The sequence below is a fragment of the Crotalus tigris genome, unplaced genomic scaffold (genome assembly GCF_016545835.1).
Source record: "Crotalus tigris isolate CLP2741 ecotype Arizona unplaced genomic scaffold, ASM1654583v1 scf7180000018292.409768, whole genome shotgun sequence".
Taxonomy (NCBI): domain Eukaryota; kingdom Metazoa; phylum Chordata; class Lepidosauria; order Squamata; family Viperidae; genus Crotalus; species Crotalus tigris.
The window spans coordinates 1-60,211 of record NW_024096926.1 but is presented as its reverse complement, the minus strand read 5'-3'; the positions used below and the strand labels follow the sequence as shown (position 1 = coordinate 60,211).

The following is a 60,211-nucleotide window of genomic DNA, read 5'->3' as shown; positions in this document are numbered from 1 at the left end:
TATATATTTTAATTGCCCCCAACAATCTGGGCTCATTTTATCTACCCGGAAGGATGGAAGGCTGAGTCAAACCTTGAGCCGGTGAGATTGAACCGCTGACCTGTGAACACAGTCAGCTAAAGTGGCCTGCAGTACTGCAACCTGAACTGCGTGCCACCTCGGCTTGGGTTGGACTAGAAGACTCCAGGGTCCCTTTCAGCTCTCTTCTAGTTCTTCCCTTTGGTAGCTAGATCAGGGCTCTCCAAAGTGGCCACTTTAAGCCTGTGGTTCTTAACTCCCAGAATTCCTCAGCCAGCCCGGAATTCTGGGAGTTGAAGTCCGCAAAGTCTTAAAGTGGGCAAGATTGGAGACCCCTAGACAAGACATACGATTTTTGATGTGTGCCGTTGTGCCCACGATAAAAAAAAAAAAAATGACAATAAAGGTTATCTACTTGTAAAGTTGCAGGTTTGTGATGTGAAGAGCAAGCATCCCACCTGGCCCTTGGCCTTGATTCAGCAGTCTAATTTGGACATGCCCAGTTGCACCTTTGCCAAAAAAACAGCAGGATTTGATTGGGCAATTGAGCAGCACCAAAACCATCCCATATAAGGGTGGGAAATATTTCCTTTCACCTCCAGCAAAGGGTTAATGCTGCCTGGGCTACGGTTAACCTAACACCTCCAGGGGGAGCTGCAGAATTTCATTTGCCTGAACACCTGTCCTCACTTGTCCCCAGAGAGCAGACCGCCCACCATCAAGAGCTGCAGCTTGTAAAACCCACAACTGGGGGGGGGGAGGCAGAAAGAAAACTTGCAACAGGTCCAGGGTGGAGTGTTCAGAGAGCCAAGACATTTGAATCTCTTGTTGATCCTACACCATTTTCTTTTTTCAGGGTAGTTGCTGGAACGGGTGGAAGGCTCTTACTCCCATAAGATGCAGCAAAAAAAATCCAAAGGGAGGGTTGTACCTATCGTAGTTCATGTCAGGAAATTTTCTGGCATATTTTGAAACTTTTGGTGCCAGGGGAGTAGCTGGCTGGAGGGATTGACTCCAGAAGGATGGAAACATTCCAACATTTCCTTCGCTCGCACCATTAAAATAGAAACATGTCGTATCAATCAGTCCTCTTTATGATATAGGTAGCCCCTGAATTACAGCCATTGTTTAGTGACCGTTCAAAGGTCCACGGACTGAAAAGGTGATTTCAAACTGTGTCATTACAAAACGTACAACCTATGGCAGCAATCCAAGATCTCAGGGGCTGCCCCAAGAAGAGGGAGTCACGCTCTTCCCAAAAGTGCATGAAGGCAGGACAAGAAGCAACGGATGGAAACTCATCAAGGAGAGAAGCAAACTAGAAGTAAGAAATTTCAGGGTGGAACAACTGAAAATAATAATTTTCATATTCATATTCCCACTGATTTATGACCGCAAAGTTTGAAAGGGGGAAGCCAGACAACAGTTCATTTAGGACATCAAAGTTGTTAAGGGACTGAAAAACAAGTGATTTATGACATGTTTCACAATTTTAACGACGTTTGCAGCATCCCCTCCCCATGTGCCAGGTGATCAGGAATTCAGTTGCATTGGCAAAACTGACTCATATGGATGACGGTTGTGGTGTTTTACGCGATTACGTGACCCCTTTTCTGAAAAGCTAAGAAAGCCAATCAGCGAAGACAGGTTCATTACGACTGTATGACAACTATAAGCTGCAGTGACTCACTTAGAAACTGTGGCAAGAAAAGCGTCCAATGGGGCAAAACTCTACTGAACAAACAAGTTCACTAGCAACTAGAGTGTTAGGCTAAGTTGTGGTCGTAAGTCTAGGATTCCCGGTCTCAAATGCTATAGCGTTTCCTGACTAAGCAGGGTGGTGGAATAGATGCCTCCAAGGCCCTTCAAGCTCTTGTATTCTGATCTGTTATTCTGAATTCTGTATTCTGTACCCCTGCTTGAGCAGGGGGCTGGACTAGAAGACCTCCAAGGTACCTTCCAACAATGTTTTTCCGTTTCTGTTCTATTTCAGTATCAGCACTTCCACCTCTATTATTGTTATTTTTATAAAATAAATAATAAAGGTTGTTCCAAATTTTTGTTCTGGGTGAGGGATTGAATTCTTAACACAGGTGAGCTACCAATTAACCTGTGCCTGTTTAAATGGACAGAAAAATCCTGCACAGAACAATTTGATTGTCAAGCTGGGTATTTATTTACGTACAATCTGCTTATGTTGTAAAGAAAAAATTAAATAAGCTGGGGGGGGGGGGGTGCCTTGAGCCGAAAGATTTGTCCTGTCTTGGCTTTATAAACGTTGTGAAATTACTTTCCCAAAACCATGGATGGTGGAAGATTGGAAACAGGTAGAAATTCTTCTACTTTCACGGTTTTTTTTCTTTTTTCCAATCTTACTCATGCAGATGTTAGTTACTGCGTGCAATTTGCAGGCTGTGAATTTCGCAACCCCCCCCCCGTCCCCCCCCGATTGCTGAAGAGTTTAGTCATAGTGGGCTTATGTGTAACCCTACTATGGAAAACATCTTTATAAAAAAAAAAGCAGATCGTTATCGAAATGAGTATGCCAAATATGTTAAGGGAGACGATTTGCAGAAAATCTGTGTAGGCCTGATACAGATTGGCGCCAGGCCTGTCAATAAATAAATGTACGGATTAGGATTGGATGCCAAAGAAAATGTTATTCGGAGTGTTCATGTTTGCAAAATTGGAAAAAAATCCAATATGGAGAGGCCTGAGAGTCAGAATAAACAGAACAGCAGAGTTGGAAAGCAGGGACCTTGTGAGGTCTTCTAGCAACCTCTTACCTCTGAAAGGAGAGGTCCTGGAATGCTCGTTTCAGGAATGGGCCCAAGGGACGTGAATTAGGCAAATGAAACTCATGTATGTGAATGAGGTCACTGAAAGGTCTCTGTTTACATAGGTAATCTTTAATTTTACGACCACGTGGGTGGAATTGAGGCAGTAAGTGAGTGTAGCTGATATATGACCTTTTAAACTGGTCTTTAATGTGAATCACTGCCAGTTTGTTAAGGCACATCCAGCTTCCCCGTTGGCTTTGCTTATGGGAAGTTAGCTGGGAAGGATGCAAATGGCCCACGTGGCAACCGGGAACATGGCAAATCGTCCGAGTCCATGCCGGTGTAAGCGGTCCAAATTTTGTTCCTGGGGACTACAGGGACATTGTGAAGTGTAACTGTTAGGTCTGGGTGCAGTCACTTTTTTTGGTCATAACTTTGAATGGTTGCTAAGCCGAGGGACTACCTGATCACGATCATCCTGAGATGATTAAACCAACTTGATTTTGAAGAACAACCCCTTTTGTTCCTAGCCACATTCTTTCGTAGGAACCCCATGCAAGCGTTCAACATAAATGGAGTTAATAATTGACAGCAGTTTGGTCTGTTGGTGTAAGGGCACCAGCTAGAAACGGGAGACTATGTGAATTCTAGTCCCACTATAAGCCTGAGAGACAGGTGGGTTGACTTGGACCAATAACAGGAGGACTGTGAGTTCTAGTCCCACCAAAGGCATGAGAGCCACGATGGGTGACTCTGGACCAGTAACCAGGAGACTGAAATTCTAGTTCCACATAGGTAGGCACGAGAGGCAGGTGGGTGACTTTTGGACCAATAACAGGAGAGTGTGAATTCAGTAACACCAAAGGCATGAGAGTCCAGTGTGGGTGACTCTGGGACCAGAACCAGGACGACTGTGTTTTCTAGTTCCACAATAGGTAGGCATTGAGAGCCAGTGTGGATTGACTCTGGACCAATAAGCAGGAGACTGGAGTTTCTAGTCCCACCAAAGGCATGCGAGCCAGGTGAAGTAAACTCTGGACAGAACCAGGAGACTGTGAGTTTTCTAGCTCCCCACCATGGGTAGGATGATGAGATGGCGTGGAGTGAGACTCTGGACCCAGTAATCAGAGACTGTGAGTTCTAGTTCCCACCAAAGCATGAGAGCTGGGTGGGTGACTATGGACCAGTAACCAGGAGATTGTGAGTTCTAATCCCACCAAGGGCATGAGAGTCGGTGGGTGACTCTGGACAGTAACAGGAGAATTATGAGTTCTAGTTCCACCAAGTTAGGGTATGGAGCCATGTGGGTAACTTGGACCAGTAATAGGAGATTGTGAGTTCTAGGCCAACAAAGCATGAGAGCTGGGTGGGTGCGTCTGGAACATAGTCAGGAGGACTGTGAGTTCTAGTCCCACCAAAGGCATGAGAGCGGGTGAGTAACTCTGGACCAGTACCAGGAGACTGTGAGTTCTAGTTCCCATAGTAGGCATGAGAGCTGGGTTGGGTGAGTGATTCTGACCAATAATCAAGAGACTGGAGTTCTAGTCCCACCAAAGGCTAGAGAGCTGGGTGGACGTGACTTTGGACCAATAACCAGGAGATTGGGAGTTCTAGTCCAACCAATGGCATGAGAGCGGGTGTGGTGACTATGGACCAGTAACCAGGAGATTAGAGTTCTAGTTACACCATAGGTAGGAATGAGAAGCCAGGTGGGTAATTCTGGATCAGTAACTGTGAGTTCTAGTCCCACCAAAGGCATGAGAGCCAGGTGAGTAACTCTGGACCAGTAACCAGGAGACTGTGAGTTCTAGTTCCACCATAGGTAGGCATGAGAGCTGGGTGGGTGAGTGATTCTGGACCAATAATCAAGAGACTGTGAGTTCTAGTCCCACCAAAGGCATGAGAGCTGGGTGGGTGACTTTGGACCAATAACCAGGAGATTGTGAGTTCTAGTCCCACCAATGGCATGAGAGCCGGGTGGGTGACTCTGGACCAGTAACCAGGAGATTATGAGTTCTAGTTCCACCATAGGTAGGCATGAGAGCCAGGTGGGTAATTCTGGATCAGTAACCAGGAGACTGTGAGTTCTAGTTCCACCATAGGTAGGCATGAGAGCTGGGTGGGTGAGTGATTCTGGACCAATAATCAAGAGACTGTGAGTTCTAGTCCCACCAAAGGCATGAAAGCTGGGTGGGTGACTCTGGACCAGTAACCAGGAGATTGTGAGTTCTAGTCCCACCAAAGGCTTGAGAGCCATGTGGGTAACTCTGGACCAGTAACTAGGAGATTGTGAGTTCTAGTCCCACCAAAGGCATGAGAGCTGGGTGGGTGAGTCTGGACCAATAGTCAGGAGACTGTGAGTTCTAGTCCCACCAAAGGCATGAGAGCCAGGTGAGTGACTCTGGACCAGTAACCAGGAGATTGTGAGTTCTAGTCCCACCAAAGGCATGAAAATAGTTCAGTGACTTTGGGTTAGTCTCTATCTTTCACCCCAACCCACTTCAATTCTAGGGGTTGAAGTTCTAAAATTTCTATAATTGTCCATCCCTGCCCTATGCCATTCCAGACAAATGTCTGTCCAACCTTTTCTTGAAAACCTCCAGTGATGGAGCATGTAAAAAAATTTATTGGTGGGAGGAACAGACATTAGAGGCTGCCCCAGCGAGCAGGGGCTGTTGGGGAGAAAGCTACCCACCCTGTAACTTGGAAGGTGACTCAGATGCCCTTCTAAAACTCAAGTGGGTCTCTAGGTTGTACAAACAGAGGCAGAGAATCAAAATCACGTGAAGTATTAGTACCGCTCTACAAAGCCTTAGTAAGGCCACACCTAGAATACAGCTTCTGGTTTTTGTCACCACATGACCTATTCAAAAAGATGTTGAGACTTTGGGAGAAGTGCAAAGAAGAGCAACTAAGATGATTAAAGGCCTGGAGACAAAAACATATGAAGAACGGTTGCAGGAGTTGGGTATAGGCTAGTCTAGAGAAAAGAAGGACTGGGGGGGGGGGACATGATGGCAGTATTCCAGTATCTGAGGGACTGCCACAAGGAAGAGGGGCTCAAATTATTTTCCAAAGCACCTGAAGGCAAGAGATAAAACAATGGATGGAAACTAATCAAAGAGAGAATCAACCAAGAACTAAGGAGAAATTTCCTAACAGTAAGGACAATTAACCAGTGGAACAGCTTGCCTTCAGAAGTTGTGGGTGCTCCAACACCAGAGGTTTGTAAGAAGAGACTGCACAGCCATTTGTCTGAAATGATATAGGTTCTCCTGCTTGAGCAGGGGGTTGGATTGGAAGACCTCCAAGGTCCCTTCCAGTTCTGCTTCTATTCTATTCTATTCTATTCTATTCTATTCTATTCTATTCTATTCTATTCTATTCTATTCTAGTCTAGTCTAGTCTAGTCTAGTCTAATCTAATCTAATCTAATCTAATCCAGTCCATGTTCTATTCTATTCTATTCTATTCTATTCTATTCTATTCTATTCTATTCTATTCTATATCCTATTGCTTATTCTATTCTATTCTATTCTATCCTATTCTATTCTATTCTGTTCTGTTCTGTTCTGTTCTATTCTATTCTATTCCTCCATATTCTATTCTATTCTATTCTATTCTATTCTATTCTATTCTATTCTATTCTATTCTATATCCTATTGCTTATTCTATTCTATTCTGTTCTGTTCTGTTCTGTTCTGTTCTGTTCTATTCTATTCTATATCCTATTGCTTATTCTATTCTATTCTATTCTATTCTATTCTATTCTATTCTATTCTATTCTATTCTATTCTATTCTATTCTATATCCTATTGCTTATTCTATTCTATTCTATTCTATTCTATTCTATTCTGTTCTGTTCTGTTCTGTTCTATTCTATTCTATTCCTCCATATTCTATTCTATTCTATTCTATTCTATTCTATTCTATTCTATTCTATTCTATTCTATTCTATTCTATATCCCATCCCATTATTCTATTCTATTCTATTCTATTCTATTCTATTCTATTCTATTCTATTCTATTCTATATCCCATCCCATTATTCTATTCTATTCTATTCTATTCTATTCTATTCTATTCTATTCTATTCTATTCTATTCTATTCTATTCTATTCTATTCTATTCTATATCCTATTGCTTATTCTATTCTATTCTGTTCTGTTCTGTTCTGTTCTGTTCTATTCTATTCTATTCTATTCTATATCCTATTGCTTATTCTATTCTATTCTATTCTATTCTATTCTATTCTATTCTATTCTATTCTATTCTATTCTATTCTATTCCACTCCACTCTTCTCTAGTGCAGGAAAGCACTGGAAAGTTGACCTGAACACCAGCTTTACTCATCACCCTGTCTTGGTTGCCCGGCTCGCAAAGCAGGTTTGATCTGGAGCTGCCCCTGTCAATTGAATCATGATTCATGGATTTCCAACTGCCTCACACCCCACATCTGGCATGACCAGGCCTATCTCCCTCTTTTTGCACCCTCCTCCGAAAACCCACCTGGAGTTGGAAATCCGGCCCTTTCATGCCCTCTTCCTCCACCCCTTGGGTCAAAAGCCAAAGAAGCTGTCAGATTGCAATTAAGGGAAAATTGAAGGAAGTAAGAGTTGGGAAGGCTGCCAAGAGAAGCCGGCTTCTCCAGTTCTGAAGCTTTTTGGGGAGGGAATGAGGAAGAGAGGGAAGGGCAGAGGCAAAAAAAAAAAAAAAGAAAAAAGCAAGCTACCCCCATGGAGTAGCTCAGCATTGAAATGAAGGATCCTTGGTGCTCTCTGAGCTTGGTAGTTTTCTTGCAGACATTTCATTACCAAACTAGGAAACATCATCAGTGCTAGGAGGGAGTGGGGTTTGCAAAATAGGAAAAGGAAGAGGAGGAGAGGAAGAGGGGAAGGAGGAAGACAAAGTGCAGGAATAGGTCTATGGGGTCCTTGGTGCTCTCTGAGCTTCGTAGTTTTCTTGCAGACGTTTCATAACCCAACTAGGGAATATCTTCAGTGTTAGAAGGGAGCGAGGCTTGGAGTGGGGGAAGCGGAAGAGGGGGGAACGGGGAAGGGAATGGGGCTTGCCAAGAGGAGGAGGAGGAGGAGAAGAAGGAAGAAGAAGAGGGAGAGGAAGAAGAAGAGGAAGAAGAAGAAGAAGAAGAAGAAGGAGGAGGAGGAGGAGGAGGAGGAGGAGGAGGAGGAGAAGAAGAAGAAGAAGAAGAAGAAGAAGAAGAAGAAGAAGAAGAAGAAGAAGAAGAAGAAGAAGAAGAAGAATAAGAAGAAGAAGAAGAAGAAGAAGAAGAAGAAGAAGAAGAAGAAGAAGAAGAAGAAGAAGAAGAAGAAGAAGAAGAAGAAGAAGAAGAAGAGGTAGTAGCAGTAGTAGTAGTAGTACTGTGTGGTCCTTGGTGTTCTCTGAGCTTAATGGTTTTCTTGCAGATGTTTCATTACCCAACCAGGGAACATTGTCAGTGCTGGAGATGTTACCTAGTTGGGTAATAAAACATCTGCAAGAAAACCATTAACCTTAGAGAGCATCAAGTCGTCTTCTTTCTCCTCCTCCTCCTCCTCCTTCTGCTCCTGCTCCTCCTGCTGCTGCTCCTCCTGCTGCTGCTCCTGCTCCTCCTCCTCCTTTCTGCAAGCCCCACTCCTTTCTAGCACTCATGATGTTCAAAGTACCTATTCAAAGTTACAACAGGACTGAAAAAAGCGACTCAGGACTTATCTGCCCCTGGATGAGGGGTGTCTGAAGTTAGAGTTGAAACAGACCTTATGATGGCCAACACAAGGCATGATACAAGCCCTACCCCCAAGGTGTGCCAAAAATGGGTGGGGCTCTGATCATATAGTGGGGGCCAACATCTTGACTCTGGGGAGTCGTAACCCCAAGACATGCAGGAGGTACCAAATGGAGGGTGGCCATCCTAAGGTCTTGTGGCCTTGAGGGTCACCCCAAGCTTTGCAATGCACATCAAAGCCTCCATTTCAATAGCGTCTGCCTGTGTTTGCTTGAAATGGTTTTTCTTAAACAGTGAAATCTTTTTTCTTCAATGTCTGGAAGGTGATGCTTCAGGAAAAAAAAACATTTATTATGTTTTAGAACATAGAACATAAAATAACAGAGTTGGAAGGGACCTTGGAGGTCTTCTAGTCCAACCCCCTTCTTGAGCAGGAGAACTTATACCTTTTCAGACAAATGATTGTCCATTTTCTTCTTATAAACCTCCAGCGATGGAGCACCCACAACTTCTGAAGGCAAGTTGTTCCATTGCTTGATTGTTCTTACTGTCAGGAAATCTCTCCTTAGTTCTAGGTTGCTTCTCTCCTTGATTAGTTTCCATCCGTTGCTTCTTGTCCTGCCTTCAGGCACCTTGGAGAATAGCTTGACTCCCTCTTCTTTGGGGCAGCCCCTGAGAGATTGGAACACTGCTATCATGTCTCCCTTAGTCCTTAGTTTTCATTAGACTAGACCAGGGGTGTCAAACTCAATTTCATTGAGGTAAGGTGACCAACTTTTTTACAACAAAAAGGAGGACACAAATAAATTGAAGAAAAAAATATCGTAAATAAAAGAAACATTGTATTTATTGCAACAATAATACAGAATACACTATAAAATGATCAATGCATAATAAAAACATTTGTAACAATAACATTTTATATTGTAATTATGCTTACATGCCTATTAATTATTTAAATGAGTACTTTTCCATCGAATGAATATTTTTTGTCAATGTATCATCTTCTAACAATATATTGCAAATATCTGAACAAGAAATATCCTTCATATTGAATTTTATGGCAAGTGCTGCAGCTAGAGTATCAACATTCAATCTTGATTTCTCACTTATCCAAAAATCTACACGGCTGGACTGCGTGGGGGTGGGCGGCGGAGGCAGGTGTTGTGAGCCAGGCGCTCCAGGACGGCCACGTAGGTGCGCAGGGTGAGGTGGTGGCAGCACAGGTCAGCACTGCGTAGACCACCAGCTGGCTCAGCCCATGGAAGGTCAACTGTCCGCCGCGCCCCTGCCCACAGCTGCCCTGCCAGCACCGCTGCCCTGCCATGGAGAGCCGGTCCCAAGGCTCGCAAAGCACCAGCCGAGCCAGTTCCGGCCCTGAGCCGCCCCCCAACACCACTGCCCACCCTGCGTATCCCCGTAGAGCTGGCCCCACGGTTCGCAAAGGCAAAGCACCAGCTGCCCCAGCTCTGGCCCTGCAGCTGCCCCCCCAGCCACCCCCCCAGCACCACTGCCCACCCTGCGCATCCCCGTAGAGCCGGCCCCGCGGCTCGCAAAGCACCAGCCATGCTGGCTTCGGCCCTGCAGCCACCCCCCCAGCTGCCCCCCAGCACCACCGCCTACCCTGTGCATCCCCGTGTAGAACCGAACAGGGAAGATCAAGAGAAACTTACCGCTCCAGTCTCCTCCAGCTATCTGCGGAACTAAGTAGGAGATGGTGTAGTTGGGTAGCAGTGAGGGGTGCAAAGTTCCTGCAACTTGCACATGCAAAGTTTGCCGCCCGGGTGTTTTGGCGCGCTCAGCAGCAATTCCTATTGGCTTTTGAAAGCCAATAGGGGGAGTAGCACAGCTCAGGCAAAAGTTGAAAAAAAAACATCAAAAAAAGGTCCCGCAACACCTTCTGTGCGTTCTATGAGGGAAAAAAAGCCCTGCAGATAAGTCTTCAAATATAGAAAAAGAGGACATTTAGGAGGACATTTTCGAGGGAGGACAGAACTCCCAAAAGGAGGACTGTCCTCCCAAAAGGAGGGCGGTATATGGAAAAGGAGGACATTTAGGAGTTGAGGGAGGACAGAACTCAAAAAAGGAGGATTGTCCTTCCAAAAGGAGGACGGTTGGTCACCTTAATTGAGGGCCACATCAGCATTGTGATTGCCCTCAGGGGGGCGGGTGGGTGTGGCCAGGGTGGGTACGGCCTACTGGGTGGGTGTGGCCAGCTCTACATCTGGGGGCCTGGGCAGGAGTGGGACAGATCTGAGGGTCTCTGGCAGAAGGGGGTGGGACCAGGGCAAGCGCCAAGGCATGGTCCACTGGAGGAGCCTCACTATTCCTCTCAGGCCATGCGGGGGGGGGGGCTTATGGAGCTAAGACTGAATGCGTTTCATCATAGATGGCCACCACAAAATTGTACATTGGTTCCTGGCCGGCCTGGGCCAGGGCCAAGGCAATGGGGGCTGTTCTCTCACTGTTTCTAGGATGGCTTCGCGGGCCACATGAAATCACTTCGCGGGCCACATCCGGCCCCCGGGCCTTGTGTTTGACATGTCTGCTTTAGACATACCGAATTCTTGTGATTGTTCTTGGCATGTTTTAGCTTCCAGCCCTCTAATTTGTGTTGCTTTTCTCTGCATTCTTTCTAGAATCTTAACATCCCTTTTATATTGTGGTGACCAGAACTGGATGCAATAGTCCAAGTTGAGGTACCACCCATCTCATTTTCAGAATGATTCCCTCCCGCCCAGACTTCGATAAAGAAATAAATCAAAACATTGCATTTCTTTAAAATGCCCAGATAACCTCTCTAATCTGGTCCTCTCTTCCCTCCTTCTGCTTTTATGGAGGACAACCTAGAATTAAGGAGAAACTTCCTGACAGTGAGAACAATTAACCAGTGGAACAGCCTGCCTCCAGAAGCGGTGAATGTGCCAACCTTGGAAGTTTTTAAGAAGAGATTGGACGGCCATTTGTGCGAGATAGTATAGGATTTCCTGCCTGAGCAGGGGGTTGGACTAGAAGACTTCCAAGATCCCTTCCAACTTTACTACTACTACTACTACTATTAAAGAAAAGCATCAGATTCTGCCGAAGGAGGAATTTTGGGAGGCGAACAATCAACTCTGGTTCACTGTTTGTTTATTGTCTGAAGAAAAGCAGACAACCCTCGAATTAAAACAAATGAGGCGTCTCTGTGGAGACAGACTGTGGTCTTACTAAGTCAACCTATGGGCTCAAAAGGTGATAAATGTTGTCACTCATTTTTGTGCATAAGAAAAATGCGTGTTAATTAGTTCGGGCTGTATGATGCTGCAAGGTAATTATGCTGGGATCCCTGTCTGGGTAGGGATCTGGGCCAAAGGGACTGGCTTCACGCCAGGTGCCATTCCGAGAAGTAAAACATCCAGCAGACATTACAGTGTGGTGTAACTGATTGGAAAACCCAATGGCGAAGTTGCACAAAGAGAGGCAGTTCGAAGCAAGTCAGTCTAAGATCTTGGCTGACATTGCAGGTCGTTCTCGGTTGACGACCCTTCCTTTAATGACTGTTTGGAGTTACACGGGAGTGGAAACTGTGACTTGCAACCAATCCTCACAATTACAACTGTTGTAGCATCCCCTAAGTCACATGATCACAATGTGGGCACTTGGCAACTGGCATGTGGAAAGATTGCAGAGAAAGAGCAACAAAGAGGATTAGGGGATTGGAGGCTAAAACATATAAGGAACGGTTGCTGGAATTGGGTCTGTCTAGTTTAATGAAGAGAAGGACGAGGGGGGACAGGATAGCAGTCTTCCAATATCTCAGGGGCTGCCTCAAAGAAGAGGGAGTCAAGCTATTCTCCAAGGTGCCTGAAGGCAGAACAAGAAGCAACGGGTGGAAACTAATCAAGGAGAGAAGCAACCTAGAACTAAGGAGAAATTTCCTGACAGTTAGAACAATTAACCAGTGGAACAACCTCCCTCCAGAAGCAGTGAATGCGCCAACACTGGAAGTTTTTAAGAAGAGACTGGACAGCCATTTTTCTCAAATGGTATAGGGTTTCCTGCCTGAGCAGGGGGTTGGACTAGAACAGAGGTCCCCAACATTTTGGGCTCCAGGGACTGGTTCCATGGTGAGATGTTTTTCAGTGGACCGTAGGAGCATGGTTTCATGTACTGTCTGCATCCCGTGGATGGGACTTTGCTTGTTTCCAGATTGGTTTCTTTCATGCCACGGCCTGGTGCTGGTCCATGTACCAGGAGTTGGGGACCCCTGGAGTAGAAAACCTCCAAGGTCTCTTCCAACTCTGTTATTCTATTCTGTTCTGTTCTGTTCTAAAAAGGACTAGGGGAGACACAATAGCAGTGTTACAATATTTGAGGAGCTGCCACAAAGAAGAGGGGGTCAAGCTATTCTCCAAAGCACCTGAAGGCAGGACAAGAAGCAACAGATGGAAACCAACCAAGGAGAGAACCAACCTAAAAGTAAGGAGAAATTTCCTGACATTTAGAACAATTAATCTGTGGAATGGTACTAAGGACCCCAGAGTCGTCGTCATCATCATCGTCGTCGTCATCATCGTCGTCGTCATCGTCTTCCTCCTCCTCCTCCTCCTCCTCCTCCTCCTCCTCCTCCTCCTCCTCCTCCTCCTCTCCACACACCCCACTCCCTTCTAGCATGTTAACATCATTTAGTTGGGTCACGAAACATCTGCAAAGAAACAACCAAGCTCAGAGAACACCATAGTCTTCCTCCTCCACTCCACAAACCCCACCCTTAAGACATGAAAGTTGACTGGATGACTGAGCCCATCACAAGGAGATGATGGGTTCTAATACCACCTTAGTCATGAAAGCTGGATGGATGGCTTTCTCTCTCAACCCAACCTGTTGTTGTGGGTAAAATAGGAGGCAGGTGTGTTGTTGGTGTGTTTGCTACCTTGTGTTCCCTATAAAGCATATCATAAAGGTGGGATAAATACCAAAAAAAAGAAAGAAAGAAAAGAAAGAAAGAAAAAGAAAGTCAAAAAGAAAGGAAGGAAGGAAGAAAGAAAAAAGAAAAGAAAGAAAGAAAGAAAGAAAGAAAAAGAAAGAAAGAAAGAAAGAAAGAAAGAAAGAAAGAAAGAAAGAAAGAAAGAAAGAAAGTAAGTAAGTAAGTAAGTCTTGGCACGCTTAGTTTTTTGAGATCAGTGTAATTATTTCAGATGTTGCTGGACACACAGCTTAGAAGCCAAGAAAAGGATAAACTCATTAAAAGAAAGCAGCGAAAAAGGAAAATTATCATATTAACGGAATCTTAGAAATTATCTTTATTACCTAGATCTCTTTATGCAGCTCTGTTGGCTGTTAAGAACGGACAGTGGATTGCAAAAAATAGTAACAATGGAATTGTCCGTGGGCTCGGCCCTTATCTTGGGTTTGCTTAGCAGACCCTGGAAGGACGTTGCTGTGTGCAGGGGGAGGTTGTGACATCAGCAAGATTAGCTGTGGGGGATTTTTATCTCTGCTTTATGGATTGAGCTATCTCTCCCTGTCCTTCGTGGTGTTGACGGAGTAGATCAGTTGAGTCCAAAACCCAGGGAAGATGGTTGACGAGAAGGTTATCTGCTTGCGTCATAGTGCATTGTGTGGGTTGACCTCAGAGGGCAAAAAGGTCGCAAAGAAAAAAAAAACGAGAGGAATGAACTAGTGGATGAAAGGGGAAAGGAGGGATTGAGAATGAGGCTATCCCAGGGATAGGCAACCTTGGCTCTTTTATGACTCGTGGACTTCAACTCCCAGAATTCTGAGCCAGCGTGGCTCAGCTTGGAAACCTCTCCCTTTCCCCTCAACATGGCTGGTTCAGGAATTTTGGGAGTTGAAGTCCACAAGTCATAAAAGAGCCAAGGTTGCGTACTCCTGGAACCCAGATCCAATTGCTTTTCAGACCTGGATCCAAAACTTTCTCTAGCTACAGAGGAGAACCACAACCTACTCAGGAACAACTTTGGGTTTCCACCAGGGTTTATGTCCATTTGCCGTATCCCAGGGTCCTATGACCCCCTTTTACGACGGTTTTGCTGAAAAATGGCATGTACAATTTTTTTTAGCAAAAGTGCCCCAGTTATTTGCTTAACAATGGCAACATTTGATTCTGAGCCCTGGTGGCCCAGTGGTCTGAATGCGGCATTGCAAGGCAAACTCTGCCAACTGCCAGGGGTTTGATTCTGACTGGCTCAAGGTTGACTCAGCTTTCCATCCTTCCGTCGGTAAAATGAGGAGCCAGATTTTTGAGGGGGGGGCAAGAGGCTGACTCTGTAAGCCACTTAGAGAGGGGCTGTAAAGCACTGTGAAGCTGTATATAAGTTTAAGCGCTATTGCTATTCACTTAACAACCATTACAAAATGTTCATAAAATGAGGCCGGTCACAGTCTACCAGAATCAGGCTGAACTTCCATCCAGATTTTACAAATCCTGGCCACCCGGGATTTTTTTGAGAATTGTAAAAGTCATGCAGAAAAGATCCTCTATCAGTTGAAAGTGGGCTGCTCCTGAAGCTGGAGGCTCAGTTTGGGGCTACAGACCACACTGCCTTATTTTGTCTTAACATTTTTAAAGGAACCCTCTCTAGGCTGATGGAAGTGAGAAGCATAGGAATTGCATTGGCACCACATCTGTAACCAGATTATGGTTGGGGTCTGCAAAGTGTACTCACAGGACGGCGAACAAATCATGTTTTCTGGGTTCTTGCAAACACAGTAAGCCACCTTACAGGAAATATACCACCACTACCCCTGAAAATTAGATTAGCTTCATTTCCGTGGACATTCTTGAAGGCCCCCAAGACCAGATTGTGTCACTAGGGAACCAGGGAACTGGAGATATGCCCAGATGCTCCACTCTTGAGATGGCTGTGCTTACCGACAGGTCTTGTAGATTGTAGTCACTGTGAGTTGTGAGGAGGGGCACAGTGGGAGGCTCAGCCAATCTCACTCTATACAAGTTATACTTTGATAATAAAGGTTCGTTCATTCATTCATTCATTGGTTTAGTTTTTATTGATCATATTTATTTCTTAATGCAGATTTTTATACATTGTGTATCAGTTGTCAGGAGGCCTCGAGTTGCTTATAAAGTAATAAAGGTGGGAGATAAACAAAAGAAAAAGTAGTTTATAATATATTAATAAATAAATAAAAGTAGTCATTAATGAATGGATAAAAAAGATGTTACATAAAATACAAGATACAGGACAAGGTAAGGTAGGATAAGATGATATAAAGTATAAAAGGATGGGATAAGATAATAATAATATCCTGTGACGATATCAGTAATACCATCAAACATCCACATCTGCCTTTTCCAGGTCCTTGGTAAGGACTTGATAGGTAGACAAAAATGCCAAATCCAGTCTGAACATCTGGCTGACTGTGCAATGATCAATAATAATAATAATAATAATAAAGTTGGAAGGGACCTTAGAGGTCATCTAGTCCAACCCCCTGCTCAGGCAGGAAACCCTATACCATTTTGGATAAATGGCTGTCCAGTCTCTTCTTAAAAACTTCCAGTGTTGGAGCATTCACCGCTTCTGGAGGCAGGTTGTTCCACTGATTAATTGTTCTCCTGTGATTAATTGTTCTATATAAGATTTAAGAGTTGTGGTGGCGCAGTGGTTAGCATGCCGTATTGTAGGATAACTCACTGCCCGGAGTTCGATCCTGACCATTTCAAGGTTGACTCAGCCTTCCATCCTTCCGAGGTCGGTAAAATGAGGACCCAGAATGTTGGGGGGGGGGGAACAAGAGGCTGACTCTGTAAACCGCTTAGAGAGGGCTGCAAAGTCCTGTGAAGCAGTATATAAGTCTAATTGCTATTGCTATAAGAGATAAGTGGAGATCAGATACGACAAGATAAAAGATAAGACAAGACATGATCCCTGTGGTTTTTATCGGATGTCTGTGCGCCACCCAGCGTTGCTTTGGGTCGGATGGGGCGGCTGTATAAATCTGATGAATACATAGATAAATTTGCAAATTAATCTTTTTTTTTTACAAATTTTATTTATAACATAGTTAAAAACAAACAAACATTGGATTTGACGTGACATTCCAGCATATACATTCTTATCAGATTATTCCACTTTTTACAATTAATTCTTCATCTCTACATATCCATCTAAGTTTTATATACAATACGTGTTCTAAAATAACATATATTTCTATCTTAACATTCATCTTTAATCCCGACTGTCCTCTTCAAATTCCTCCAGCGGTAAAATTTATCCCAGGTTTCATAATAAACTGATCCACATTTGTCTTTTAGTATCATTGTGAGCCTGTCCATTTCCGCACATGCTAATATTTTATGTATTAACTCTTCCTCTGTGGGAATTTCCTGGCTCTTCCATTTTTGCACAAAAGCAAGCCTAGCTGCAGTCAGGATGTGTAGCAGCAGGTAGATTGTTCCCTTGTCGTATTTTTCTGTCGTTATTCCCAACAAGAAGAGTTCAGGTTTTAACTCTAAGTCCAGTGTTAATATATCCCTCAACCAGTTTCATGTCCTGTTCCAATACTCATGAGTCTTTGGGCATTCCCACCACATATGGTAGTATGAACCTATAATTTGCAAATTAATCTTGAACTGGGACTAATGTTGACTGGACCTCAGTAATCAGGAAAATAATGTTTTTCTCTACCCAGAAAGTGGTCCCTGCCTTTTTTCTTTCCTTCATTCTTAAAACATAGTCTCCCCCCCCTCCCTCCTTCCTCCCCTCCCCCCCCTCTCTCTTATCCTACTAGGACAGCAGCGTTCTGACTACACACAGGGAGCACTGTATTCTGCGTATTTCCTTGTGATGCATCAGTGCTCTGCTATCCATGAATGCTAGTGAGGTTGAATTGAGCAATAGAGCTTATGTTAATGGGATGTTTGGGTTTAATTGTGCAACTCACCACACAAACAATTCCCCATTTGCCTAACAACAGAAGTCACAAGAGCTGCCAATTTTGCAGGTTTCCCAGCTCCAAATTTAATCTATATTTTCCTTCCTTCCTTCCTTCCTTCCTTCCTTCCTTCCTTCCTTCCTTCCTTCCTTCCTTCCTTCCTTCCTCCCTCCTCCCTCCCTCCCTCCCTCCCTCCCTCCCATCCCTCCCTCCCTCCCTCCCTCCCTCCCTTCTTTCTTTCTTTCTTTCTTTCTTTCTTTCTTTCTTTCTTTCTTTCTTTCTTTCTTTCTTTCTTCCCAACTCACACATGAGTGTCTCTGGCAGCTTACAAACTTTTAAAAATCTACCATATTAAACAACACCCACCCCATGACAGCAACAACGCAGTCAAGATCCTTCTACCATCTTCCTTTCACCCTCCGTCTTTGGTGTAATCCAAATCTCATTTCAGCAGCCTCCATTCTTCATTTAACCTAGTTTGTTTCTTACCCTTTTCCCTAACCAAGCGTCAGCTAGGGAAAAAAAAAAGGAATGGACTGTTATTGTGCAATTCTTGTAACATCACCTTTGCGGAGGTATTAAACCTTGTGTTTGGATGACTCCTTTCCTGCAAACCTAGGTGCAAATTAGAGTTGTATTTTTGTGGAGTTCAAACTCATCCTGGGGGTTTCCCTTCACTGCAAGCTGTGACTCACACCTTTGTTATGAGGTTAAATTAATAATGGCTGAAGTTGCATTAATTACGTGGCTTGAAATGCTAAAAAATGTTAGGTTTACGAGAAGTTATGCCAGGGGTCTTTAAACTTGGCTCTTTTATGACTTGTGGACCAACTCCCAGAATTCTGGGAGTTGAAGTCCACAAGTCATAAAAGGGCCAGGTTTGAAGACCCCTTAGTTATGCCATGAATCTGAGAAATGATGGTTGTGAGATTTATAAATGATGCCTTATAATTATCAACAGAAGGAGCAGTATGAAGGATATTTGTCTGCCTATTGCAATATACAGGGAGTGTCCTACATTCTTGGCTTAATCCCTGTTTAGATCAGAGCAAGGAAGAAAACTACAGATAGTCCCTCTCTTATGACACCAATTAGCACCAAAATTTCCATCCTAAGGCTTAAGAAGACAGGTTTAAGATACAGGAGGATCTGGACAGACTTGAACACTGGGCACTATCTAACAAAATGAAATTCAATGGTGAAAAAAGTAAAGTTCTACATTTAGGCAAGAAAAACCAAATGTACAGGTATAGTATAGGGGGTACCTTGCTCAATAGTAGTAACTGTGAGAGGGACCTCGGAGTCCTAGTGGACAATCACTTAAAATATGAGCCAGCCGTGTGCTGCAGCTGTCAAAAAAACCAACACAATGTTAGGCTGCATTAACAGATGGATAGAATCAAGATCACATGAAGTATTAATACCACTTTACAATGTCTTGGTAAGGCCACACTTGGAATCCTGCAGCCAGTTTTGGTCACCACGATGTAAAATAGATGTTGAGACTTTAGAAAGAGTACAGAGAAGAGCAACAAAGATGGTTAGGGGACTGGAGGCTAAAGCATATAAGGAACAGTTGCTGGAATTGGGTAAGTCTAGTTTAATGAAGAGAAGAATGAGGGGGGACATAGCAGTCTTCCAATATCTCAGGGGCTGCCACAAAGAAGAGGGGGGTCAACCTATTCTTCAAAGCACCTGAAGGCAGGACAAGAAACAATGGATGGAAACTAATCAAGGAGAGAAGCAACCTAGAACTAAGGAGAAACTTCCTGACAGTTAGAACAATTAACCAGTGGAACAACCTGCCTCCAGAAGTGGTGAATGCTCCAACACTGGAAGTCTTTAAGAAGAGACTGGACAGCCGTTTGTCTGAAATGGTATAGGGTTTCCTGCCTGAGCAGGGGGTTGGACTAGATGACTTCCAAGGTCCCTTCCAACTTTATTATTATTAAGCCAGTTTGGTCATAAAGTGAGCTTTCACATGACCAATTTCATGACCATTTTTACCACGGTTGTTAATTGAATCATGCAGTTGTTAAGTGAATCTGGCTTCCCCAGTTGACTTAGGCCTGGTATTCTTCAATATCTTCATAAATGACTTAAATGCGGGAATTAAAGGGGAACTCACCACATTTGCAGATGACACTAAGCTGGAAGCAACTGCCAACACCCCAGAAGACAAGCTCAGGATCCAAAAAAATCCTGACAGACTTGAACAATGGGCCCTATCCAGCAACATAAGCATTTAATGTGGAGAAAAGAGGGAGTTTGGAGTCTTAGTGGACAATCACTTAAACATGAGCCAGCAGTGTGCGGCAAAAAAAATGCTAATACAATCCTTTGTTGTATAAACTGAGGCATAGAATCAAAACCCAAACTCTAACCCAGTGGTTCTCAACCTTTCTCATGCCGCGACCCCATAATACAGTTCCCCATGTTGTGGTGACCCCCAACCACTTATACATCACCAGGTGCCAGGGGCGTGGCCAAAGAAAAGGGGGGAAAATGGCGGACATCCTTGTTTGGCGACCCCCGTGAAATGTCGTTCGATCCCAAATGGGGTCCCGACCCACAGGTTGAGAACCACTGCTCTAACCCTAACCTAATCCTAACCCTAACTGCTTTATAAAGCCTTAATAAGGCCACACCTGGAACACCACATCCAGTTTTGGTTACCACATTACAAAAAAGAGGTTGAGACTTTGGAAAAAGTGCAGAGAAGAGCAACGAAGATGATTAAAGGCCTGGAGACCAAAACATATGAAGAATGGTTTCAGGAATTGGGTATGACCAGTCTAGAGAAAAGAAGGACTAGGGGGGACATGATAGCAGTATTCCAGTATTTGAGGGGCTGCCACAAAAAAGAGGGGGTCAACCTATTCACCAAAGCATCTGATAGAAACTAATTAAGGAGAGAAGCAACCTGGAATTAAGGAGAAACTTCCCAACAGTGAAAACAATTAATCATGGAACAGCTTCCCTCCAGAAGTTGTGGGTGCTCCATCCCTGGAGGTCTTCAAGAAGAGACTGGACAGCCACTTGTTTGAAATGGTATAGGGTCTCCAGTTTGAGCCGGGGGCTGGACTAGAAGATCTCCAAGGTCCCTTCCAACTCTTGTTCTTCTGTTATCTTGTCAGAACTCTGTGGCTGGCTGGGAAGCTGAAAAGATAATTCTGGAACAAGATGGTTATCAACCACTTTGCAAAACCAGAAGCTGGGCTAAATTTGTAGGACGTGAGCTTTCGAGCATTGGTGATAGGCGTGGGAAACAGCACTCAAGAGACCCCTTCAGCTCTGGGTCACTAATCCTAACAGCTAGCTCTGATTAATGTCCAAGGGTTGTGAGTTTTTTCTTTTCCCCAAAAGGAATTTTAGCAATGTGCAGGACAATGCAAATTCTTGATGCCGGATTACTTCCAGCATTTTGCTTTGGGTTGATGTCAACATATATCTTCTTATTACCAGGGGTCTGGATGAGTGCAGAGCCCAGGGCTGTCACACAAAGAGCCAGCTTGGACTAGCTCTGGAAGCCAGAAGATGGTGAATTCTAGCCCCAATTTAGGCATTAAAGCCAGCTGAGTGACTTTGGGCCAATCACTAGGAAGTGGTGAATTCTAGTCCTGCCATCGGTACGAAAAACTTGGGTGTTGTTGTTTGTTGTTAATTGCGAAGTCGTGTTCGACCCATCGCAACCCCATGGACAACGTTCCTCCAGGCTTTCCTGTCCTCTACCATCTTCTGGAGTCCATTTAAGTTCACACCTACTGCTTCAGTGACTCCATCCAGCCACCTCATTCTCTGTCGTCCCCTTCTTCTATTGCCCTCAATCTTTCCCAGCATTAGGCTCTTCTCCAGTGAGTCCTTCCTTCTCGTTAGGTGGCCAAAGTACTTGAGTTTCAACTTCAGGATCTGGCCTTCTAAAGAGCAGTCATGGTTGATCTCTTCTAGGACTGACCGGTTGGATCGCCTTGCAGTCCAGGGGACTCGCAGGTGTCTTCTCCAGCACCACAGTTCAAAGGCCTCCATTCTTTGGCGCTCAGCCTTTCTTATGGTCCAACTTTCACAGCCATACATTGCAACTGGGAAAACCATGGCCTGGACTATACGCACTTTTGTTGGCAGGGTGATATCTCTGCTTTTTAGTATGCTGTCTAGATTTGCCATAGCTTTCCTTCCCAGGAGCAAGCGTCTTTTAATTTCTTGGCTGCAGTCCCCATCTGCGGTGATCTTGGAGCCCAGAAAAATAAAATCTGTCACTACCTCCATTTCTTCCCCATCTATTTGCCAGGAATTGAGAGGGCCGGATACCATGATTTTGGGTCAATCATCAGAAGATGGTGAGTTCCAGTTGTGCCATAGGCAAGAAAATCAGTTGGATGACTTTGGGCCCATCACCAGGGAGAAGATAAGAAGGATTGAAGATAAACTCTATGAGTATCCTCAAGTGTTTTTTTTTTTTCAAGGTTAGAATTTGGAAATCTGAAACTCAAAAGCTTCTGGTCTTTGGGAAGTGGCTTCCTTCATCCGCCTACTGGGCTATGAATGCAGCATAATACCTTAACAAGCGATTCTTATCTTCTCGGCTATTGGTATAACTCACTTTCTGAAGGTTTTCCAGAAAGTGAGGCTTAAGCAGCAGATCCAGGAAATAAGGACAATCAACAACAAAGCTTAGTCAAGACACCAAGAATTCCAGCAGACCATTCCCCCCCCCTTAATGGATCACGGTCCAGATCGCAATTCTGTCTAATCTGGAATGATTCTGCACTACAAACAGGTAGTCCTCGACTTACGACCATAATTGAGCCCGAAAGTTTCCATTGCTAAGTGAGACAGCCGTGAAGTGAGTTCTGTGCCCCAGTTTACGATCTTTCTTGCCACAGTTGTTAACTGAAGCACTGCGTTGTTAAGTTAGTTACACGGTTGTGAAGTGAATCTGGCTCCCCCATTGACTTTGCTTGTCAGAAGGTCACACAAGAGGATCACATGACCCCCCTGGGATGCAACAACTGTCATAACTGTGAGTCGGTTGTCAAGTGTCTGAATTTTGATCATGTGACCCTGGGGATGCTGCAATGGTCATAAGTGTGAAAGATGATTGTAAGACAGTTTTTTCACTGCCATTATAACTTTGTACAGTCACTAAATGAACTGTTGTAAGTGGAGGATTATCTGTAGTTTTTTGCCTCAGTCATAAGTGATAATCTGATGCAGCCTAGCTCCATTTAACAGAATAATAGAATAATAGAGTTGGAAGAGACTTTGGAGAGAATAGAATAGAATAGAATATGGAAATTAGAATAGAATCGGAAATGAATAGAATAGAATAGAAATATAGAATAGAATAAAAATATAGAATAGAATAGAAATATAGAATAGAATAGAACAGAACAGAACAGAACAGAACAGGACAGAATAGAATAGAATAGAAAATGGATTTTAGAATAGAATAGCATATAGAAATTAGAATAGAATAGGAAATGAATAGAATAGAATAGAAATATAGAAATATAGAATAGAAATATAGAATAAAATAGAATAGAAAATGGAAATTAGAATAGAATAGAATAGAATACCATATGGAAATTAGAATAGAATAGGAAATGAATAGAATAGAATAGAATAGAATAGAATAGAATAGAATAGAATATAATAGAATAGAATAGAATAGAAATATAGAAATATAGAAATATAGACTAGAAATATAGAATAGAATAGGAAATGAATAGAATAGAATAGAATAAAAATATAGAATAGAAATATAGAATAGAATAGAAAATGGAAATTAGAATAGAATAGCATATGGAAATTAGAATAGAATAGGAAATGAATAGAATAGAATAGAATAGAATAGAATAGAATAGAATAGAATAGAATAGCATATGGAAATTAGAATAGAATAGGAAATGAATATAGAATAGAATAGAATAGAACAGAAATATAGAATAGAAATATAGAATAGAATAGAATAGAAAATGGAAATTAGAATAGAATAGCATAGCATATGGAAATTAGAATAGAATAGGAAATGAATAGAGTAGAGTAGAGTAGAATAGAATAGAATAGAATAGAATAGAATAGAATAGAATAGAATAACAGAGTTGGAAGGGACCTTGGAGGTCTTCTAGTCCAACTCCTGCTCAAGCAGAAGACCCCTAAACCATTTCAAACCAATGGTTGTCCAATCTCTTCTTAAAAACCTCCAGCGATGGAGCACTCACAAATTTTTGGAGGCAAGTGATTGACAGAATAACAGAGTTATTCTGGAAGGGACCTCTGAGGTCTTCTAGTCCAACCCCCTGCTCAAGCAAGAGATCCTAAACCATTTCAGACAAATGTTATCCAATCTCTTCTTTAAAACCTCCCGTGTTAAGGTAGGTTGCTAGACGTTCAAAAGGATCATGTTCTCCCTTATCATTTCTTCACTATCTTCTACTGGGTAGCAAAAATATACCTCACCTGTAGACATGTCCAGAGGATTGCTTCACTACTAAGATATGGATGTTTGCCCAAAAAGTCAAGAGGGTGGCTGTGCTGATTGTGATTCTCATAGCTACCAACTGGAATCTAGGGTGTGCTAAGGAATCTGTTTTTTGTTTTTAAAGGTGGTAATATAGAACAATCAGAACACGAAAGACAATTATTTTTTTCCTGAGCAGATGGTTGTTATCAACCACAAATTGTCGAGTAGATTAGAGGAACATCTCTAGGCTGAGAAACAGTTTTCAATTTCTGGGAAGTCTCGCTTGCTAATTTATTGCAGTTATTTAAAAGCATCAAGAAACCTATCATCAGAGAGAAGTTTCCAGTAGAAGGTCTTTAATTTCTAAAAGCTTTTGACTCCATCTCTCAGCAAAGTTCTTGAATATGTTTAATAGTTATGGAAGAAATGAACCCAAATGCACCCCAAATGCACTTAAAAAAAAATTCTTTAAAGATATCTGTGCTATCTTCTAGGTTCAGCTAATGGAAAGTTTTAAGTTGGATAAGAAAAAAATATGAATCTGAAAAGGGTAAAACAGAAGCGGATACAGAGCTCTGGACAAATAACAATCCTATTATTACTAAACTTTTTATTGAATACAGAAACAGGAGATGAACAATTTACATTTTGTAGGATAAAATGGGCAGAACATTTCAGATAAAATATACAGTTGGATCACTGCAATTTTCCTTTTATTCTTTCCTGAGACTTTTTTTTAAAAAAAATCTATTTCTCTTTGTTTTGCTTTGTATTTTTTGAAAATTAATAAAGATAGATGATAGATAGATAGATAGATAGAGATATATAATATATATAGAGAGGATAGAGATGATAGAGAGAGAGATGATAGATTAGATAGATAGATAGATAGATAGATAGATAGATAGATAGATAGATAGATAGATAGATAGATGGATGGATGGATGGATGGATAGATTACATGTAGTCTCTACTTACAACAGTTTGCTTAGTGATCATTCAAAGTTACAATGGCACTGAAAAAAGTGACTTACAACCATTTTTCACACTTACGACCGTTACCACATCCCCATGATCAAAATTGAGGGACGGGGAGAGAGAGAGAGAGAGAGAGAGAGAGAGAGAGAGAGAGAGAGAGAGAGAGAGGGAGAGGGAGAGAGAGAGATGATAAATAGGAAGATGTATGGACTTCAATTCCCAGAATTCCCTGGCCAACTGGCCAGGGAATTGTGGGAACTGAAGTCCACCATTCTTCTATATATACTACAGTGCCAGAGTCAAATCTGATGGGGTTATTTTCCAGGAAGAAAACAATAGTGTTGTGTTAACTTTCTCAGACCTGGAGTTTGCTTAGGGCAGGGGTCTTCAAACTCGGCCCTTTTATGACTCGTGGACTTCAACTCCCAGAATTCCTCAGCCAGGCATGCTGGCTGAGGAATTCTGGGAGTTGAAGTCCACGAGTCATAAAAGGGCCGAGTCTGAAGACCCCTGGCTTAGGAAGACGTGTGAACTCAGGTACTGTGGCTTCTTGAACCAACATTGGTTTAAAACCAGAACTTTAATATTCTGCAGCCTCTGTGGGGTCAGGAGGAAAGAGGCAAACTGTCTTCCTTGGAATAGCTTTCAAGTAAACAAGATAGGGACTGCGGTTTCTGCTTCTCCATTCTAACCAGGGTTGAGATCACCCAAATGTGTTTCAGCCGGTGCTAGCTGGTTCTTTTCAATCTGGGTTTCTTGCTTTTTGCAGATTTGATTGTGTGGAGGAAACTGTAGGAAGAGCTCCAATGAGTAATGAATGGACAATACAAGCTAAGCAAAAGTTGTGCAACCCCACAACTTCAGGGCACTAGAATGGGTGACTCATGATGTGGTGGTTTTCCTGCTTGTTACTTAGTCAGCACAACACCTTGTGTTGTGTCACGCTCTAATCTGAGCTAGAGTTGAACGAGTCCAAGCCCACGGGTGTTGAGCTGCTGCTGAGTCAGACCTAAATGGTAGGGTTCCTTCAAGGCAGACTCCTAAAAAGTCAATGTAACATGTAGTTTTCCCCATCTTTGATTCATATGGGAACCTTTAGCTGCTCTCTCAAATGTAGCCATCAGCCTTTTAGCCAATGACTAATGTTGTCGGACAAGATTTGGAGTGTCCACAGGTGGAGTCAAGGGGATCACTGGGGCCAGTCAGTCCAAATTGACTTCCTTTTAATGTGCATCATAAAATATGATGGTCACGGCTGCCATCTTGACTTCATCCCTTCTATGATGTCTATAGAGATCTGCCAATCCTCTCCAAATTATGTTCTCCAAAAGATACAATTAATTTACAATGAGCTGTCCAGCCTTGGCCACTTTAAGTACTGTGGACTTCAGCTCCCAGAATTCCCCAGCCAGCATGCGCTGGCTGGGGAATTCTGGGAGTTGAAGTCCACAAGTCTTAAAGTGAAGTCCACAAGACCAAGTTAAAGTCCACAAGTCTTAAATTGGACACCCTTGATTTACAGAATTATGAACCAGGCAGACCTTGCGAAGCAGTGGAAGCGTGTCACTTGCCTGAAAACATTGTGGTACACGCAACATGACATCAGACACCCAGGGCCCCAAACAAGCTACGTCGTCACATAATAAGATGGTGGCCACCAGGATCAAAAGAGGCTTTGGGAAGTTCTCCTCCACAGAAGAAACTACTGCTGATTTTGCATTAAACTTCTTAGTGGTGGTGCACTGGTTGTTTGAGAGAATAGGAAGTGGAAATATTAATAACCTCCAGCTTTTAAGGGGGGGGGCTTCCCAGTGTGGTGCACAGCTTGACATGTTTAACACTAGGATAGTTGTTCACCCTAATTTACTTTGCTGTTGGGGTTTGATTCAGCTTTGCATTATCTGGATTTTACATACAGGTAAGCTTCGACGTACAGCCCAAAATTTCCATTGCTAAGCAAATATAAACACCAATACACTGAATTATTTTAAAAATTCACAATAAAAATCATGTCTATGGAGATGACCTCTAAGGTCCCTTCCAACTTTACTACTACTATTATTATCGATCATCGCACAGTCAGCCAGATGTTCAGACTGGATTTGGCATTTTGTCTACCTATCGAGTCCTTACCCAGGACCTGGGATAGGCAGATGTGGATGTTTGATGGTATTACAGATATCGTCGCAGGATGGAAGCAGTTCCTAATAAGGCTGCCTTTTGCAATTGACTAATAGCGAATTTGTCAATGCCAATGGTGTTCAAGTGGCGCTCCAGTTGTTTTGGGATTGCACCCAAGGAGCCTATGACTATTGGTACTACCCTTGCTTGCTTTTGCCACAGTCTTTCTATTTCTATTTGTAGGTCTTTGTATTTTGTTATCTTCTCCAGTTCTTTCTCTTCTATTCTGCTGTCTCCAGGCACTGCCACGTCCACTATCCAGACTTTTTTGTCTTTCTTATCGACAATTGTTAAGTCTGGGGTGTTATGTTGCAGGTGCTTGTCTGTTTGAATTCTGAAGTCCCAGAGCAGTTTAATTTTATCATTTTCTATGACTTTCTCTATTTTATGATCCCACCAGTTTTTGCTTACAGGCAAATGATATTTTTTGCAGATCTTCCAATGCACCATTGTTGCTACTTTGTCATGCCGCTGCTTGTAATCAGTCTGTGCAATCTTCTTGCAACAGCTTACCAAGTGGTCCACTGTTTCTTCAGCTTCTTTGCATAGGCGGCACTTACTGTCTGTTGCTGTCTTCTCAATTTTGACTTTGTATGCATTTGTCCTTAAGGCTTGGTCTTGTGCAGCCAGAATTAGTCCCTCGGTCTCTTTCTTCAATTTTCCTGCTCTTAGCCATTGCCAGGTTTTATTATTATCTGCTTTCCCAGCTATTTTTTTCATGTATTGGCCATGTAGTGCTTTGTCTTCCCATGCCTCTATTCTGTTCTTCATTTGGTCTTTCCTGTAGGCCAGTTTGGTCTCTCCAGTAGTTAGTAAGCCTTCCTGATATACTAATTTCAGTTCATCTTCATCATTGTTCTTCAGATATTCTTCCATTATTATTATTATTATTATTATTATTATTATTATTATTATTATTATTATTATTACTATTACTATTATTACTATTATTATTACTATTATTAAACAGATTCTCAGTCATCCAGGCCACGGTTGTCTCAAAAGTGCTTTTTCCAAGAGGCAACTGGACTTTCCTTGTTTAGCTTTAAAGATGTTTCGCTTCTCATCCAAGAAGCTTCAGAGCTGAAGAAGCTTCTTGGATGAGAAGCGAAACGTCTTCAAAGAAAAAAACAAGAAAAATCCAGTTGCCTCTTAAATAAAACACCTTTGGGACAATAAAAATGATGAATGAAATGAAATTACGTATCAGCAGTTACTAGAATGGCTAAGCTTACGGCTGTTTTTTTTGTGAATTTGATGCACTCACACTGCATTCTGTTACGCCATAAGAAACAATAAAATAAATTGCTAAGCAAGACAGATGTTAAGTGAGTTTTGCCTCAGTTTACGACTTTTCTTGCCACTGTTGCTAAGTGGTTAAGTTTGGAACACATTTAACAGTTGTTAAATGAATCACTGCAGTTGTTAAGTTAGTAACACGATTGATAAGGCTTCCCCATTGACTTTGCTTGTCAGAAAGTCACAACAGAGGATCACATAATCCTGGGACACCACAACCATCATAAATATGAGTCCGTCGCCAAGCATCTGAATTTTGAGCACGTCACCATGGGGATGCTGCAGTGGTCATAAGTGTGAAAAACAATCCTAAGTCACCTTTTTCAGAAATTTTAATAGAATAGAATAGAACAACAGAATTGGAAGGTACCTTGGAGATCTTCTAGTTCAACCCCCTATTCGGGCAGGAAACTCTATACCATTTTTTACAAAATGTGGCTTTGAATGGTCACTAAATGAACGTTGTAAGTGAAGGACTACCTATAGTTGTTGTGATGTCTCCCTTGGACGCATCCCCAGATGCCTCTCCAGAGGCTACTTCAAGAAGGATGAGCTGGCAGCTGAGGGCTACAAACCAAGAGTGCAGGGCACCGAGCAAGAGGGAGCAACCAGATGAACAGCCAGCTGAGCCAGAGACAGGAGAGGAACGGATACAGCTGGGAAGCTCAGAGGCTTTGGGTGCCAAGGACACACAGCTGCAGCTGGTCAGTGGAGATGAAGAAAAACTACCTCCTTCTCCTCCGGATCTAAGAGCATGTAGGGCTGAGAGGAGGCAGGCACAAAGAAGGTCAGCCAGGCTATTTGCGAGGAGGCAGCCTTGGCCCTCTTGATGAGCTGCACCAAGCAGCCATTATTTAGCTGAGCAAGAGGAGTGAAATAATGCTGGGAACAACGTGTTTCTTTCCTTGCTATGTGTTCTTGCCTTGAACTTCGGATTGTGTTTCTTCAAATGTGGCCTTGCCTTTGCCCTGGGGGCTTGCTTTTGCCTTGGGAACTTGCTTTGGCCTAGTGGACTGAACTCACCTTTGCCTTGAGGCCTAGTGTTGGCTTCATTTGAGTAGGCCGTGGAACTCATTGAAATATAAAAAATAGAATAACAGAGTTGGAAGGGACCTTGGAGGTCTTCTAGTCCAACCCCTTATACAGGCAGCAAACTCTATACCTATATAGGTAGCAAACCCTATACCATTTCAGACAAATGGTTGTCCAGTATCTTCTTGAAAACCTCCAGTGTTGAAGCACTCACAGCTTCTGGAGGCAGGTTGTTCCACTGGTTAATTGTTCTCACTGTCAGGAAATTTCTCCTTAGTTCTAGGTTGCTTCTAGATTAATTTCCATCCATTGCTTCTTGTCCTACCCTTGGAGTTGAGCTGGTGCCAGCACAGGGAATTGCTGGGGAATACCAATCAGAATAACAAAGACCCCTTACATAACAGACCCCTTAATAAAGACCCCTTACATTAATGGTGTGTGCGTGTACTTGAGTGAGCGGGACAGCACAGTTGTGATCAAGTTGTGATTCTTGGACTAAATCATTTTTCTCTCTCAGTTTCATCAAATTTAAGATGACTGGATTAACTCCCAGAATTTCTCAGCCAGTTGTGAGGTTCACACATCTTCAGGTTGTGGAGACTGAGAAACACAACACTACATTGACTCAATTGCTCAGAACTGTGACGCCTTGGAAACCCAATTCCCACACCGTCTCCCCTAAAGCTCAGGAAAGGCAGTCTGCACACCCTCAAGGGAACAATTTCCAAAGAAACGTGGTCCACAACCCATAAAAAAAAATAGTTGGGGGAAGGTTGCTTCTCTTCCTGGCTTGGGAAACCTCTCGATTTTCACATCTGATCAGCCAACATAATACCCTGCTGCTTTGATCCTGCAGGGGCAAAAGGTGGTGCCTGGAGCAATATTCCTCCAGGAATATTGAGATGTTTCTCCTGGAAAAAAGCAAGAAGCACATAATTCCTCGCATGGAGCATCTTTATAACAGAATAACTGGGACCTTGGACCTTGGAGGTCTTCTGATCAAAGAGAGAAGCAACCTGGAATGAAGGAGAAACTTCCTGACAGTGAAGACAATTAACCAGTGGAACAGCTCGCCTCCAGAAATCGTGGGCGCTCCATCACTGGAGGTTTTCAAGAAGAGGCTAGCTAGACAATCATTTGTCTGAGATGGTATAGGTCAGTGGTGGCGAACCTATAGCACACGGGCCAGAGGTGACACTCAGGGCCCTCTCTGTGGGCACGCGCACTGTCGCCCCAGCCCCACTGTGGCCCCCTCCTCTCCAGCAGCCCCCAAGAGGAGATTCACCCCCAAGTGCGGCCTGCACGGAGTAGCGCAGCCAAGGACATGGCAACCGGGCCGCGGGGACAAGACTCTGCCCTTGTGCCCCACCGCACGCAGATGATGCTGTGGGGTGTGGATGGAGGGCGTGGTTGCCATGGTGCTGCTGGGTGCCATGGCGATCTGCGGTGGACCATGGAGGCAGTGGGTGGCTGGGTGGGCAATGGGGGCTGGGGCAGAGTGGGGGTGGGCAGGGCGGGGGCGGGGCCAGTTTTGGGGCACTCGGTCTCTAAAAGGTTGGCCATCACTGGTATAGGTTCTCCTGCTTGAGCAGGGGGCTGGACTAGAAGACCTCCAAGGTCCCTTCCAGCTTCTATTCTATTCTATTCTATTCTATTCTATTCTATTCTATTCTATTCTATTCTATTCTATTCTATTCTAACCCCTCTTCAAGCAAGAGACAATATACCATTTCGGACAAATGGTTGTCCAATCTCTTTGTAAAAATCTCCAGTGAAGGAGCACCCACAACATCTGAAGGCAAGTTGTTTCACTGATTAATTGTTATAATTGCCAGGAAATTCCTCCTTAGTTCCAGGTTGGTTCTCTCCTTGATTAGTTTCCATCTATTGATTCTTGACCTGCCTTCAGCTGCTTTGGAGAATAAGTGGACCCCCTCTTCCTAGTGGCAGCCCCTCAAAGATTGGAACACTGCTATCATGTCACTCCTAATCCTTCTTTTCATTAAATTAGACATACCCAATTCCTGCAATCCTTCATGTTTGCGCTTCCAGCCCTCTAATCAATTTGTTGCTCTTCTCTCTTTTTTTTTTTTTTACATCGTGGTGACTAAAACTGGAGGCAGTATTCCAAGTGTGGCCTTACCAGGGCCTTGTAAAGCAGTACTAACACTTCACGTGATCTTGATTCTGTCCCTCTGTTAATGCAGAATGAAGCCACTGTGTTGGCTTTATCCTGGGTGATCATGGGTGTGAGACACTTCAGCCCAGGAAGGTGTGGAATTAAATTCGAATTCTTTCCAAGCATTCTGCTTCAGCCGGGCAGCGACTTCAGTGTGTGTGTGTGTGTGTGTGTGTGTGTGTGTGTGTGTGTGTGTGTGTTTGTGTGTGTGTGTGTGACATTGCTGAGAGGAAGAAAAGGAAAGGAAGGGAAAAAAGCCACACTCTCTGTGCAATACTGTGCAGTGGGTGTGTCAGGGCGTGGGTGTGCACAGCAGCAGCCACAGGGTAGGGGGAGGACCCGGGGCGGATCCAGGGTTCTGCACCTGCTTATAAGCCGGGGCAGTTTTGGATTCTGACATGAGCCTCAGAGAGCTGTGGCTGACAACGTTCAGATCCAGGCATTTCCTAGACTCCTTCCACACCTGTATTGTGAGAGCCAGGCGCCATGGGGAGGCAGAAGGAAATGCTGACAGCCATCGGAGGGAGGCTGCGGATCAGGAATAAACTTCTACGGCAGGCCTTGGCGGAATGCCTGGGCACCCTCATCTTGGTGGTACGTAAGTGGATGGGGACTCGGTGGGAAAGGAGGGGGGGAGAGGGAGGAGAAGGGAGAAGAAGAAGAGAGAAGGAGAAGGAGGAGTGAAGGAGGAGAAAGAAAAACGGTGGTGTTGGAAGATGAAGAGGAGAAGGAGGGGAAGAGGAGGAGAAAGAGAAGGAGAAGAATGGAGGGGAAAGGAGAAGGTGATGGAGGAGGATAAATGGGGGTGGTGGAGGAGAAGAATGAGGAGGAAAAAGGAGAGAAAGAGAGAAAGGAGAAGGAAAAGGAGGAGGTGAAGCAGGAGAAAAAAACGGTGGTATTGGAAGATGAAGAGAAGGAGGGGAAGAGGAGGAGAAAGAGAAGGAGAAGAATGGAGGGGAAAGGAGAAGGTGATGGAGGAGGATAAATGGGGGTGGAGGAGGAGAAGAATGAGGAGAAGAGGAAAAAGGAGAGAAAGAAAGGAGAAGGAAAAGGAGGAGGTGAAGCAGGAGAAAAAAACGGTGGTATTGGAAGATGAAGAGAAGGAGGGGAAGAGGAGGAGAAAGAGAAGGAGAAGAATGGGAGGGAAAGGAGAAGGTGAGGGAGGAATAGAAATGGGGGGTGGAGGTGGAGGAGAAGAATGAGGAGAAGTGGAAAAAGAGAAGGAGAGAAAGGAGAGAGAAAGGAGAAGGAGGAGAAGAAGTAGGGGAGAAACGATGGTGGCACTGGAGGAGGAGGAGGAGAAGAGGGAGGAGGAGAAGAAGAAGAGAGAAAAAAGGAAAAGAATGGGAGGGGAAGGAGAAGGAGAGAGAAAAGGGAGAAGGAGAAAAGGAAGGGGGAGAAGGAGAAAGAGAAGAAGGATGCGAAGGAGAAGAATGGGAGGAGGAGGAGGAGGAGGAGGAGGAGGAGGAGGAGGAGGAGGAAGAAGGCTTTACTCTCTTTGCCACTGGATGTGAAGTTTTTGTAATCCATCCTCCCGTCAACCAATTAAAGATCTATCTGCTCTGTCCACACAAGATGAGAAGGGTTAAAGTTAGCCTGTTTTTATCCTGGCTGAACGTCTACCCTAGTGACATCCAGCCTGTTTGGTTAATTCTGGATGGAAAGTACTGTTCTAACTTAGGAAATGGGCTTGATTAGGGACCAGACTTGGATTGTTGTGTGAATGGAGCCAGGGACTGAAAAACCTCAGGCTGAGGTTTTCTCACTAGTTGTGCCCATGAAGGGTTTTGCTTCCAGAAGGGAAGAAGAACTGAAAATTCTCTCCAAATCGGACTCTTTTCAACAGGCTAGCCTTGGGGTTTCACTGAGCTCCGTCAAGCACCATTGAAGCGTTCTGTCTAACTGGAAAGTTTGCACCATTGGGTGTCAAAAAGTTTGACTTTCTTGAAAGGGTCCCGCCAATCTCTTCCAGAATTCAGATGGGGGAAATGCTTCACATAGGTAATCTTTAGAGCAGGGGTGTCCATCCTTGGCCACTTTAAGACCTTTGGACTTCAACTCCCAGAATTCCCCAGTCAGCATAGCTGGCTGGGGAATTCTGGGAGTTGAAGTCCACAAGTTTTGTGAGTTCAAGTTCTGCCTTGACGTTGGCCAAGTTGGGTGGATGACCTTGGCCTATGCTCTCTCTCTCTCTCAATATCTCTCTCTCTCTCTCTCTCTCTCTCTCCCTCCCTCCCTCCCCCCCCTCTCTCTCTCTCTCTCTTTCTCAATCCAACCCACCTCACAGGGTTGTTGTTGACAACAAAGCTCTTCATAACTCAGTGTTTCTCAACCTTGGCCACTTTAAGCAACTTTAAGCCACTTCGGCAATTCTGGGAGTTGAAGTCCACCCAGGTTACAGTTGCTCAGCTTGAGAAATTTCACCTTAACTACTACACCAAAAAAGCGAGGGAGAGAGGAGAGGAAGGGAAGGAGGAGAGGAAGGGAAGAAAGGAGGGAAAGGAAAGAAGGAGAGAGAGAAAGGAAGAGGAGGAAGGAGAAAGAGAGGAAGGGAAGGGAAGGAAGAAGAGAGAGAGAGCAAAGGAAGGAGGGAGAGAGAAAGGAAGGGAAAAGAGAGAGAGAACGAAAAGGGAAAGAGAGAGAAAGAAAGGAAAGAAGGGAGGAGAGAGAGAAGAAGGAAAGGAAAGGAAAGGAAGGAGAGAGAGAGAGGAAGGGAAGGGAAGGAGAGAGAGAACAAAGGAAGGAAGGAGAGAGTGAGAACAAGAAAGGAAGGAGATAGAAAGAGGGAAAGGAGAGAGAGAAGAAGGAAAGGAAAGGAAGGAGAGAGAGAGAGGAAGGGAAGGGAAGGAGAGAGAAAACAAAGGAAGGAAGCAGAAAGTGAGAACAAGGAAGGAAGGAGAGAGAAAGGAGGCGAAAGGAGAGACAGAAAGAAAGGGGAAAGAAAGTGAAAAAAGGAAAGGGAAGGGAGGAGAGAGAGAAGAAGGAAAGGAGGAAGAGAAAGAGAGGAAGGGAACAGAAGGAAGGTAGAGGAAGAGAAGAAAGGAGAGAGAAAGGGAGGGAAGAGAAGGGAAGTGAAGAAAGAGAAACACTGCTAACTTTGCAAGCTAATTCCTGTGAATAAATCGGAGCTCCTTCTGTTTAAGTTTTTATTGAGAGCGATCACCTTGGTACCAACCAACATTCCCCAAACATCACATTTGTCATCGGTTGTTAAACTTGACAGGTGATTGTTGCACCTCTTTAACCCTACTTACCTTACTCCAAATCCTTTAGGGAGGCTGTAACTGATCCAGTGCTTATGGCCAGTCAGGGTAAGCCTTCCATTTCACAGGAGCTAAATTCTTGCCCAACCCATGACACTTCTTAAACCAGGGGCAGGCAACCTTGGCTCTTTTATGACTCGTGGACTTCAACTCCCAGAATTCCTGAGCCAGCCAAGCCAAGCTGGCTCAGGAATTCTGGGAGTTGAAGTCCACGAGTCATAAAAGAACCAAGGTTGCCTACCCCTGTCTTAAAAATGCCCATCGTGCAGTTTTTCCAAGGCAGGGTTCGTGTGACATCTCTCCACGCTTAAGTAGAATCTGCTGACGTCATTCAGTGGGCTCAATTCACAGAACGAATCGGCCCCAAATGACAGGGGAGGCCCTCGACTTATGACCACCACTGAGCCAGATGTTTCCGTCGCTAAGCAAGACCATTGTTTAGTTGAATGTTGCCCCTTTTACGACCTTCCTCGGCAAAGTCCTTAAGTGAATCACCACAGTTAAGCTAGCAACATGGTTGTTAAGGGAATCTGACTTCCCCATTGACTTTGCTGGTCAGAAAGTCACAAAAGGGGATCACGTGATCCCGGGACACTGTGACCGTCATAAATACGAGTCCATTGCCTCGTGTCTGAATTTTTACTGCATCCTCGTGGGGACACTGCAATGCTTGAGAGTCATAAGTCCCTTTTTTACCCATGCCGTCGTAACCTAGAACGGTCAGTAAGTGAACTGTTGGAAGTTGAGGACGACCTACAACCAGCCAGCTTTTGAGTCTAAGCTCGTTGGCCAAACTCAACCCGTCTTCTCTAGCAAAGGATATGGGAACCTTTGAGTACCTTAATCTCTCCTTGCAATATGAGTGGGTGAGGAAGAAAAGAGGATTCTTTGTTTTGCTACTTTGAGTAAACTTTTTCCGAAAACCGTGGAGTGAGAGAGGTAAATGATATTGTCACACCACAACACTCTGAGTTGCTTTCCCCCCAGTGTTTGGGATCAGAACTCCATAGCTCCATTGGGAGAAAAATGCGGGGAGGGGGGAGGCCTCCCCTCCTCTATTCGAGGAGCTGCCGAGAGGTTTGCAAAAGCAGAAAAACAACCGCAGCTAGGAAATAGCAGGGCCTTGCCATCTCCGCCAGGTCCGTGCGCACCGAGGTAACGCCGTAATGCGCTGTTTCTTTCATCAACCCGCTGCTCTCTTGTGCACAGCCATTCCTGGAAATTAATGGAGCCAAGCACCATTATCGCAATCCTAGTGGGAGCCGCCCAGAGTTTGGTATACGACCAGCGGCTGTATAAATCTTTTAAATAAATCGGGGAGAATCTTTGTCGCTCAGGGTTGAAATGTGGGCTTCTTGGTGCAGTCTCTGAGCTGGGTGGTTTTCTCACAGATATTTCATGACCCAATTAGATGACATCGCCAGTGCTAGAAGGGAGGGGGGTTATGGAGGAGGAGGAGGAAGAGGAAGAGGAGGAAGACTGTGGGGTCCTTGGTGCTCTCTGAACTGGGTTATTTTCTTGCAGACGTTTCATTACCCAACTCGGTAACTTCATCAATTCTAGAAGAGGTGGGGGGTTTGCTCTCTGTTTATATACTAGTGCAGGGGTAGGCAACCTTGGCTCTTTGATGACTCGTGGAATTCAACTCCCAGAATTCCTGAGCCAGCCATGCTGAGGGAAAAGGGAGAGGTTTCCAAGCTGAACCATGCTGGCTCAGGAATTCTGGGCCAGCATGAGGGAAACTTTGGCCCCTTCATGACTGGTAGACTTCAACTCCCAGAATTCCTGAACCAGCATGAGGGAAACTTTGGCCCCTTCATGACTCATGGACTTCAACTCCCAGAATTCCTGAGCCAGCCATGCTGAGGGGAAAGGGAGAGATTTCCATGCTGAGCCATGCTGGCTGAGGAATTCTGGGAGTTGAAGTCCACGAGTCATAAAAGAGCCAAGGTTGCCTATCTTTGTACTAGTAGCTTCCCCTGTCAGTGTTGGTGTGAATGTTCTTGGTAATTTCTTGATTAGGCTGTTGTTTACTGAGATGGTAACCAACTGAGAACAGAGAGCAGCCACTCCCTCTCTCTAGCACTGATGACATTGCTTAGTTAGAACATAGAATAACAGAGTTGGAAGGGACCTTGGAGGTCTTCTAGTCCAACCCCCTGCTTGAGCAGGAGACCCTATACCAGTGGTTCTCAACCTTTTTAATGCCGCGACCCCCAACCGGTCATAAGTCGAGGACTACTCAACTGGTGCAGCACTGTTTGCAGAATGAGACTTTTGGCGGGCTCATCAGGGCAGAGACAGCCTGGACAATTCCTATTGGCTTTGGAAAGCCAATAGAATTAGACTCTGTTCAAGAGAGTCTATTCTATTGGCTTTCAAAAGGCAATAGAATAAAAGGGAGTAGCACAGCTAAGGAAAAGGGGGGGGGGGAAAAATGGCGGACTGCGTTGTTTGGCGACTCCCGTGAAATGGTCGTTCGACCCCAAATGGGGTCCCGACCCACAGGTTGAGAACCGCTGCCCTATACCATTTCAGTCAAATCGTTGTCCAGTCTTTTCTTAAAAGCCTTCAGTGATGGAGCACTCACAAACCATTCCACTGGTTAATTGTTCTCATTGTTAGGAAGTTTCTCCTTAGTTCTAGGTTGGTTCTCTCCTTGATTAGTTTCCATCCGTTGTTTCTCATCTTACCTTTGGGTGCTTTGAAGAAGAGGTTGACCACCCCCATCTTTGTAGGAGCCCCTCAAATATTGTATAATTGTTGTACAATAATTATTAATGAGTAAGTGTTATTGTATAATAAATATGATTGTAGAGTACAATGTAGTATAGTATAATTGGGTCCTGAAACATCTACAAGAAAAAAAAAAACTGCACACAGGGAGCACCGAGCACCCCATAAACAAACAAACAAATAAATAAATTTGAACCCCACATATCCCTAAGACCAGAAATGGGAAATGTCAGCATATGTGGCTGATAACTGCCTTTGTCTAAGCTTCTGCAAGGCTAGAACTGAGGGAAGAAGCGTGGACACAAAGACAGTTCCATCAAATCACCAAAATCTTCACTTTCTGGATTTTTAAATCTGATTTTGAATCATTTCAGCAACGCCAGGGGTTGCCAAAGGGAACGTTCAAAAACTGAAGTATAAGTTTTAGAGGGCTGTAGTTTTTTTTGGGGGGGGGGGTGTTTTTATTTGTGGGAGACACAGCTCTGCAGATTGAAGCCCTCTGCGCATGGGCTGGAAGAATTCTCCCCCAGCTCTGATGAATACATTGTGCGAAATTATGGGAAGGGGGATTCCCAGCCCTTTGGATATACGCTCCTGATATTATTCACAAGTTGTTTTTTATGGATACCTTAGCTGTCCTGAGCTTTCACTCTGGATAATTAACTGGCAATCTGACAAAGAAAGAAATATTTGGCCAGCCACTGTGGTAATAAAATTATCTCTTATCTTCCCCGAGGGCCAAATTCCTAAAGGGTAATAGGTTTAGTCCATGGGTTACAGCCAAACAGCTGAAGTAATTTCTTACGTCTCTGTAAACAGCAGTTTGACACCGTGTTTGCTTGTTGAAGCTCTCAGCAACTTCTGTTTACTTCTGAGTTTGGCCTAAATATTATTTGATCTCCTTTTGGTCTTGAGGTAGGTCAGTTCTGTGATCTTTATGGTCTGTGTAGATCTGTAATGTTAAAATGTCCATTAGATGGTTGGAGGCTAAAACATATAAAAAACGGTTGCTGGAATTAGGTATGTCCAATTTAATGAAAAGAAGGACTGGGGGAGACATGGTAGAAGTGTTCCAAAATCTCAGAGGCTGCCACAAAGAAGAGGGTGTGTGTGTGTGTGTGTCAAGCACCTGAGGGCAGGACAAGAAACAATGGGTGGAAACTAATCAAGGAGAGAAGCAACCTGGAATTACAGAGAAATTCCCTGACAGTAAGAACAATCAACCAATCTTCAGAAGTTATGGGTGCTTGATCACCGGAGGCTTTCAAAAAGAGACTGGATAATATTACAGTAGGGGGGTTGGACTAGAAGACCTCCAAGGTCCCTTTCACCTCTACTTTTTAAGCTTGAAGCTTGCTTTGCTGGTGCAACAATTGTTGCTTCTCAGCTTGCCAACAAACGTGGGGGGAGGATGGGGAAATGGAATGCAGGTTACATAGATAAAGAAGGCAGACCGTGAGAATCAAGGACGATTCACCAGGTATCGGACCAGCTCAGAGACATGTTCTCATAACAATATATTTACACCTCATTGGGCAATGTGACCTATAGGGTTTGGCTTGGGGTTTGCTAGAGTTGGTTTTGCTAGGGGTGACATGGCAGTAGTTTTCCAATATTTGAGGGGCTGCCCCAAAGAAAAGGGGGTCCACCTATTCTCCAAAGCACCCGAAAGCAGGAGAAGAAGCAACAGATGGAAATTAATCAAAGAGAGAAGCAACTTAGAACTAAGAGAAAATTTCTAACAAAAAAAAAATCTAACAGATTTTTTTTTAAAAAAAGTAGATATTGGAAGAGCGAAGAGATTATATTTGCCCAAGTCTGAATAGCTGAAAGCAAGAGTCTAAAACAGAGTTTTCAGCAACTTTAAGACATATGGATTTTAGTTACCTGAATTAGCTGGGGAATTTTTGGAGTTGAAGTCCATATATCTTCTTGTCTAAAAAAAGTTAACCTCTCCATTGTAACGGACAAAAAAACAACAACGGCCCAAAACTGAACAAATGAACTATGTATAAAAGAGCAAGAAGGACAGTGAAATTAAAATGCAAAAGCAGAGGTGAATCAGCAGAGATTTCAACATGTCTTGAGCGTTTCAGTCAACAGTAACAATGAAGGCTTTAAAAGAGTTGATTAATTGGGAGACAATTAAGCTTGAGATTTTAATCAACTGGTTGATTGGACAATCAATCCATCAAAACACAATTTAACTAACAAGATTTTGCCATGAGTTGGGGGCCACCTAATTTGTGTTTGTGGCACACAGGCTTCAAAATATTAATTGGATGGATATACATGCATATATCTGTGGAAGGAGACTTTACCTTTTAAAGTTCAAAAAGGATTGCAATCTAACATTCAAGCTATGTTGAATCCTTTAGGGCAGACTTTCTCAACCTCAGCAACTTTACGTTGTCTGGACTTCAACTCCCAGAATCCCCCAGCCTAGCTTGCTAGCTGGGTGGGGAATTCTGGGAGTTAAACTCCCCGCAGCTTAAAGCTGCCAAGGTGGTTGAGAAAGTTAGGATTTACGTTCCCGTAAGTTTACACATATTATTATTATTATTATTTGCAGAATAAGATTTCAAGTCCTCATTAGGCTTATCTGTGACAAGCTGCAGGTTTCTTTCGTGAGCTTATGTGCATGGTGTTGTGTTGGAAAACATAACACTGCGAAACCCTAGTGAACGCCCGCTTTCTTGCCCAACCCTGGCACCATCATCCTGTCTCTAGAAAGTTTTCCCCAGTGCCAAGTTTAATTAACGAAGCTGCACACAAGAAGATCCCTATCGCATCCCCGGGAGAACAAAAGACACTTTTGAAAGCTTGAAAATAAGCAGAATTTTTCGGGGAGCGTCTGATGCTAGACTTAATAAGGAATCCTCCCCACTGCACCTCTTGGAACCGAGCAGATGAAATCTGTTAACAGCTTTAATGAATTTTGGGATTGTTGGAATACAAGAAGATTAATTTTGGGAGGAACCCACTGGGCTTCGGCATTTACGATCTACCCATAAGGCAGGGAACACAAGCTGAATTGTGCAGGTGTTTTGTCTGTGTTCCCCACTGCACCCCCCCCCCCAGGCAAGGTGGGGCAGCTGTTGGAAAGGGAGATGGAAAGAAGGTGATTTAAGGGTGGTGTTTCAAGCAAAACAACACTCACAGAGTTCGTGTGGATACATGCTTCCCTCTTTCCTTGTCTCATTATTCTTTTTTTGCTTTCTTTCCCCGAAGGGTGGCGTCAACAGAATGAGTTCAATCTGGATCAGGACGAGGGTGGGACCCAGGTTGGCTTTGTCACTTAGCAAACTCTGATCTTGATTTTCCTTCGTTCTGGTGCCTACAGAACAAGAGCAGCAAGGCTTGATGGGTGGAGAACGTGCTGGAGAATCTGGATTGGGTGTCCAACCGTGGCAACTTTAAGACCTGTGGACTTCAAGTTCCAAATTTCCCAAGCCAGTAATGGGAATTCTGGGAGCGAAAGCCCACAAAGTTGCCAAGCTAAAGCTTTGGAGGTATCTGCTGTGAGCTTGACTCTGGGCCTCCCTTTTCTAGGACTGTTGTACATATATTGTAAACATACGAAGAACGGGTGCGGGACTTGGGTTTGGCTAGTCTAAAGAAAAAGAAGAAATAGGGGAGACATAATAGCAGCACTCCAATTGATCAGGGGGGCTGCCACAAGGCACAGGGGGCCAGGTTGTTCACCAAAGCACCAGAGGGAAGGACAAGAAACAATGGTTGGAAACTGATCAAGGAGAGAAACAACCTGGAATTAAGGAGAAACTTCCTGATAGTTAGGACAATCAACCAGTGGAACCTCCAGAAATCGTGGGCGGTCCATCGCTGGCGATTTATAAGAAGAGACTAGATAATCACCTGTCTGAGATGATGTAGGTTCTCCTGCTTGAGCAGGGGGCTGGACTAGAAGACCTCCAAGGTCCCTTCCAGCTCTATTCTGTTCTGTTCTATTCTATTCTACTATGCTGAGGGTTAGTCCCTTGAGGTGGAAAGTTAGAAGGTTAAACTAGATGTCTTCTTCAGGTGAAGGATTGATGGATAGCTTTGGGCACCTGCAACTAGAACTCCATAGCTAGCTCACTTTAAGAAACCAAGGAAGGTTGAGCTGATGAGAACTTCTGTGGTAGACTTCCAGAAGAATCCAGGGTTGTGGACTACTTAATGAAGTTAAGAAGCAAAACAGTTGGGAATAACTCACAGGGGTTCTCAACTTTGGCAACTTTAAGACTTGTGGACTTCAACTCCCAGAATTCCTCAGCCAGTAAAACTGGGAGTTGAAGTCCACAAGTCTTAAAGTTGCCAAGGTTGAGAACCCCTGGAGGGGTGTTTGCAGGACATGGTGAAACCAGAATGCTGGCTGGTGAATTCTGGGAGTTGAAGTCTGCTCATCTTAAAGTTGCTGAAGCTGAGTGTCACTAGATCGTTGTGTCCAGTGCAGTGACTTTGTCGGTCTTCAAACAGGGCCGTTCTATATGAAAAGTCACACATCCGTTGTCTGCACTAATAATGTCCCACAGCACAGCACTATCTTGGAGATATTGAAGCAGTGTGGCATGCTACAAAACTGAGGTCTCTGGAGTAGGTGGGTTGAGAGGGTCACACAAATAAAGATGACTGTCTTGGGTGGTGGATAATGGGTACTGTGAAAGTTTGTATCTTGAGGCACAAAGAAAATGGAATCAAAAAGCCACGATCCAATGAGGAGTGCCGAAATGACATTCTTTCCTAGCCTTTTCCAGGGAGCTGCAAAATGTGTAAATGGATTTAGTATAACTTTTAACTGTCTGAAATGGTATAGGGCAGGGGTAGGCCACCTTGGCTCTTTTATGACTCGTGGACTTCAACTCCCAGAATTCCTGAGTCAACATGGCTAAACATGGAAACCTCTCCCTTTCTCCTCAGCATGGCTGGCTCAGGAATTCTGGGAGTTGAAGTCCACGAGTCATAAAAGAGCCAAGATTGCCTACTCCTCGTATAGGGTCTCTAGCTTGAGCAGGGGGTTGGACTAGAAGACCTCCAAGGTCCCTTCCAGCTCTGTTTTTCTGTTATTCTGAAATCTGTTATTTTGTATAAGGTCTCCTGCTTGAGCAGGGGGTTGGACTAGAAGACCTCCAAAGTCCCTTCCAACTCTATTGTTCAGTTTCTGTTCTATTTCAGCCTCAGCCCTCTTCCAGATCTCACGTTTGGACCCACAACTGATTTATTGCTCAGTTTGGCATGCCATTCTTCATTCACCTTTCTTAGATTACAGCCATTGTGTTTGACAGCCCAGAACATGACAGGACCTTTGAATAACTCAACTCTTTTGGCAGTTTTTGGTCAAGCCCAAAGGCCTTGTTGTAATCAAGTTGTATCCAAGCCAAAACTTATGAAAGGGTGTCCATGGGAAATCTTATCCCGTCCACGCCCCAGTGCAAGAAACTCCTTATTTGAAAGATAAATCGGGTTGTCTGACATAAAATGGCAAAGAACTGGCAATTCAAAGTCCATTTTTTGTTTAAAGCTCAAGGACAAGCAGCTATTCCGAGTTTTCTTTTTATCCTCTGCTACGGAGTGAAAATTAATCACCTTGTCAGTGGAAGGAGGAAGGAACTAATCTGAGAGCAAACAAGACTTGATTGCATAAGAACCTGAAATAAAGCGGAAAAAATATTTTCTGGTTTCTTGGTTACATGGAAACTCTCTGTAAATGCTATACAGGGAGTCCTTGACGTATGACCGCGACCGAGCCCAACATTTCTGTTGCTAAATGAGACATTGGTGAAGTGAATTTTCCCCCATTGAATCTTCCCACAGTTGTTAAGTGAATCTGGCTTCCCCATTGACTTTGCTCCTCAAAAGGTCGCAAAAGGGGATCACGTGACACTGCGACCGTCATAAATACGAGTCAGTTGCCAAGTGTCAGAAATTCTGATCACGTGACCCTGGAGAGGTTGTAATGGTCTTAAGTGTGAAAAAATGGTCACAAGTCTCCTTTTTCAGAGCTGTTGTAACTTGGGACGGTCACTAAACGAACGGTTGTAAGTCGAAGACTGCATGTAAATATGGGCTGCTTGCCGAGTGCCCGAAATGCATTCACAAGACCATGGGACTCCAATGAATTGTCTCCTTTTCTGATGTTTTTCAAACTCGACTTCACCAAGATTCTTCCTTCTTTTCAGATGTTTGGCTGTGGTTCGGTGGCTCAGCTGGTACTCAGCAGAGGGACTCACGCCCGCTTCCTGACGGTCAACCTGGCGTTTGGGTTTGCTGTGACGCTTGGAATTCTGATTGCTGGACAAATCTCAGGTAGGGGGACTTTATTTATCTGAAAGACATATATGGCCACCCATCTTATGCACCATAAATCTGGCAGCTCACATTGGCAGCAATACAGTTTCCTTTCCTTTCCTTTTTCCTCCTTCCTTTTTTCCTTTCCTTTCCTTTCCTTAATTCCTTTCCTTTCCTTCCTTTCCCTTTTCCCTCCTTCCTTTCCTTTCCTTTCATTTCCTTTCCTTTCCTTCCCTTTCCTTTCCTTCCCTTCCCTTTCCTTTCCTTTTTCCTCCTTCCTTTTTTCCTTTCCTTTCCTTTCCTTTCCTTAATTCCTTTCCTTTCCTTCCTTTCCCTTATCCCTCTTTCCTTTCCTTTCCTTTCCTTTCCTTCCCTTTCCTTTTTCCTCCTTCCTTTCCTTTCCTTTCCTTTTCTTTCCTTTCCTTTCCTTTCCTTCCCTTCCCTTTCCTTTCCTTTCCTTTTTCCTCCTTCCTTTCCTTTCCTTTCCTTTCCTTTCCTTTCCTTTCCTTTCCTTTCCTTTCCTTTCCTTAATTCCTTTCCTTCCTTTCCCTTTTCCCTCTTTTCTTTTCTTTCCTTTCCTTTCCTTTCCTTTCCAAAGTTCCATTGCAACTTTGGTGTGATTGTGTCGTCATGCAAGCTTTCCCAGGTGTCCCCCCCCCCAGAATGTCCTCCCTGCAGATAATTAACACGATGCAGAGCCCTGGAAAATTCCTTGGAGATTCCTGGGCAGAACGAGTTCTTAATGAGACAGCCGCAGCCATAATTACAACAAAATTAATCAAGAGACAGGACAAACATAGGGAGGGGCCACACCTCTGCAACTAATGATTTTGCTTAAGCAAATTCTTGTCAAGTTGCCTAAAGGAGTCGTAAATACTTGCCAGGTGCCAAGCCCAAATTTTGATCGGGTGACCACGGGAACAGTGCAACAGTCGTATGTTGGAAAAAAAGGGCCATGAGTTTTTTTTAGTGCCATTGTATGCTTACTAAATGAATGGTTACTAAATGAATGGTTGCAAGTTGAGGACTCCATTCATTCGTTCGTTCATTCATTCATTCATGAAAAGTTATATGGCCACCCAACTCACTCTTAGTGACTCAATCAGAATAGAGCTGGAAGGGACCTTGGAGGTCTTCTAGTCCAACCCCCTGCTCAAGCAGGAGACCCCACACTATTTCAGACAGATGGTTGTCCATTCACTTCTTTAAAACCTCCAGGGATGGAGCACCCACAATTTCTGAAGGCGAGCAGTACCACTGATTAATTGTCCTCACCGTTAATTGTCCTCAGGGTCGCCTGAGTGGTGCAAATGGGTGTGGAACCTTCTTGGACCTGCTGAAAGGGTTGGAACACCCATTTGCACCACTCAGGTGACCCTGAGGACACAGATGAACCTCCAAGTGACCTCAACGACTCTCTGAACAAAGGCAAATGATTGGCTGTCTGCAAAGAATATAAATCCTTCCATTTCCCCACCATCCGGTCAGAGCTGAAGAAGTTTCTTGGATAAGAAGCCAAATGTCTTCAAAGAAAAACAAGAAAGTCCAGTTGACTCTTGAAAGAAGCACCTTTGGGTCAACCATGACCTGGATGACAGAAAATCTCCATAGACAACAGATTGCCAAGCATCCCAGTTTGGATCATGTGACCCTGGAGGATGCTGCAATGGTTGTAAATGTGAAAAACGGTCATACGTCACCTTTTTCAAAGGTTGTAACTTTGAACGGTCACTAAACAAATGATTGGAAGTTGAGGGCTACTCATACTTTACTTCACTTTACTTTGGACATTTGTCTAACCATGGGATATTTTTTATACAGGTGGTCACTTGAATCCTGCGGTCACCTTTGCGATGTGCTTCATGGCCCGGGAACCTTGGATCAAGCTTCCGATTTACACCCTCGCCCAGACCCTTGGTGCTTTTCTCGGAGCGGGCATCGTATTCGGCTTGTACTTTGGTGAGTCCATTCAAAGATTCTTTCTTCCTGGGTTCATGGGCTGGCCTTCTCCTTCAGCTTCCGTCTTCATCAAGGTGGCCTCCATTGCCTTTACTCCAGGATCCCCAAGATGCTTTTTCAGGAGGCAACTGGATTTCCTGGTTTGTCCTTGAAGACATTTTGCTTCTCATCCAAGAAGCTTCTTCAGCTAAGAAGAAGAAGAAGAAGAAGAAGAAGAGAAAGAAAAAGAGAAAGAGGAAGAAGAAGAAGAAGAGGAAGAGGAAGAAGAAGAAGAAGAGAAAGAGAAAGAGAAAGAAAAAGAGGAAGAGGAAGAAGAGAAGAAGAAGAAGAAGAAGAAGAAGAAGAAGAAGAAGAAGAAGAAGAAGAAGAAGAAGAAGAAGAAGAAGAAGAAGAAGAAGAAGAAGAAAAACGACTTCAAAGAAAAACAAGAAAGTCCAGTTGCCTCATGAAAAAGCATCTTTGGGACAACCATGACCTAGATGACTGAGACTCTCCACAGACACTGTCCTCCAAAAGGGAAATAAAGGCACACCTGGTATGAGAGAAAAGACTTTGCAGTGCATGGTCAACAACTTTGAATGTTTTGGGAGGTCCATGCTGCCATTGTAACTGAGCTATGGGAATTAGCGCAGGTAGTCTTGGACTTACGACCACAATTGAGTCCAAAATTTCCGTGGTTAAGCAAGACAGTTGTTAAGTGAATTTTGCCCCCTTTTAACAGCTTTTCTTGCCACAGCTGTTGAAATGCCTGCGGTTGTGACATTAGTAACACGGTTGTTAAGCGAATCCAGGTTCCCCTGTGACTTGGCTGGTCAGAAGGTCACAGAAGGGGATCACCTGACCCTGGGACACTGCAACTGTCACAAGTACATGCCAGTTGCCGAGCCTCTGGATTTTGATCACGTGACCACAGGGATGCTGCCACGGTCGTAAGTGTGAAAATGGTCCTAAGTCACTTTACTTAGTGCCATTGTAACTTCAAACGGTCACTAAACGAACGAATTGCAGCATCCCCGTGCTCAAGTGATCCAAATTTGGGCGCTTGGCAACTAACATGTATTTATGATGACGGTTGCACTGTCCTGTGATCATGTGATTCCTTTTTGCGACCATCTCATATTTATGACGGTTGCACTGTCCTTCAGGGTCATGAGATCCTCTTTTGCAACCTTCTGACAAGCAAGGTCAATGGGGAAGAAGCCCGTTTCACTTCCCAACTGTGTGACTAATTTAACAACTGCAGTATTTCACTTAGCAACGGTGGCAGGAAAGGTCATAAAAACGGGGCAAAACTCAGTTAACAAGGGTTTCACTTAACGACGTAAACTTTGGCCTCAGTTGTGGCCGTAAGTCAAGGGCTACCTCCCCATCTCTGCAGAAAGACGGCGGAGCAATGTTATCCAATGGATGATGCATTAGCTTGGAACGTGCTCCACCAGGGCTTGAAAATTATAATATAAATGTGCTGAAGGCTTGAGGTGTTTTTGTGCTGGCCATGGAAAAAAGCTGATGAAAGGACGCTCCTTAAGCCCTCAGTAATTTCACAGATTTTGTGATCAGCCCATGATCCCGTAATGAGAGAGTTACCTAATACAACTCTGAAGAGATTGCAACAATGATCAAGGTCTCGAAAAAGAGTACCCATCCACAAAAGTGTCTCCAGGGGCTTATTAGATCACAATATATCAGTTGGCAAGTCACAATACAGTGCCGGAGTTTAGGCAATGGGTCTCTTAAGCGTGAATTGGATCACGTCTCCATCTTTTGACAAGGCAAAGCTGGTTTGCTTCCAGGTTCCTGAAGACTATCCAGATATTTCATGTCGTCCTCTGAAGACAGGGAGGCCTATCTTAATGTGATACACCTCCCCATTAAAATGGAGAGCTAGCCTCCTAGAATAAGGTTGAGTCGATCCCCCTGGTTTCAGTCCCTTTCTCCTACTTGTGGGATTGACTGGGAATGAGCATCAGGCCCAGATTAGCTGAAAAAAATTCAGATAAACCAATAAATAAACAGAGAGCGAAATCCACTTCCTACCAGCACTGATGGTGTTATGTAGTTGGGTCGTGAAATGTCTGCAAGAAAATAACCAGGATTAGAGATCACCAAGGACCCCACAGTCCTCCTCCTCCTCCTCCTCCTCCTCCTCCTCCTCCTCCTCCTCCTCCTCCTCCTCCTCCTCCTCCTCCTTCTCCTCCTTCTCCTCCCTTCTAACACTGATGAAGTTACTTAGTCAGGTTATGAAATGTCTGTAACTAAACAAGTAAGTTCAGAGAGCACCAAGGACACCACAGTCCTCCTCCTCCTCCTCCTCCTCCTCCTCCTCCTCCTCCTCCTCCCTGCCAACCTTACTCCCTTCCAACCCTACTCCCTTATAGCACTTGTTCTGATCATGAATCAAAATGCCATTATGATCCAATCACAGGCAGATAAACTCAAATAAAGATGATTTCAAAACAGATAATTTATTCAGTCAGAAAATAATACTTGCTATTGGTAGATTCCATCTGGACAAAGTAATCTGTTCATCTTCATTAGATAAATTCAACTTCTCCATACCAACTTCTCACGTGGAGCGGAGCCATCTGACATCCTACAGCCCCATGCTTATCTCAGACAAAGGCATTCCAAACTGGCGCATGGCCAGGAAATCCTGTAATAAACTTTAGTGGCTCCTCCCACAGATCTGATAACATGGGATTGCAGACTAGCTAAACTACATTATCCACAAGCCATCTCTTAAGGAGACAGCACTTAACCCAATAAATGCCAAACACGATCCAGAAACAGAACTGAAGATGTTACCTAGTCAGGTTATGAAACATCTACAAGGAAACAACGAAGTTCAGAGACACCAAGGATGTCACAGAGTTCCTTCTCCTCCTCCTCTTCCCCCTCCTCCCCCCTGCCAATCCCACTTCCTTATCACACAGATGATGTTACCTAGTTAGGTTATGAAACATCTGCAAGAAAACCACCAAGCTCTGCGAGTACCCAGGACCCCACCATTAAACCCTGAGCTACCAAGATTCTCTTCTATTGAAACAAGAGCATTTCCTGCAAAGTTCCTGTCAGCATAGACCAGAAGAAAGAAATGTTGAATTTGTGGTCCATCTAAGCCAGTGGTTCTCAACCTTTTTAATGCCGCGACCCCCAACCGGTCGTAAGTCGAGGACTACTCAACCGGTCGTAAGTCGAGGACTACTCAACTGGTGCAGCACCGTTTGCAGAAAGGGACTTTTGGCGGGCTCAGCAGGGCAGAGACAGCCTGGACAATTCCTATTGGCTTTTGAAAGCTAACAGAATTAGACTCTATTCAAGAGAGTCTATTCTATTGGCTTTCAAAAGCCAATAGAATAAGAGGGAGTAGCACAGCTAAAGAAAAGGGGGAAAAAATGGCGGACAGCCTTGTTTGGCGACCCCCGTGAAATGGTTGTTCGACCCCAAATGGGGTCCCGACCCACAGGTTGAGAACCACTGATCTAAGCTGTTTGTGTCAGGTCTCGCGGCACTATCAGCTTTATTGATCCTGGTGGACATCAAAAGACACCTTTGTTCAACAGAGAAAGGCTTAAAACTCCTCATGATGCTGGAAACAGTAAAAAGCTGAATTATCTTCAGGGGTGTTGCCGTGCCCAAGGGCATCTGATAGGGGGGTCAAGCAAGGTCAAGATGGGGACTACAACTGCACGATCAAAGATCTGACCGTTTTTTAAAAACCTGCGTTGTACATGTGATACCTGTGAAAAGGAGGCATGGCTTTGATGGAGCTTCTTTTTTGGGGGGTGATTGGGAAGGAATTCTGGGTGGTTTCCTTCAGTTCTCTGTTTTGATCCCTTTTTCTAGATGCCATCTGGGCATTCGGTGAAAACCAACTCTTTGTAGTGGGTCCCAATGGGACGGCTGGCATCTTTGCCACCTATCCATCAGAGCACTTGAATTCCGTCAATGGATTTTTTGACCAGGTAAGTCATAAATGTCCAGACTCAACACGATCATATTTGGGGTATATTAAGCAAAGCCTAGTTTATGAGAAGAAAAACTAGGGATGATATGATAGCGGTGTTCCAATATTTGGGGGGCTGCCATAAAGAGCAGAACAGAACAGAATATGGAATGGGAATAGAATAGAATACAAAATATGGAATAGAATAGAATAGAATAGAATAGAATAGAATAGAATAGAATAGAATAGAATAGAATAGAGTTGGAAGGGGCCTTGGAGGTCTTCTAGTCCAGCCCCCTGCTTGAGCAGGAGAACCTATACCATTTCAGACAAATGACTCTCTAGTCTCTTCTTAAAAATTGCCAGTGATGGAGCACCCACGATTTCTGGAGGCAAGCTGCTCCACTGGTTAATTATCCTCACTGTTAGGAAGTTTCTCCTTAAATCCAGGTTGCTTCTCTCTTTGGTCAGTTTCCAACCGTTGTCTCTTGTCTTGCCTTCTGGTGAAGAAGAAGAAGAGGAGAGTCAACCTCTTCTCCAAAACTCCTGAAGGCAGGACAAGAAGCAACGGATGGAAACTAATCAAGGACTGAAGCAACCTAGAATTAAGAAGAAATTTTGTAACAGTGAGAACAATTAATCAGTGGAATGGCTTTCCTTCAGAAGTTCTGGGTGCTCCAACACTGGAGGTTTTTCAGATTGGACGTCCTTTGTCTGAAATGGTATACGGTTTCCTGCCTGAGCAGGGGGGTGGACTAGAAGACTCCAAGATCCCTTCCACCTCTGTTATTCTGTTAAGCCTCAGTCTCTTGAGATGACCGTAATGTTGAGACAGGTAGAAGAGAAGAAGACCACAAACAGCACCATGGTGGATGGATGGTGACAGAGGGGACACCTGAAGGGCAGGTTGGGGACAGATCATTCTGGAGAAGGTCTAACTGTGTGTTATAAGGTCTCCTGCCTTGGGCAGTAGGTTGGACTAGAAGACCTCCAGGGCCCCTTCCCTTTTGGGTCATTGTCAAGACACTCTCAAGATTTATCGAAGCGACTTCCTATTTCTTTGAGGAACCTATGTTTTGATCTCCTTCTTTCTACCCCTCTTCCTCCTTAGTTCATTGGCACTGCAGCATTGATAGTGTGCGTGCTGGCCATTGTGGATCCTTACAACAACCCTGTGCCAAGAGGTTTGGAAGCCTTCACAGTTGGCTTCGTCATCTTGGTTATTGGGACGTCCATGGGCTTCAATTCTGGTTACGCCGTCAACCCAGCTCGAGACTTTGGGCCCCGCCTCTTCACCGCCATTGCTGGCTGGGGCACTGAAGTTTTCACGTAAGTGGCTTTCGTGTCTGGTCTGTGATTGAACTTTGAGCAGGGGGCTGGATTAGAAGACCTACAAGATCCCTTTCAACTCTTCTTCTGTTTTTCACTAAAACCTATGAAAAACGGTTGCAGGATTTGGGTTTGGCTAATGCAGGGGTAGGCAACCGTGGCCCTTTTATGACTCGTGGACTTCCAGAATTCCTAAGCCAGCATGGCTCAGCTTGGAAACCTCTCCCTTTCCCCTCAGCGTGGCTGGCTCAGGAATTCTGGGAGTTGAAGTCCACGAGTCATCAAAGAGCCAAGGTTCCCCATCCCTGGGTATACCTAGATCAGGGGTCTTCAAACTTGGCCCTTTTATGACTCGTGGACTTCAACTCCCAGCATTCCTGAGCCAGTATGGCTCAGCTTGGAAACCACTCCCTTTCCCCTCAGCGTGGCTGGCTCAGGAATGCTGGGAGTTGAAGTCCACGAGGCATAAAAGAGCCAAGGTTGCCTACCCCTGCCCTATACCATTTCAGACAAATCTATTCCTGTCAGGCTTAATAGACTAGGCCAGGGGTAGGCAACCTTGGCTCTTTTATGACTCGTGGATTTAAACTCCCAGAATTCCTGAGCCAGCATGGCTCAGCTTGGAAACCTCTCCCTTTCCCCTCAGCGTGGCTGGCTCAGGAATTCTGGGAGTTGAAGTCCACGAGTCATAAAAGAGCCAAGGTTCCCCATCCCTGGGTATACCTACATCAGGTGTCTTCAAACTTGGCCCTTTTATGACTCGTGGACTTCAACTCCCAGCATTCCTGAGCCAGTATGGCTCAGCTTGGAAACCTCTCCCTTTCCCCTCAGCGTGGCTGGCTCAGGAATGCTGGGAGTTGAAGTCCACGAGGCATAAAAGAGCCAAGGTTGCCGACCCCTGGAATGAATAGAAGGACTAGGAATGACCTGATAGCAGTGTTCCAGTATTTGAGGGGCTGCCACAAAGAAGAGGGGGGGGGGTCAACTTATTTTCCAAAGCACCAGATGGCAGGACAAGAAACAATGGATGGAAACTAATCAAGGAGAGAAGCAACCTGGAATTAGAGAGAAGCTTCCTAAGAACAATTAACCAGTGGAACTCCTGGCCTCCAGAAGTTGTGGGTGCTACATCACTGGAGGTTTTAAAGAATTGCTTGGACAACCATTTGTCTGAAATGGTACTATAGGGTCTCCTGCCTGAGCAAGGGGTTGGACTAGAAGACCTCTAAGGACCCTTCCAGCTCTATTATTCTATGTTCTATGACTGTGCAAACAATTATAATCTTGGAAAAATCTAAGCAGCGTTGAATCCAATTAATACTGGAATGGGAGGCCAAAATATTTCCAACACTTCCAACACTGGACGTTTTTAAGAAGAGATTGGACAAGCATTTGTCTGAAAGGGTATAGGGTGTCCTGCTTGAGCAGGGAGTTAGACTAGAAGACCTCCAAAGTCCCTTCCAGTTCTAGTCTGATTGGTTGATATTGCTTGAATTGATGTTCGGTGCCAAGGGACATTTGTAGAAAGTACAGTCGGTGAGACGGGGTGTGGAACTGGGGTGTGGAGTTGAGGAACAAGTCCATTGTTGACGATGGCCCAATGAATCTACGTAGATGCTACAGTTTTGCTGGATCCTGGGCGAAAGGTTGATAGGCAAGGATCCTAAAATTCAGTTTTACTTGTCCTATTCAGTAAAAAGAGGAGATAGTTCAAAGCCAAGGGAGGGGGGGTGGGAAGAGAAAGATGACCCCCCTATGCTCTTGAAAAGCATGAATAGAAATAAGTCACTGAGGGTGAAGGGAAAAGAGGAGACATACCCAGCTGTGAATTCCTTGCTGCTCTCTGACCTTGGTGGTTTTCTTGCAGGCCTTTCATGACCCAACTAGGTAAACATCTTCAATGCTACTGATAATAGTACTACTGATACTGGTAGCACTGATTATGTGACCTCCTTGGGTCATGAAAGGTCTGCAAGAAAACAACCAAGCTCGGAGAGCAACAAGGACCCCATAGTCCTCCTCCTCCTCCTCTCCACAAACCCCACTCGCTTTGAGCACTGATGATGTTACCTAGTTGGGTTATGAAATGTCTTCAAGAAAACCACCAATCTCAGAGAGCACCAAGAATCTTACAGCCCTCCTCCTCCTCCTCCTCCTCCTCTTCCTCCTCCTCCTCCTCTCCACAAACCCCACTCCCTCTCTAGTTGGGTTATGAAATGTCTGCAAATGAACATCCAAGCTCAGAGAGTGCCCAGGACTCCACAGTCCCTCCTCCTCCTCCTCCTCCTCCTCCTCCTCCTCCTCCTCCTCCTCCTCCTCCTCCTCCTCCTCCTCCTCCTTTCTACAAACCCCACTCCTTTCTAACACTGATGATGCTACCTAGTTGGGTAATGAAATGTCTGTAAATGAACATCCAAGCTCAGAGAGCGCCCAGGACTCCACAGTGCCGCCTCCTCCTCCTCCTCCTCCTCCTTTCCACAAACCTCACTCCCTTCTAGCATTGATGATGTTACCTAGCTGGGTCATGAAACGTCTGCAAAGGAACATCCAAGCTCAGCGAGCACCCAGGACCTTACAGTTCAGCCCTGAACTCCCAATATTCTCTCCTATTGACCTAGCCAACTGCATTTCATCTCACCACTTCTCCTGCTTGTATCTTACAGCACTTCTGGACACTGGTGGTGGATTCCTATCGTTGCCCCCTTCCTTGGTGCCATCGCGGGTGTTATGGTCTACCAGCTGATGATCGGTTGCCATGATGAACCACCTCCCGAAGCCAACGACGAGGAGAGTGTCAAGCTGTCCAATGTGAAGCAGAGGGACAATGTCTGAAGCTGCTGAGCAATGCACTTGATCCCTGGACAATTTTTTTTTTAAAAAAAGATAAAAATTTAAAAAACTGAAAAGCACCAAAGAAGAAAGCAAAACATCCTCATAACAGGATTTTGAAGTCTTCTCCACACTTACTTGTTTGTCTACCTTTGATGTTTTTTTGTTAAGGCAGCTTTCTCCCATCAGGTTGCCTCCAGATCAGTGGTTCTCAACCTTTCTAATGCCGTGACCCCATAATACAGTTCCCCATGTTGTGGTGACCCCCAACCACTTATACATCACTGGGTGCCAGGGGCGTGGCCAAAGAAAAGGGGAAAAAAATGGCGGACAGCCTTGTTTGGTGACCCCCGTGAAATGGTCGTTCGACCCCAAGTGGGGTCCCGACCCACAGGTTGAGAACCACTGCTCCAGATGCTTTTGGAACTAGAATTCCCAGGTTCCTCGTTCAACCTGCCTGGCTGGGGATGATGGGAATTGGAGGCCCACCAAATCTGGAGGTCACCGGATGGAGGGAACTACATGGGAGTATGCACGTCTACCCTTGATCTTTTTGTCAAGGCAGCTTTCCCCCATCGAGTTCTTTCCAGATGTTTCTGGAACTAGAATTCCCAGGTTCCTTTTTGATCATGTTGGCTGGGGAGAATGGGAATTGCAGCCCCGGCAGGCCTGGAGGTTACCAGGTGAAGGGAGTTGCCTGTGAACATACAGGTTGATGTTTCTATTAAGGTAGCTTTCTCCCATCAAGTTCCTTCCAGATGTTTGGGAACTAGAATTCCCAGGCTCCTCTTTGACCCTATTGGCTCGGAAGAATGAGAATTGCAGTCCCAGCAGATCTGGAGGTCACCAGATGGGGGAAACTGCCTGTGAATATGCATATCTCTTATCTTGTTGGGGGATTATGATCTAACTTAGCTTGCTCTGTGGGACCACCTGTCCAATAGTTCTGCTTCCAGGTGGGATATTTTGGCTGCCTGGGGCTCCCCTTTCACTAAGTCCTAACAGGTTGCTGCTTTTCTGTTGCTTCTTGTTTTGGCGTGAGATGTGTTTGGAGGGCATGGATTCATCTTTGTAAATAAATTTGAGAAAAGGATGGGGAAAAGCTATTACAGCTGCTTGCAATTCATTCATTTATAGGGCTGGATTTTCTGCAAAACATTTAGGGTGAATGAGTCAATGATACAGGATACAGAATAAGAGAGTTGGAAGGGACCTTGGAGGTCTTCTAGTCCAACCCCCTGCTCAAACAGGAGACCCTATATACCATTCCAGAAAAATGGTTATTCAATATTTTGTTGAAAATCTCCAGTGCTGGAGTACCCACAACTTCTGGAGGCAAACCAGGCTGAAGACCTAAATTTGGCCAACTTTTTTCTCTTTGTGAGTTACAAAAAAAAAAGGAATTTCTGACAATATGAATTGAATTCAAGAGTATGGATAGACAGGGAAAAATCCAGTCAAGAGGAAAATGCAGTTGTTTTACTGTTGTTGACCTTAAGCCAAACATTGTAGAAAAAGTGTTTGGAGGGTCTCACGTTGCCTTTCTAATCTAGGCCAACTAGAAATTTGTCTAGATGATTCTAGGCAAATAATTTTTGTCCCAAGTGTTTAAGTCTTTTGCTTACTGAAAAACCACTTCGTACATTTAATTCTGGCTTTAACTTGCTTTTTTCTTCATTGTCTTAAACACCCATCTATAAAAAGATCTTCAGATGGTTACTACTGCCACGTGTCATTCACACCTAGGGATATGCGTGGCAGGACTGAGTGTTGAATTTTGGCCCAGGTCTTTTACACAGGGCTATTTTTAATGCCTTGTGGGTAGTACAGCAGAACTGGGAAGAAAAGCAAGCGTAGATTAGTAATATCAGGCAATACTTCCAGTTTAGTCTAGTAGTGGTTAAGGCATCAGCCTAGAAACCAGGAGGTGGTGAGTTCTAGTCTGGCCTTAGACGTGAAATTTGAACGGGTGACTTTGGGCCAACCACCAGGAGATGGTGAGTTCTAGTACTGCCTTAGCCACGAAAGCCACCTGGGTGACTTTGGGCCAATCACCAGGAGACGGTGAGTTCTAGTTTCCACTTTAAGCACAAAAGCTGGTTGAGTGACTTTGGGCCAGTCATTCTGTTTCAGACCAACCCACCGCACCGGGTTGCTGTGTACGAGGAGGAAGAGGTATTAGATATGTTCCCTATCTTGAGTTATTTGTAAAAATAGTAAAGGCGGAATACAAATAAAATCAATAGAAATTCATCTTTAAAAATGAAACTATGTAAGATACATACATACACACACACACACACACAGAGAGAGAGAAACCTTTCTATTGCCCATGTGATGCAAGCTTCCTTAAACTATGGGTCTCCTGAACAATCTGTAAAGTTTTTACCATTTGTACTGTATTTCCAGGTATTTTTTTTTAAAAAATGAAATTAATACATGTCTTGTATAATTGCTGTGATTGTTTTGCAGTATTTGTCAACTGGACGGTAATAAATAGATTGGCATTGCAAATGCCACTGTTTGATACGAATTAATTACACTGAATCCTTTGTTGTTTCTATTTTTGCGCAGTCCTTGGTGCTCTCGTGACCCAACTAGGTAACATCATCAGTGCTAGAAGGGAGGGTTGTGGGGAAGAAGGAGGAGGAGGAGGAGGAGGAGGAGGAGGAGGAGGAGGAGGAGGAGGAAGAGGAGGAAGAAGAGGAGGAGGAGGACTGTGGGGTTCTTAGTGTTTTTTTTCCTGCAGACATTTCATTACCCCACTAGGTAACTTTATTAGTCCACTAACCTAGTTATCGAGTTTGATAATGAAATACCTGCAGGAAAACCACCAAGCTCAGTGAGCAACCAAGACCCCACTTATTAAGTACAACTTTGCAACTCAACAGGTGGATAACTGGGTTTGCTTTTCCCTGCTTCTGACCCAACACTGGCTATGTTTCCACAATATACTTGACCTGCTAGGGGAATTAACCTTTCTTCTGGATGGAAACAAAACACACCCACAAATAGAAACTAGCAACCAGAAGACACGATGAAATCTCTTTAATTTCACAATACATGGACAGGCATAAGTTAACCCTAGCTTCAACTGGGAAACTATGAGCATCCTAGACCTAGCCAAGTCCAAACATGCCAGGGAATTCCTGGAAGCCTGGCACTCTGACAAATCGGCTATTGACAAGCAAATTGAGATCCGCCACCTCTTCACTGGCATTCCAAAGAGTCAATCAAAAAAGCGGAAAGACCAAAACTCTTCCTCACCAGCAAACAACACCGAGATAAGCACAGATTAATGGCAAGTTTAATTCTAGACCAACAATCAAGAAGTAAATAACACTCCAATCAAGGAACTACCAAGACCACTCTCACCAACACTGACAGGGCAAGCCATATGTATCTAAACAGAAGTAAAGCCCACTCCTTACTAGCATTTCCTAGTTTTGTCATGAAACTTCTGCAAGAAAACAACCAAGCCTGGACAAAACTAAGGATCACACAGTCCTCCCCCCCTCCTTCTCCTCCTCTTTCTCCCCTCCTCAAACCCTCCTCCCTTCTAGCATTGAGCATGTTACTTAATTGGGTCAGAAAACATCTGCAAGAAAATGACCAAGCATGGAGAGCACTGAGGATCTCACAGTCTTCCTCTTTCTCTTTGCAAACCCCACTCCCTTCTAGCATTGATGATGTTCCCTAGTTGGGTCATGAAATGTCTGCAAGAAAACCACCAAGCTCAGACAACTACTACTACTGCTACTGCTACTTCTTCTTCTTCTTCTTCTTCTCCTCCTCCTCCTCCTCCTCCTCCTCCTCCTCCTCCTCCTCCTCCTCCTCCTCCGCCTCCTCCTCCTCTTCTTCTTCTTCTTCTTCTTCTTCTTCTTCTTCTTCTTCTTCTTCTTCTTCTTCTTCTTCTTCTTCTTCTTCTTCTTCTTCTTCCTCTTCCTCCTCCTCCTCCTTCTTCTCCTCCTCCTCCTCCTCCTCCTCCTCATTCCCCTTTCCTCCTGCCCTCCTCCTCCTTTCTGTAAACCCCACTTCCTTCTAGCACTGAAGATGTTATCTAGTTGGATCATGACACATCTGTAAGAAAACCACCAAGCTCAGAGAGAACCAAGGACTCCACAGTTCAACCCTGAGCTACAAATATTCTCTTCTATTGGTCAAAATGGTTTTCCAACTTGGTATCTTCCAGATGTGGGAGGGCAAAATACTTATATATAAAAACAAAACCCCCTCCCTTCTTGCACTGAAGATGTTACCTAGTTGGGCTATGAAATGTCTGCAAGAAAACCACCAAGCTCAGAGAGCACTAAGGACCTCATAGCTGTCCTTCCCCTCCTCCTCCTCCTCCTCCTCCTCCTCCTCCTCTCTGCAAACCTCACTCCTTTCTACCACTGAAGATGTTATATTTAGTTGGGTCATGAAAAGTCTGCAAGAAGATTCAGAGAGCACTAAGGATCTCACAGTTCCTTTGTTCATACATACTGAGATCAACCTTGCACTTCATTTGTTGATATATTTACATCCCTTTAAACTTGTCACTGCCTTCTCTTTTTCTTATCTACTTTGCTCTGTTTTTCCTTTCATGCCTTCCTTCACACCCTTTACACCCTCTTAAATTCCAAGTTGCCATTTTTAATTTGCGGTGAATCATCACCAAATGAACTCCTTGCTGCTGATCTTCACGCTGCCCATCCCGAATTTAGTCAAAGCTTTCGCATACAGGTAATTCTGGACTGACAGCCCCACATTTCCATTGCTAAGTGAAACAATTCTGCCGTGACTTTTGCCTCCATTTTAGGACAGTTCTTCCCACAGTTTAGTGAATCCCTGCAGTTATTAACTTCGTAACTCTGTCGTTAAGCAAATCTGGCTTTGCTCGCCAGAAGGTCGCAACAGACGATCACGCAAGCCCGGGACACACTGCGACCGTCATAAATATGAGTCAGTCGCCCAACTTCCAAATTTTGATCACTTGACCCTGGGGACGTTGCAATGGTCGTAAGTGTGAAAAACAGCCATAAGTCTCTTTTTTCAGTCAGTTTAGCCACTGGATTTTCATTTCAGTCGCTTCTTTGACATAGTCCAAGAAAATTTTCTACAGATCTTCATTGGTGCAAATAGTGATAATGAGCTGGCAGCTGATTTAGTTCAATGCTTGGTGGGAATGTAGTGATAGCTGTGGAGTCCTTGGTGCTCTCAGAGCCTTGTTGTTTTTTTTCAGACATTTCACAAATAAGTAATATCATCTGCGTTAGAAGAGAGAGAGTTAGAGGGGACAATCCCCACTTCCTTCTAGCACTGTTGATGTTATCTAGCTAGGTCATGAAACATCTGCAAGAAAACAACCAAGCTCAGAGAGCACCAAGAGCTTCATGGTCTTCCTTCTCCTCCTCCTCCTCCTCCTCCTCCTCCTCTTCTCCTCCTCTCCCGAACCCCACTCCCTGCTGGTAATACTACTTAGTTGGGTCCTGAAACATCTGCAAGAAAGCAACCAAGTTCAGAGAGCAGCAAGAACCCCACAGTTCAACCTTGAAATTACAAATGGTTTCTTCCAGCCATAGTGATGTTTCCTTAGCTTAATATCAGAAGATGTCTGGTAGCCGTTTTCCCCTCTAACAGATTTTTTTAAAGGCATAAGTAGAGCTCAGAAGTGACAGAATTCTTCTGATTTCTAAGGACCCAGACGGGTCTAGGACAACTTGACGTGGTCAACTCACCACGGGCAACTTCTTGTGGTCTGCTTGCAGTGGGACACTTGCCACGGGACATCAACATCGAAGAAATGGTGGGATAGAATCATTAAAGCAAGGCTGTCCAAGGAGGGACAGAACGACATGTGAACGACAAAAAATGAAAACAATTTTTTAAATACTTGAATCCTTGAATTGTCCCAGAGTGAGTTGACCTGAGGTGAGTTGGCCCTGGCAAGGGGTCCAGTTCTGACCCCAGAGTAACCCAGTTCTTCCATCTCAGAGGAAAATGCTATTGCGGGAAAACGCTGGAGAACGGAATATGTTGCAGGCAACTCTGAGTTCCTATATAGCAGCGGTTCTCAACCTGTGGGTCGCGACCCCATTTGGGGTCGAACGACCATTTCATGGGAGTCGCCAAACAACGCAGTCCGCCATTTTTCCCCCCTTTTCCTTAGCTGTGCTACTCCCTTTGATTCTATTGGCTTTTGAAAGCCCATAGAATAGACTCTCTTGAATAGAGTCTAATTCTATTGGCTTTCAAAAGCCAATAGGAATTGTCCAGGCTGTCTCTGCCCTGCTGAGCCTGCCAAAAGTCCCATCTGCAAACGGTGCT

At 44.3% G+C, this 60,211-nt stretch overlaps 1 protein-coding gene across 1 annotated transcript; it reads left to right on the top strand.

The window, feature by feature from the left end:
• Positions 1–31,943: 31,943 nt before the first annotated feature.
• On the top strand, positions 31,944–56,439 carry AQP3 (aquaporin 3 (Gill blood group)). Its single transcript, XM_039349536.1, has 6 exons — positions 31,944–32,146; positions 43,731–43,857; positions 45,661–45,798; positions 49,645–49,763; positions 50,856–51,073; positions 53,737–56,439. The coding sequence occupies exons 1-6, from the start codon at positions 32,039–32,041 to the stop codon at positions 53,903–53,905; spliced, it is 879 nt and encodes a 292-aa protein (XP_039205470.1). The 5' UTR covers positions 31,944–32,038; the 3' UTR covers positions 53,906–56,439.
• The last annotated feature ends 3,772 nt before the right edge of the window (positions 56,440–60,211 follow it).

Coding starts and splice junctions, on each gene's coding strand:
- AQP3 (XM_039349536.1), top strand. CDS start 32,039: ATGGGGAGGCAGAAGGAAATGCTGACAGCCATCGGAGGGAGGCTGCGG. Junction 43,858..45,660: donor GATTGCTGGACAAATCTCAG/GTAGGGGGACTT, acceptor TTTTTTATACAG/GTGGTCACTTGAATCCTGCG. Junction 45,799..49,644: donor CGTATTCGGCTTGTACTTTG/GTGAGTCCATTC, acceptor CCCTTTTTCTAG/ATGCCATCTGGGCATTCGGT.